We start from the raw sequence: 72,089 nt of genomic DNA, 5'->3' as shown, positions 1-72,089 counted from the left end.
GATATCATATACTGAAACTGTGAGATCAAGAGGAACAACCTTGAGAGCCAATAAATCAGCATTGTGACGAGTGACTATTAATCCAGTCAGATCTGTCGTTATCTCAACCCCTTGTGCCCCACGTTGGGCGCCAAAAGAACTGTTGTGGTTTAAACCCTAGCCAGACAGGTTGTTCACTCACTCCCAGTGAGTGGTGCTGGGCTGAGAGCAATCAAGGCCATCCAGAGGGACCTTGACACACTTGTGAGTTGGGCTGATGATGCCAACCTTATGAAGTTTAACCATGCCAAGTGCAAGGTCCTACATCTGGGTTGGAGCAATCCCAGGCACAGCTACAGGCTGGGCAGAGAAGAGATTCAGAGCAGCCCTACAGAGAAAGACTTGGGGGTGTTGGTTGATAAGAAAATGAACATGAGCAGGCAGTCTGTGCTCGCAGACCAGAAAGCCAACCATACCCTGGGCTGCATCAAAAGGAGTGTGACCAGCAGGTCAAAGGAGGTGATCCTGCCCCTCTACTCTGCTCTTGTGAGACCTCACCTGGAGTATTGTGCGCAGTTCTGGTGTCCTCAACATAAAAAGGACATGGAACTGTTGGAACAAGTCCAGAGAAGGGCCACGAGGATGATCAGGGGACTGGAGCACCTCCCATATGAAGACAGGCTGAGGAAGTTGTGGCTTTTCAGCCTGGAGAAGAGAAGGCTGCGTGGAGACCTCCTAGCAGCCTTCCAGTGTCTGAAGGGGGCCTATAGGGATGCTGGGGAGGGACTCTTCATTAGGAACTGTAGTGATAGGACAAGGGGTAACAGGTTCAAACTTAAACAGGGGAAGTTTAGATTGGATATAAGGAGGAAATTCTTTCCTGTTAGGGTGGTGAGGCACTGGAATGTGTTGCCCAGGGAGGTTGTGAATGCTCCATCCCTGGCAGTGTTCAAGACCAGGTTGGACGAGGCTTTGGGTGATATGGTTTATAGTGAGGTGTCCCTGACCAACCCTAACTATTCTATGATTCTATGAATCTAAAGCAAGCCTGTCCATGGCTCATTGTTTAGCTAGCTAAAACTAGGTTGTTAAAACAAAGATTTAAATATTCAGATCTTCAAAAGCAACTTTTGAATTGAAATATTTCCATTTCCCTGTACGTACCTTGTGACACCTGATTTTTATATGCATGAAAAGCATAGATTTTAGAAAACAGTACTCTGTTAATGTGTCTGAAGAACAGAGGTACTGCTAAATGGCTAGTGGCTTTAAAAGGAAAACCCCAATATGTAATGTCTCATTTGGGACACAGCCCAGTATGTTACATCCTATTTGGGACACTATAAATGTTTTATTTTTTTATTTTTAAATTAACATCTGCAGCTGTCTTTGAAGTCGTTTTCTTTGAGCTGGATCCAAGGGAGTGCACATGCGTACACTGTCAGTTGTGAACAAAGCACAGCACAGCCATAGGATCCACAGGTGTTACCAAGCATTGCAACCATAATTATTTTTCAACATCTAAATGTTTAAAATGAGCGGCCATCCACTTTGCTTTGTATCATCTGTCTTTACAGTTTGGCTGTTTTTGATGGGATGCCTTCCAATTAGTTCATTTACTAGTACTGTTTTCTTTGTTCCACTTAAGATTTGGAGGCATAGGGCAGGGTTTTCTCTTCAGGCTTAATTTGGACAAGTCAGCCAGTACTTCTTTCTTATGCTTTTGGCTTGAAGACACTCAGGGTTGTCTCAGTGAAGGCCAGAATTTAATCATCCAAATGATGACTTCTGGATATTAAGATCCTGGACCACAGACTAATTTCTAATGCCAACCAATCAGCTACCCACATGTTCTTTTACTACCTGCCAGCCTTGTGTAAGTCAGTTGGCAGCACTTGTGTGTGCTTAGGGTTTGAGTAGTGTGGAAGTTCAGTTAAAGGAAAAATACAACCTCAGGGACATGACCAAACTACATTTAAACAAGTTTCACTCACTGTGAATGAGTGCTCACATGGTAGTCTGACATGGAGTACCACTTAATATTTACATCCCTTCAGTTTTTTGCAATTAGCAACCTAGTTCTCTAGTCCAAGTTCAACTTTTTTGGGACCAGACAAAGGACAGAGCTTCATGAAGGCTAGACTTGCATCGGGTTTTCAGTCAAACAGGCATGTGTAAGTGTCTGTGCTTGTGGATATATGCTTACATTTTGAAATAATAACAGGGACTGTTCCCAGGCCAAGATGCCTTCCCATATCTTTAGAGAATCTGTTTGCTGTATCTAAACCTTCCATCTCCAAAAGAGGAATCCAAAAGATTCCTCTGCTTCGAATCTTTTATTATAGAAGACGTGGTGAATAACTATGATAATTCCTCCTGCTGCTGATGGGTTAGCAGCTGTCCTGTCTTTGTCACTGGAATCCTCATTATAGTCTTTCTATCTGGAGCTATGGTCTGATATTTCTCTGTTTGCTCTTTTTTAAGAGGAATCAGTATACCTTCAATGAACTAAAATAAAGTTCAAAAATATGTGAGTTTATTTGGCATTAAGAGCTGCGGTCTTGTCATCTCTTAAGTTGCTAAGTAACACAAAAGACTGTAAATTGGGCTGACCCTGTGCAGGGTTGTTTTGACTCTTTCAGCATCATTATTATTTTATGTCCCATAAAATATTTTATGAATTTTATACATTTCAAAGATAAGTATATTGTAAATTCTCTGGCTTTCTTTTGGCTGATTTTGCCATCCTTCTGCAAAGTACAGAGTGCGAGTGAAGAAGCAATTTTGCTTAAGGACGTTGACTGAGATTCAGCAGCTTCTTTTTTGAGGACAGACAGCTTAATGCATATGATTAAGTTATTAGTTCTAGGCTTAAGAAAGGAATCAAATGATAATATGCTTTCTGCTTCATAAAGATTCTTAAGTGATACGTTTCCTTTCCAACCCTAACTCTCCTATGATTTCTTCATATTTGTAAGAAGCACAGCAGCCATTCAAATGTGTGAAAAAATGTACATTTTTGTGATGGGGTAAGGTAAATATTCCTTCCTGCAAAGACAGACTCCACAATTTGACGTCTATCCAACTCGAGTTCTGTATTGAGGACTAGATTTGACATATTTCTTCATGATTTTATGATTCATTCAAGGTTTGTTTGCTTACGTACAATGCTGATCAGTGGAATGGCCAATTTTATTCTTGGATTACTGATGTAAAAGTAATGCTATACTAATTTCCAAATAAGGCTTGGTTTCATTGATGTCATGCTCTTCCATTAGTTATAAAAGTGCAGCTGTTTAATTGTATCTCTCTAGTTAAATAGTGCTTTAGATTAAAATGAAAATTGGTTTCCAAAATGTGTTTATCACATGGATCGCTATACCTAACTGCAAAAGTTTAGGAACTGGAAATTGAGATTCTCATGGGATCTATAGCTCCTTATTAGAGGTGCCTCTGCTTGAAAAAGGACATGTATAAGTGCCTATGTGCATGCTTTGTCACTACCGAAGTACTCAGTTAAAAACTTTTTTTTTTTTATCTTTAGGCTCATACTGATAATATAACTGTGACACATTTTATTTTCCTTTTCTCTCTAGAGTATCAATGAGATCATGAGATTTGTGATAATGAGATCTTGTTGAAGGCTTCAGCTAAACAGGTGGGAATTTTCATTTTCCTTTGATAAACAACATTTTTAAAAAGTCAAATGGTAAGATGCTTCATACACATATCAGTTTAATTACAAGGAGCAATTCCAGTGGGTGATATTCCACATTTTGTCATATTCTCATTCACCTCACCTCAAAATTTTCTAAAGAGAGAAATTAATTTAAAAATAAGGCAGAATTCTCAACTGATTAATCATTAATTCCTGTTATAAAACCACTTCCTTCTCATGCACGCACAAAATCTTGAGCTTCAATTTTTTGATGTTGGTTGGTTGGTGGGTGGTGGGTTTTTTTGTTTGGTTTTTTATTCTTGTTTGGTTTTTAATACAGGTTATGTATGTATAAATCTGTATTCCAAAAATAATATTAGCGTGTAAACAATTGCATAAACATTTAGAGTCTGCTGGGGGGTGCGTGTAGAAAAAGTATGAAGTCACAGAAATAACTGTGGCAGGCAGTAGACTACATATTTGTAGTTTGCTGTTAGACTGGCAATTGGAAATAAGGTTAACATTTAGTGGAAGATATCAGATATTATGCAGACATATGTATTAACAATAAACAACCTGTATATTACCTGGCATTTTTATTTTGGGACACAAAATTAAAGCATAAACGATGTGAATAACATACAGAGAAAATGCCAGAAGTTGTTCTGTTGATTAGTTCTGTATAAAAGATAGAGGGCAGCATCAGCGCTGAGAAATCTGTTAGTAGTAGTTCAGAGATTTAGTTTAGCCTTATTTAAGAATTGTCTAAAAAATTTACTGCCTGATAGCCATCAGCTATTGCTCTGGTAGAATTATGGAGAAAATGGAATTACCAAAGTAAGTCAAAATAATATCTGAACAGTTCTCCAAACAAATATTCCATAGATCTATATGCCACATATATGTAGATAAGACATTCCATGTGATTTTATACTTACTTTATCTTACTATTATGTCTGTATCTTTAAAGGCTTCTAACCACATATCTTCACTTTTACAGGCTATAGACACTACAAGAAGACTTGACTCATCATGCCCCTTACTTAATCTCCACATCATTCATGTGCAAATGGGAGTAGCAGTTCAGACACAGATGACCTTTATCAGGCATTACTACAAAGTAAAGGTGTCTTTAAAATATTTAAGTCGTGTTCTATATTAAATACAAACTACTCTCCTGAGAAAGACTGTTTATGGCTGAAATGTCAGGTCTACCCTCTGGCACAAACTTCCTCTGGAGTTAAGAAATAAAGTTATACCCAGAGCATTACTTTTTAAAGACTTTTCTTCCTCATTTATTATGTTCCGGTATTCCCTCTTGATTAGCTATCTAGCCTTTCTTACTAGAACAGATGATCAGGTATACAATGACTAGATGTCAGAACACTGCCACTTTTGCAGGGGGTTGATTTCTTTAGTGTAGGTCTTGTTTTCCTTACAAAGAATTCATAATCTGAAACAAATGGAAAATTTCAGCTCCATATATATATGGATTCATTTGACTCCTGTCTCTCTTTATAATGGGCAGACAACTTTGAAGTGTATGTAACTAGTGAATATTACACTATACAGAGCTTACTGAAAAAAAAACCCAAAACAACAAAACCCCAAAAACTCAACAAACCACAAAACCAAAACCAACAAACAATCAACAAACCACAAAACCAACAAAAAATGAAACCCACAGCCAAACCCTGAATCACTGTAAATAATATTAGGGGAAATGGCACTTCTTAACATTAGCATACAAATAACTATTTAATTAATCTGTAATTTTCTTTTAGCCACTGGATAAGTAAAATTAAAGCATTACAAATGCCTTGAAATTGTAGACTAAAAATTGTTGATTTCTTTCTTCTTTTTGGCCTCAGGCTGTTTTTTGATGCTTAGAATTGTATTGTAATTACCTTGAACTATTTGACAATACTTAACACAACCACTTAGTAGTCAGAGTGTTCAATTGCAATGGCTGCTCTCCATACAGGGGCTTATCCAAATCTCTAAGTCCTACTGACTTTCATGGATTTTTGAGCTATGTGCTTCCTGTATATGAACTAATGAATAGGTGATGTTAGTACACAGTCTGTCATAATGTACATAATTCAAAGCCAGAAAAATACAGAGGTAAATTGGATTATATAATTAAATGGAATCTTATTTTTAAAGTAAAAAGAGAAAAGATTTATTCATGCACAAAAATAAAATAAGTGTTTATTACTCATTTCAAAGCTTATTCTAGGTGCTGCCAGGTTATTAATCAGCCCTTGTGTACTAAAATACCCTGTGATGTTAAGAATGATGAAAAAAATAACCTTGTGCCCTGACAAAACAGAAAATTAGCTACATAAAGCTCTATCAGCAACTTGTACTTTTATACATTTACCATGGTGAAAATTGAATAGGAAAAAAGAATTCCCATACACAGGAAAAATATTCCATGCATTACCATTTCCGCATCTGAATATATTACATCAGAAAGGCTGTTTTATTTCTGTGCAGTACTTTGCCATAAAGACTAAAAAAGTGTACTTCAGTTATTTTATACCTGAAGTACTGGGATTTATAGTGATTGCAGATAATTTATTTAGCACCAAAAGATCCATAGAATACAACTTTTCTGAATTCGATAGCACAACTTGTATCAAATATCAAACTACAATTTAAGGTGACTCTGGACTATGAAAATAACTGCCTGGATAAATAGGACATTGAGAGATTAATATGTTCTTTGTTTAAAGTGTCATATTAGAGCTATCATTTTAGAAGAGTAAATAAATAATTAAGATCTCATTTTAAAATTTCTTTTGGGTATGATTTTCGAGTATGAAAATGTTCAGTTTAGAAGAATTCTTTAACAAATGTAAATTAAGTAAATGTGAAAAAATATGCAAGACAAAAAAGTCTTGTGAAATATTCAGCCTCATAATGATGGTTATATTTATACATTTCTAAAGTAGAAACACTTCTAAAGTAGAAACATTATACACTTCTAAAGTAGAAACTTGACTGTGATTGTTTGGGTTGAGGAAGTTATTTCTATTAGCACAGTGAGAAATTGTAACATTTATGCCACTGCACTAGTACAGTTCAACTCAAGCATATTGACTGCAAATTATGTCATCTAAGTAACTAGTTTAACAATATTTTGTATTAGCAACTGAGAAAATGAATGATTTTCCTTAGTGTTCTTATATTTGCTCATATTATGACCCATTATTGTCATGCAATAGCGCAGTGAAAACATTCCAGGGTTGGTCAGGTTGTTTGACAGATTTACATGTCAAGTCAGATGAACAGACACAACCAGACGGATGTGTTTCCACTGTAATCCTGCTTAAAATTTTTATCACAGATATACAAGATAATGATAAATCACCATTAATAATGTTTGTAAGTGACTCAAGAATTGTCAGCTAAGAAGAGGAAAATTAAGTCAATTCAATCTACAAACATGTCAAGTACAGCTAAATGCAAGATCTATATGGCGGGCTGAAGAACACAAGCTATTCTTTTAGAGTGGGAAATTCCAGCTTGGGAAGCAGTAACTCATAAAGATTTGGAAGTAAGTAAATAAAAGCTGACTACAAATCCCCACTGTGACAAGAAAATATTGTTCTAGTTTTGCCTTTAAAAGCAGGAGTCTTTGTAGGCATCAGTTGATTCTCTTATCAATCTATTTTGAAATGGTGGGACTGGTTTTGAATGCATTAGTTGCAGGTGTGATAGCCATAATTAGTGAAGAAAATTCATAAAGACTAGGAAGAAAATTTAAAGGGTTAGAATGCAGATATGAATCACTGAATGTGTAAGAAGCACATAAAATGACAATATAGAGGTGGGTAAATACTATGTCTACTTATGTGAACAGAACTATGATATTAAAGAATTAGTCAATATATTATATTGAGTTTAAGCTAAATTTATACAAATCTATCCCATCAGTAAAATACATTTTAATTAGGATTTCTATTGAACAGAACAACTTGCATTTTCAATAAATTCTCCAAGAGTATTTTTTAAACCAGGATGATATACTTGTCTAAAAGCAAAACTGCGGTTCAAAGAACAATGGATGTGAAGAGCACCTAAAGCATGTGTTACATGAAAGGTCAAACTAGCTAAACCCAGTGTCTTGACCTTACGATTTCTTACAGTCAATTAAATACTTGACAGAATTTCTTGTATCTGATAATATGTTTTCTGTCTGTGCAGCAAAGGAAGAAAAGTATGCTATAATACATGAGCCACAAGACTTTGACAGATTTTAGAGGCATCTTGACTATATTGAGTAGTTATCTTCATGAATATCAGCAAGGCCAAGTGCAAGGTCCTGCATCTAGGTCACGGAAATCATAGAATCGTAAAATGGTTTGTGTTGGAAGGGACCTCTCTAGATCATCTAGTCCAACCATCTCTGCCTTGGGCATTGACATTTTTCACTACATTAGATTGGGCAAAGCTCCATCTAAGCTGACTTTCAACCCCACAAGGGCTGGGGAATCCATAACCTCATTGAGCAATCTATTGGACATTCACCAGCATCAATAGAGAGTTAGAAACTAATTGCTTGAGTGCAGCCCTGCAGAGAAGGACTTGAGGATACTAGTGGATGAAAAATTGGATTTGGGCTGGCAATGTGTGTTCATAGCCCATAAAGTCAGTCATATCTTGGGCTGCATCAATAGAAGAATGGCCAGCAGGACAAGGGAGGTAATTCTTCCCCTCTACTCTGCTCATGCGAGGTGCCATCTGGGGTACTGCATCCAGTTCTGCAGTCTCCAATACAAGAAAGACATAGACCTCTCAGAATAGGTCCAGAGAAGGGCAACAAAAGTTATAAGAGAGCTGTCCTAGGAAGAAAAGCTGAATGAGTTGAAGTCACTCAGTCTGGAGAAGAGAAGACTCGGGGGAGACTACTGTGGTCTTTCAATATACCAAGAGGACTTATAAGAAAGATAGAGGGAGCTTTTTTACCTAGCTCTGTGCTGATGGAACAAAGGGCAGTGTTTTTTAGCTGGAAGAGGGTAGATTTGGATTGGATATAAGGAAGACATTATTTTATTATGGAAGTGGTGAGACAGTGGAACAAGTTATCCAGAGCTGTGCATGCTCCACCACTGGAGCTGTTTAAAATCAGAATGGATGGGGCTTTGGGCAAACTGGTCAAGAGAAAGATGCCTCTGCCCATGGCAGGGTGCTGGAACTAGATTATCTTTGAAGGTCCTTTCCAGACCAAACCCTTCTATGATTCTGTGATTCTAATAGTGCAGTGGGACATGTTTGCTGTTCAGAGTAATAGAATAGATCATTTGTAAAAACAAGCAAATTTTGTTTTGATTACTAAATATTACTGAAAGCATAAACTTAATAAAAATAATGCAATTTAAACAAGGTATTTGACTAGATGACTGTTTAAGAAGTCTAAAACAAGTATGACTTTTCTGCTGAAAATTCCACTACTTCATGGAGAGGTCCTCTTCAAAGTTCTGAAGGGGACATTATACTAAAAAGAAAAAAAGAATGACTACATGCTTATGTCTTGCTGGGTTATTGGTAGATCTTTACTAAATGAAATAACAAGGATAAATAAAGCCTTAACATGAAATCAATGCTATTGATTTGAAGGCTTATAGACACATTAATCTTTGCAGTTATTTCAAACTGTGCCTTGTTCACTTATTTTTTAGCAGTGCTATGCTTAAAGGCTTTATAAACACCAAATTTGCTAACATGAATCATATACAGGTCTAAGCTGATTACTGAATACTTTAAACAAACAAATTAAGATTGTGACAAGAGACTTCTACTGTATAATAAATTACTTTCTAAAGAAAACAACCAAGAACTATAGAATAATTTAGTACTGCTACACATCAGGAGAAAAAATGTGGAGCTGTTTGCCCAGTAGATAGTCAAAACTATAATAAAATTGCTGGTATTGTCTGGATAGTAACAAACAGCTAATGCAACAGTCACTAGAATTCCAAATCCATGTATCAGTCTTCATTTTTTATGTATGTTTTACTCAGCCATTATCTAGAAGATTGTGTGAGATTGTTCTTAGAATTGCTTGCATTTTATGTTAAATTAATTGAAAGATAAAAATTACCTAGGCTTATGTTGTAATCAGTTGAAAGTTAAGACAGAGCTGAAATATGATGGTGGTGTTTAATTTTCTAGTGGTTGTTCTCACTAGCTTTTCTTTTTCTTTCTGAAATTTTTTAAAACTATTTACCAGAAGCTTGTGTCTCTAAAACCAAGGAGCATCTTTCTAAATGAATGCATTTTCTTTCACTGAGTTTTGAGAGAACAGTTAGACATGAGAAGGGGGAGGAAGGCATTTGTCAGACTGTCTGAGGCACGGTATCCAAGATGAGGTATGATCCACAACATTATTTATTTCTTAGTAGTTTGCATGGTGCTGTCAAACCATTGTACAAAAAGAAACAGATAACAAGTCAAACTTCATCTGGGCAAATATTTATGCTTACAAAGGAAATCACCAGGGTAACTTAAGAACTATGAATAGTCCTGGAATAGGAATAGAAATAAAAATGCATCTCCTTTAAAAGAAGGAGTTATAGGACAGTAAGCTATAACCAACATAGTTTCAGCAATAGAAACTTTTAGACTGGTCTAGAGTTCAGATTCTCTGAACTAGTACATTCTTCCCAAGGAACTTACCCATTTGCAAAGTTGTTTTTAATCTGATACACTTTCATTGCATTAGTCTTCCTGGGTATTACTGCTGTCCTCTTCTTCAAAGGCTCACTGAAGTCTTCTGCTCCCAGCAATCTCTAGGACACTAGAGGTGACTACACTGGCTTGGGAAAAAAAAATAAAAAAAAATAAAATCACCACATGGTTCAGGATGTACCAGATGGGTCTTATGAAATATATGGATAATCATAGAATCATAGAATCATAGAATAGTTAGGGTTGGGAAGGACCATAAGATCATCTAGTTCCAATCCCTCTACTGTGGGCAGGGACACCTTACGCTAAATCATATCACCCAAGGCCTCGTCCAACCTGGTCTTGAACACTGCCAGGGATGGAGTATTCAGAACCTCCCTGCGCAACCCATTCCAGTGCCTCACCACCCTAACAGGAAAGAATTTCCTCCTTATATCCAATCTAAACTTCCCCTGTTTAAGTTTTAACCCGTTACCCCTTGTCCTATCACTACAGTCCCTAATGAAGAGTCCCTCACCAGCATCCCTATAGGCCCCCCTTCAGATACTGGAAGGCTGCTATGAGGTCTCCACGCAGCCTTCTCTTCTCCAGGCTGAACAGCCCCAACTTTCTCAGCCTGGAGAAGAGAAGCCTTTCTCTTCATACAGGAGGTGCTCCAGTCCCCTGATCATCCTCGTGGCCCTTCTCTGGACTTGTTCCAACAGTTCCATGTCCTTTTTATGTTGAGGACACCAGAACTGCACACAATACTCCAGGTGAGGTCTCACAAGAGCAGAGTAGAGGGGCAGGATCACCTCCTTCGACCTTTATAGCTCATGAAGTTTCTGTTAGATATGAAGACATGGATGTGGCTTGATGAGTCCTCTAGAAGGGTCTAACTTAACTGAAACAGGCTTGTGTCTGAGATAATCCAAGCCCAATGTTTCTCACCCACTTTCAACTCTGAGGCTCTTATTCCTGTTTTCACTTACAGTCTTTGTTTCAGCCTAATCATATAACTTTGGTGTCACTTAATAATTTGCTTCCTTAAAATAATTTTATATATTCCTTCAGCTCCTTGAGGTGAATCTGCTATAGCTCTGCAACTAGTATATCTATAATAGTAACTCTTTTCCCTTTTTTTTTCACCTAGTCATGCAGTGTACTTAACTGTGCATTGTTAGCAAAGTACTTTTCTTAAGGTGCAGAAAGTTTTAAATTAATTTCCAGTCTTGGAGGTTTTTCTCTATATGTAGTAGTCTTAATGACTGCTTCACTCTCTCTTTTCAGGAACATGGGATGCTTTAATGACAAGATCAAACGAAGGAATCAATAAAAAAGGACAAAAAAATTCAGTTTTGTAGCTTCTGAAGATTTAAATTAGAATTATGCAATTTTGTGTTAATTGCCACTTAATCTGTTATGACTGCTATAAAATAGAAAAAAATCTATTAATATTATTTGTCATGATAGTTTCATATTTATGCCTCATTTTTCCAGTATTTGGGCTCCATGGGTACACTGCTATGAACACAGAAAGTTTGACTCAGTGTTCTGATTTACACTCACATAATTTTTTATGAGAATGCAACAGTAGACTTTATCTATTGTTTGCAGACTCTAAATATCTTAAAAGGTAAGATATCTATAATCTTTGTCATGTGATATTTGCAGTAGATTCCTTAAAAATACAGTCACAAATTCAGATCTTCTGGCTTTACAGATTTCTCTGCCTTTTGCATGTGTCTCCAGGAAAAAGCCAGCGGTCCTGAAAACTAACTTCTTTGCCTTCAGATTGGTTGACCTTTCCTTTTATTCTTCCTCATGATAACTGAGGGTTGCCAATAATTACTACTACAAGTAACACTGCACCTGTTCTCCTGTATGTAAGGACATCATGTTTCTTCTTCAACTTCACCTCTCAGCAAAAGGTTAAGAACCCTGGTGAAGTGAGGGCAAAGGGTTTTACATGGCTTATAAGCAACTAATGCTTAATGCCTTTGCATCTCCCTGATCTTGTTCCCCTTTCCTCCCCTCATCTTCAACTTAAGTGCATATAAAGTTCTCTCTTCACAGTCTTGAGGGAAATAAAAAGAAAGTTCATCTCCAGCATGTGCTGTGCATCAGAAGTTACTCTAAAGAGGATTAAAAGATAAGTATAGTAGTTGATCTCTGTACCGCTAATGAACAAGTCTTATGGGCTGTGAGGAAGAGCTGAGAACCAGTATTCCTAGCCTGTGACGACAGCAAACTATACCATGATTATGGAAGTAAAAGAGGAAAATTTGAAATTAAAAGTGTGGATTTTGTGAAGACATCACATATGTGAAGCAGGGGGATTCAGAATCATAGCTTAAATTCATGCAGGGCTAGAACAGATGTTCAATGACTTGTGAGATCATAGAATTAGATGGTGCTTCTTTTTTTGAAACAAACTTATATCCCTACCACCAAACACCAATTAACATGTCCTATACATCACATATTTTTACATTTTTTTTTCTTTTTGTGAAATTTTAATTCATAACTATTTTCCTAGATTGCTGCTGATAATCATCTAGTGAAGTACATAATAAGCACTTGTGGCAATTTTTTCTGAGCTCTACTTTTAAGAAATCTTCATATACAAAGAGCCAATTAGTTCCCAAGACATCTGAATGGGGCTTTGATTCCTCTAGGAGTAGATATGACTAACAAATATGTATTTTTTTAGCACTTTGCAGCTGCTGTTTATTGCCAGTGAACTTGGGCATCTTTTCACCAAAAGTTGGTTTTAACTGGTACTGAATGAGACTGGAGTTACTTATAGTAGATAAATGGCACCATCAATGTTCAAGCTACCAAATTATGTTCAAGCTATGAAAGATCCAGTGATGTTGTGTCCTGGGTTTAGCAGTAGCAGTCAATTTTTCTCCTTCTTGGTAGCTGGTGCAGTGCTGTGTTTTGACTTCCAGCCTGGGAACAGTGCTGGTGATACCGATGTTTTCGGGTTGTTGCTAAGTGATGTTTACCCTGACCAAGGACTTTGTGAGGCTCATGCTCTGCCAGGGAGGAGGGGAAGCCGGGAGGAAGCAGAGATGGGGCGCCTGACCCAGGCTAACCAAAGAGGTATTCCATACCACAGCATGTCATGGCCGGGGTGGGGGGTAACTGGGAGTTACCCGGAAGGATACAGGCTTCTGGGTGGAACTCGTTTTCTTGGCCGGTGGTATCGTATTCTCTTCCCTTGTTATTTTCTCTTGTGGTTGTTGTCGTCGTCGGTGGTAGTGGTGGTGATTTGTGTTGTACATTGGTTGCTGGACTGTTCTTGTCTCAACCCACAGGAGTTGCACTCTTTCGATCGTCCTCCCTGTTCCTCCAGGAGCGGGGAAGGGGAGAGCCCCGGGGGGGGAGGGGCGGGGGGGCCTCGATTTCTTTCATCCCAGCACCACTCACTGTGAGTGAGTGAACAAGCTGTCTGGCTAGGGTTTAAACCATAACATAAGCAAAACTTTATTCACAGTTTTTTTCTTTTTTCTATAATTGTAACTGGATGGCTCTTCAGGTATGTGACTACATTACTTCTTTAAGTTTGAACATACTAGGGGCTTAGATATGACCATAGTATAAGAAGTAAAAATATCTCTTTAAATGACAAAATCAATAAAACTACCATTGTATGTTGGTAATATCTTTCCTTTTTGGATTCTTCTTGAAAACTCCTCCAATATGGCAGCTCTTACCAAAGTTGTTCACGGTCAAAATAATACATTTTGATTTGTTGCCAAGCAGGCTTACCATAGGCAGTTTATTTTTGTGTCATGTATAGGGTTGTCCATTTTGATATCTAGAAGCCAAGCAAAAAGGAGCATAGCGCAGTTGTGACAGAAGATATTTAAAATTCTCTTGTGAGGACTCACACAATTAAATAACAGTTCCTGGTTTATTCCTAATAGAGAGTGGACCATATTTGCTGCTTACATCAAACTTAGGTATAAACGGTTTTATTAATAGTCAAGCTTCAACTGGCATATCACTCTTCTGAACTGTCAGAAAGCAAAAAGACCCTAAAGTGACTACTGACAGTTTTCATTTGAAAATGTAATCCAGATAACCTAAGGTCACTCAATCACCTTTCCTCCCCATTTTTTTTCCCAGAAGCTGCTGTTCTTTACATTATTATTTACTGTTTGAGTCAGAAGTAGATTTTAATGATTTATTTATTAGCACATCAAGCTTTAAATAAAACATGCATCTGAATTTAAAGGTCTGTCTCTAATGTGCCAGTTATGTGACTAATTCATTAGGTTTGTCACTGACTTATGAATTATACAAATGATTTTTAAAGAAAGAAACTGGTTTAGGTCAGATTTCATACTTTGGAATGTAAATATTTGTTTTATTAATAGCAGTTTGTTTATAAAGAATGAGCTTAAAAGTCAATGTACAGATTTACCATTGAAAATACTTTGCCCCTGGCAAACTATTGAAAAAATGTTGCCTGTAAAGATTTATACCTGTATTCTCATTTTAAGCACCAGATGTTCTTTCTTACTAAGATGGATTCTGTCCTTTTGCTTTTGGGGATATGTGGGAGAATAGCAATGGGGTGATACCTAAGGTTTACCCTGTCATCAAGGAAGTCTATGTTGTATTCTGTTACTTATCCGGAGTCTGTCTGCACAATAAGGAAAGCATATCAGTCAGAATTTTGGGTCTCTAGAGCTGGGAAGTCATATCTGTATTTTCTTCCCACTTCAACCATGTGGGAACTACATGGAGTCAGGAATAAACCAGTCATGTAAGAATGATAGAAGACAAGTGCTTAATGCACAAAGGAGATGAAATGATCTTTAAATTAATATTTTTCTATGAACTTTAGAACTAATCAAGACTGTTTTTCAATGGGTTTGCATCTTTAGCCCACTAATTTCCACAGATTTAATAAAACAGATGCCTTTTCACCTTCTGCTATTAGGCAGTAACGACACTTGGTGTGGCTAGTAGATCAGGAAGTGGCTGCTGGCAGGCCACTTTGGTGCTGCCACAAGAAATCTGTAATGTGAAGTCTCCTGTCTCCTGGTAAGGACAACCCCACTCTCCTGAAGCGATGTCAACCTAACTTTTCCCAATTTGGCATTAATGTAAAACATTTCCAAGAGAAAATAAATTTATTTCGGATTTGAAGTTGCTAAACAGAATTCAAGCCTCATTAGGCAAGAGAGAGATACAAACTGAAGTCAAGCCTCATTAGGCAAGAGAGAGATACAAACTGAGGTCCATAGGCCCATAACAAAACAGCCTGAAAATGAAACAGCCATTAAAGAGAATTAATATTTGTTTTCAGGTTATTAGGGTTTATCTTTTACATAAGGGAACATTCATAATACAACACCATTTGTTCTAAGAAGCTTTGTCTGAGCAAATGGTGATCAAAAACCTTCTCTAGAAAGGTTACATAAGATTATTGTACATTTGACTGCATCACCTGCTATATGCAGCATATTGTGCCTGATGATCTTTAATAGATGGATTTCTGCGCCCATAAAATCCCTGAAGCACTCTTTCAGGAACTCCAGCAATAGGATCCCATAAATCTGAAAGCACCTCATAGTGTAGTGAGTAATGAGAGCTTATGGATTTTCTTAGCCAAGGAATGGTCAAATTAACTGTAAATCCATGAAAAACTGTGATGAAGGTACAGTGTAGAAGTACATAGTAACATCTTGTTTATCTGATTGATGTAGTTGGATTATTAAAAGTACTTCAGGTTAATGCATCTGACCTGGACATACGCACTGTAACCATTATATTAGGGACAATATCTAACTTTTTGTTCACAAGGCATGAGCTAGGCTGCCTTGAGGACAATTAATGAATGTTTAAAGGAGATAAAGGTCAAAAAAAAAATAAAATGTAGACCACTGATGTTTCAAGTCCTCAAACTATATATGTATATTTTTAAGAGATTAAAAATTCCTATAATTAGATACTGGTATTTTGATATTTGTTCAGGAGATTTGTGGCTGCATTTCTGAAAAAGCCATCCTTCTGTCAAATGTGAAGTCTGTTGGTTTTATGTTATATAGCAGATATAACCTACTACTACATGAGAATAAAGGCAACAAAATCAAGCTCCAAGACATCTGATATTGATATGTGTATATGCATCACCCAGATGAATTGTAGTATTGTGTATAATACTGATCCAGCCAGGACAAGGTTAGTCTCTTGCTTTATGGGATGCACATTTTAAATGCTATAAGCAACAAGGGGAAAAAGAAACCCCAGACAATCATCTCAGTTTCTTAAGCAGTCTAACAGAGGGACAGGCTGTCTGACAGAGGGCTTTACACAGCACACACACACAAATTTACTGTTAACTGACTGCCAAGGACACAGATGAGTCTGGAGGAAACATGACACTTTGTTCAGCTGCCCCAATGTTTTAACAGTTGCACCTTGGCTCTTCTAGATGATGTCAGTGGTATGTGCCAGTCTTTCCCTGATACCTGTTACTGGAGGGGTTTATAGCCAGATGTCTCAAGTCACCAGCCAGATCAGCGCACAATGATACCACATTATGCATTTCCATCAGTTTCAGTTGTTCTCCTGGCGCTTGATCTGTTTGTACTACCCATGTCCAGTTCTTGTTTGCAATGTCCTGTTGGCTGTGGCTCATTATACTCAGTTACTCACTGTTGATTAAGGCAAACTCTCAGTGCTCCAATGACATATTAGATGTCAGAGTCTTTTAGATCAAAGGAATAGGCCATCATTTCACTGTTCTTTACTAGTTTTAAAATGTCGCATTCTCAGGAGGTCAGATTATGCTCCTGATTATGAATCTCTGTGTGCCGTTTGGCCTCTTATTCAGGAGCAGTTATTCCTGATTTACACTAGTGTGGAAAACTCTGTGAATTCAGCTGGATTTACATCTTTCAACCAAGAACAACCTTTGTCCTAGTGACTGAGATGCACTTTCAATGCCTAGGCAGGAGAGTAGGTCATGCAGTATAAATTAAAGGACTTCTGACTCATATTCTATCAATGATTTAGGGAGATATAAAATCAGTGTAGCAATTTCCTGCTAGTGCTTCTCCCAAAGAACTACCATTTCCTTTATTAAACATACAAGAGACACAAGAAAATCTATTTGCTTGAATTTTAGATTCCAGCCTTTTAAAGCTTTTAAATCATTCCACCAGAAGTGATTTCTTTCTGCATGCATGAAGCTTGTCTCCCTAGAATTATTTTTCTGGAGATACTAAATTCTGTGACTACTTGACCTTGAATTACTTATCTCTACAACAAAATTCCTTCTGCAAGAAAATTTTAGGCCAAAAAGGCACAGAAGTTGCTGCCCTTTTACCCTGTTCCTGATTCTTTTCCTGCCGTTGTTACCAACCTCAAATCCCAAACCGTAAGTTGATCTTGAACAATTGCATGATTTCATTGGCACATAGTACAGCTTGCAGCCTCATGGTCTTGAGGACTGATCTCATTAGTTCCTCTACTAAAACTTCTAGGTGTTGTGGTTTTGTAAGGGGAGAACAGAAGGGAAAACAACCAATTTGGGAAATGATAGAGATAAGTTATTAGGAATTTCTTAATTTGAATCAAACTACTGAGTCAATGTCATAGTATGATGCCATAAGCTTTATAAGCAGCACAGACACAGCTTTGCTTTCTTTTTTTTCTTTTTATGATCAGACCTTTTATAACTTAAGCATCCTGCAAGTATCTGAATATATGGGAGCTACTGTGTGTACACATTCACAACTATTACTGTAAAACAATTGCTGTCATATAACCGCCTGTGAGAGTAGATGAACTGGTTGACAGCATGAAGAAACAGAAAAGAATTTAGAAGAGATGACAAAGCACAATTTAAATTATCTAGACTGCAAAAGGAATGTAATTTTGGGAATTTGACCAGATTATAGGGGTGTGGGGTGTGGTTGTGGTGTCTCAACTATCATAAAATACTGTCAGGAGTTGAAATTTCTTCAGTGAGGACAAAGGAGTGGATATTTCTTCAACTATCATTTCAGATATTATTAGTCAGGCCAAAGTTAGGCATCTGTTGTGGTTTAAGTCCAGCCCCGCTCCCAGAGGGATGGGGGTAAGAATCGAAAGTATGTAACTCCCATGGGTTGAGATAAGAACGGTCCAGTAACTAAGGTATAATACAAAACCACTGCTGCTACCACCAATAATAATAATGATAAGGGAAATAACAAGGGAAGAGAATACAACCGCTCACCACCCGCTGACTGATATCCAGCCTGACCAAGCCATGATCTAGCCCTTCCGGGTAACTGCCCCCAGTTCTACATCCTGGGCATGGTTTCATAATAAAGTTTACAAGAGAAATTAAATAAATCCAGGGTGCACATCTTAAAAGTTTGTATACGATCTTCCTAATAAAATTTCCTGACATCTAAGGTCCTCCTTTTTTTTAAATGCTAGAGAATTCTTAGACTTCTTTAATGCAGCATATGTCAGTAGCTGTCAGCACTAGCAGTACTTATCACCATCTTTCCCTTAACCCACGTTAAGCCATTTTTGGATATCTTCTGACATCAGCCCTGGAAGAAAATGACCAGGCAAATTTTAGTCAAGTTTTCCAACTAAACAGACAGGAATATTGTGCTTGTTTGGTTTTGTGTGTGGTTTTGTTAGTTTGTTTTGTTTAGCTTTGCTTTTTTGTTTTGTTTTGTTTTTTCTTTCTGTGATGAGGACACTACTGCTTTAGAAACCCAGACCTGTTCATATTAGGCTAGATGCATAGCTTAAACAGAACAAGTGTCCTGTATAGAGTGGTCAGTGGTTGCAGCTTATATGATAATGATCAGTAAAAGAATTGGACTAGCCTCGAAAGGACCAGATTCAGTGTAGATGTGAAAAGTCAACAGTACAACACTTGATAAGTCAATTCCATGATTCTGAGTGAAAAAGACGCTGGACAGATGTAAGGTAGCCCATTTATTAAACAAGTTATGGGCTTTGACTCAGAAGAATCTCTTACAGGCACTTAAAAGTTACCTGTTACTATACGACTGATCTTAGCAAGTAAAATGTTTACTTTCTTAGGTCTGTAAGTACACAGACAACATTGAATTCTACTATTGACCCGAATTTCTATGTGACTGGGATACTGTTGCGAATATACTCAAAGATGTTTTTTTTTTTAGCATTCTATGTGACTGGGATACTGTTGCGAATATACTCAAAGATTGTTGTTTTTCTAGGAATCTCTTGGAAATATATTAATTATTAGAACATTTGATTTCTTTTTCTCTGCAGGTAAAGAATAATTTCTTTGTTTTGTTTGTTTGTTTGTTTTTTAACACTAGTAAGGCTACAGTAACAGAAGTCGTATCAACCTGAATGGGAACAGAATCTAAGTTCTCATTTAATGGCTCCTATTAGCCTTCTTACTGCTTAAGAAAAGCACTGCCTTTTAACTCACAATTTGTCCGAATTTCCTACATCCTTTAGTTTACATATACTTTAGAGCAGGCCACATTAAAATATTTGACAAATGGCTGAAGAAATTCTATGGTGTAAATTTATTAGTTCCCTTGTTAGTGCTGTGCTATTTCTTAATCTTAAATTGACCAAAAAAGGGAAAGTTTTGTTTTCACTATATACCAATTATAGGGTAGTTTGGGAGAATACAATGCTTTATAGTCTTCATATTGAACATCTCCTCTTGCCTGTCTTCTCAGACAAGGTGATACTAGCACTGAGAATGAGAAAGAAGTGCAGTGGAAGTATGTAGATTAATGTAATCATTTTAATCATCCTCAGCACCATTGTCTAAGGTATCCAACATTTATGACAAACTATTCCAAGAAATCTCTGATGAGTCATTTCAGTAACAAGACTTATTTATATGTAGGCTGTTTCATCAATCAGAGGAGGATCTGCACAGCTATTGAAATAACATTTCACAGAAAGTTAATGTGCCACGCTGCAGTATCCTTCCTGTGGTGGTGACAATGCGGGGGGTACACAGCATCTGCAGGACTAATGATTTAGCATGGTAAATTACTATACCTGAATGTGAAACACTGCAGGAAGAATGCCATTGCTCAGCAGCAGCTTTTTCACTGTGGATAAGGAGTTTGCATCATAAAAAAGAATATATTTGAAATATAAAATATTGCTCCTTTTTGTGTGTGTGTGTGTGTGGTTTGTTTGTTGGCTTGTTTGTTTTGAATTCTAATTCTTTCTTTCTTTGACTTCATTAGAGGTTTTCAGTCTCACAGTAATGACTCTGCAATCGTTTGGTTTAACTTGGAGAAAGCAGAAGAAACATTCCAAAGTTTTTCTAAACACTGAATATTAGCTAGAGAAAGGAATAAGAAATCAATTAGCAAGATGTCTGATGGACTTTTTTTTTTCTTTTTCCATATCAAATGATTTTTTTTTTTTCCTGTGCTAATATTTTCCTGTAAGAACCTATTTTTAGGTGGGAAGAAACAAAATAGTCTTTCTAGAACTGATAAAACAGCTTTAGATGTTGGATTGTATTGCCTTAGTCTTCCTCTAACCTGATAGGCGTCAAGATTGCCCAGTATTGCAAATTTTCTCAAAGAAAAGCAAAACAAATACAATATAGAAATTTAAATTAAGTGCTTGCTTAGGCAGTTACACAAAACATGGATGCACTTTTTCCTCAGCTTTATGGTTCTGTGGATTGTTTTCTTCCTGTGGCCTCAGAAATTCTTTGAAAAATAATATTATTTGGGAAGAAAATTGTTAAAAAAACCAACTTGTACATCCTTATTCATGACAATCCAATTCTTTAAGTCTTCACATCTTAAGAGTTTTAAACTTATTTCCTGAATTGTGAGTGAAATAGGTTTATTGGTTTAAATTTGGCTTAAAGTACATAGTTTGTATGGAACTGAAGATATATGATGAAAAAAAAGTGCTAAAAGGAGAAATGCAAAGTGTTGAAATATCTATAAAACTACAAAAGAAATTTAAATTAACCTTAGAGACAAAATTAGGAATAAAGGAAACTTATAAGGTATTGTGGATTTATTCCATGTTTGTTGCTTAGCATTATGAAAATGTAGCGAATGCCACACTTCATTTCGGAGGAAAGTTGAAGGAAACCTTTTTTGATTTAGAGACAAACTGAACTTGTTCTAAAATCTTCTGAAAATTCCCAGTTGGCCATGAAACTATGACAGTTAATAAACATGGGAAAATAGTTATATAGGTTTAAGTTTGGCCAGAAACAAATTATACCCAGGTGCCTTTTTCACAAGTGGTAACAGATGTTCAGGGTGTCTGCAGGACACCTGGCTGCATGAAAAGAACATGTGGCATGAACTCTCAGGTGGATATTTCATGTCAGGTTCAGTCTTTTTCTCTAAGAAGTGTGCTGAAGAAGCACAACCCATCCAAAGTATATTGACTTGCTTGTGCACCTCGAGAAGACTGAAGACACAGTGCATTACTATAGCTAAACCTACTGTCAATATTGCTTCAGATGTACTGTTGGGCTTTTAAGTTTCTGGAGTCATATAACCTTGCAGATGCTCCTTTTTTTAGGACTTTGATACACAGCTACCACTGGTAGTACAGGGCAGCTAAGACTGGTGACCCAGAGCACAAGGCAATATAAGTATATTGAAACTTTTTCTAATATATAAATATATACATAAATATATAAACACTTATGTATAGCATAGATATGAATAAATATACCATATTTGTCTCTCTACACAAATATATACTTATACATATATAATTAAGCATATTTTTAATTTATTAAGAACAGTGTAGTTTGCAATTCAAGGTACATCATTATACCATTACTAAAAGCCCTACTGAAGCTTTTACTGTTTTCTGCTAGTCTCTGTTATTATCATTACTATTATTATTAACAGAAACATAGGTATTTAAAGCTTATTCCTGCATAGAAAAATGTGCTACAGGGTTTTCCTTATCGTAACTGAGTGCTGTGTAACATGTTCTTGATTGCTTAACACTGCATCTGTACTATCCAAAATTAGTCATAGTTGAACTGGTTGGAAAGTAATGCCAGAATGCAGTTGATGTTCAGTTTGAGTCACTGGACTACACCTAGAGAGGAAGTTATCTGAGTGCTGTCAACTGTTTGAATATTTGGCATTTTCCAGAAAAAAAAAATCAAAACAAAAAACCCCTCCTATTTGAGCACTGAGATTATTTAAAAGTCTTGATTTCATTTAAAATGAAAAAGAAAAATAAAAGAAGACAAGCTGTTACTTATACAGAAAAAAAGTTTTATCCTCCCCTCAATGCTTTCTTTTTAGAATCATAATGGTTTATAGACTTTGCCTTGCCATTTGTGAACACTTGAGCTAAACCACGGTATATCCAGTATTTTTTCTCCCCACCCCATTTTATACAATAATCTGAAGCTTGTATTAAACTAAAATAAATACATTAATTTCCTATAAGTCTTGCAAATTGATCTAATTCCTAGGATTCTTCTAAAAGGAAAATTTTCTTCCTCCTCCCTTTCCTAACCATAACTGACTTGCAGGAACATCTGAACTGTTTGCAAAAACTGTAAAAAGATTTCTCACAGTGTAAATTCTGAGGCAGAGGAGAAGGGGGTGAATACATCATAGTAATTTATCATCAGATTATTTGCGTTAATAGTGTCTCGTGCAGAGTCTCTGATATGCTAAGGATAACATGTTTTATTTTCTAGTGCTTACAATGAATTGCGTAATTATTCAGTATACATCCTAAATAGAATGTAGAAAAAAATAATTTCTCTTCTGATGAGGGGAAAGCATGGCAATACCAAACACTGTGATGAAAGGTAGACGAAATGTACAAAGGGAGAGCTAAACGTCTGTCAAGTGTCATCAGAATCACATTATCCTGTGAGTGCTTCAAGGATACTGACAGGACTACAGAGTAATGTTCTGAGGTAATCTGCAATATACAGGTTTTGTTTCAGGTAACTGTTAGAAGTCAGTCCAAGTTAAATTAAAATTATAACATTCTGCTAAGATGCAGGAATAACTTCTCAAGTAGGAAAATGTGCACTAATTCTCCACTGTCTTTTGAGAAGCTATGCAAGAGAGAAGGGCAATTTAGGCATTGTTAAGACAATGCGGTGCTGTGGTTTGAAGATACAAAACTCAGCAGGAACAAGAAAGGATAAATGGAACAGAAATATAAGGGAGTGAGCAAGAGGAAACACTGCAGTGCACTGAGAACATCTGAGAGGCATATGTTCTCTTAAGTTATTTCTCTGCTTGACTTGTTTTTTCAAATATTGCTTGCTCTGGAGTATCACACACACACACACACACACACACACACACACACTCCCTGTCGAGGTTTATCTATATTATGTTTTGGTGACAACCCTCAAGAGCAAATTCACTGTTCATGCCTGCAGTCAGAGCCAGTTTTTACTTCTGGAAACCACCCAGTGCTGTGTGCTGAATACGCCTACTGGCTTTCTTCACCTGCTCTGTCTGCAAGTTAGTGCAATGGCTGAAGGGCAAGTGCCCTGCAAAGTATCTTGTTCTATAGACTGCTCTTGAACATGTCAGCTGCATGTAAACATGGACTGTGTTCTAATGAGCTAAAGGAATATTCCCTTTAGAGCAACAATGGTGTTACTTTTAACAAAACACATGCCGAGTTAGCAGTTAGTATAGAACACAAACCGATTTTTATGGGCTTGAGATACTAATTTTCAATGAGTTGGGACAGAATGAATATCTTGGGTGGATATAGATGTCTCAAACTGTAGCTAAAATCTGTATATATTTTTATCAAAGATATTCTTTATTCTTTTGATTATTCTTTATGCGAAAGGAACAATAATAAGTAAAAATTCTCAGGAATCTCTTGACATGTTAACAAGACAGTATGATCTTCTAGAGTTTTCAAACGACAGCATTCCAGAACCTGAATTGTAATATTTTATGTTTCTAGGTAGATTTTTATCAGCCAGAGAAACACCTGAATTTCCATGAAATTATCCCAGGCAAGCTTTTCAAATAGTTAAAAACATCCTTCCTTTCTGGATGTGATAACTGAAGTAATGAGTGCCTTCTGTGTAAAACAAAGGAGTTTGAAATATAGTGGCATCAAAGTATAAATAATTAGAAAATAAGGCCATTTCTCTCTTTCCTTGCGATTAGGTAGCAGTATTGGTACTGAATCATCTTCAGGAGTGATATGGCAGGAAGCAAGTCTCAAAAGGAAAATGCAAAGGAAAGGCAATCAATGAGAAATTTCTGCTTTTTTAATTAAACTCTTGTCAGCATAAACTCTCCCAAAATTTACTTAAAAGAGTTGTAAGCAGCAATAGCTGGAGTCTGCAGACTGAAGTTCTGATGTCAGGCAAACCTTGCAGAGCAGAACTGTGGGATTCAAATTTATCTGTCCAGCAAATAATGAGGCTTTGTGGGGATTTCTCTGATAACCTCTTTTTGGCAAGCTCAGAAGGTTACTATGTTGAAAATAACAAAATTTTCTGCAAGGAGAAGCATGGTCAATTAGAATCCAGGCTTGACCCTAACAGAATGATAATGGCTCTAAGGAGACCAGAGACCTGATGCAAAATTAGAAGACAGCAAGCAATAAAGATAGGTGAATGCATACAGATGCTTTAGAAAATTGTTGAATGTAGAAGTTGTTGATCACATAGCTCTAATTAATCTTTAGATGTTCTATTTTGTACTATAACTGTGTTACTTTTCCACAGCAATTTCTCTGATAGCAGCATTTCTTCAGGTTTGGGTGTTTTTTTTTTGTGTGTGTGTTTGTTTTTAAGTTGACATGATCAGAGAACTGGCAGTTGAAAGAACAGAACATCAGTTCCACAGTTTTGCTGATTGTCATCATGATTCTACAAAAAAAAACCCTCTGAGCTTGTGACAATGATATTTTTAAGTAGTCTTGCTGATTATATTTCAGGCAGTCAAGAGCATAGATTTCTTGTTTAATTGCAGCAGCTTTAACAGTTATTATTTTGCTTGGTGTGTATTAAGCCGCTTGGAAATGGAACTGAAATAACTTTTCCCCTAAAAAAATTCCATAAATTTGTACTACAAATAGGGCATAGAACAGAAGTCAGCACAAATTGTTATCTTAATTCTGTTTTGTTTGAAAATAAGAGATGCTTTATAAAAATTAAAACTTATATCTTTTATAAATAATTCATGAAAGTGCAGGCCTATATAAAGAAGGAAATAATATCAATTTTGAATGGGTTTATGGCTTACATTAGTTTTATTTACTTTATTTTAACAGTGAATGAACTTATGTCAGGCCAAAAATAACATATTTACTGGCTAATTATTCTGCTTGACTATTAAAAATTTTAGATTTAAGATTCACTCAGATCCACATTCTGACTGAAAATGTTCTTAAATTTTCTTTCTACCACAGTATCATTCTTTAAAAGTGGGATATAAATAGATAAATAACTCCAGGAATTATTTTGTCATTATTTATCATTCAATCTCTAGAAAGCTAAATAATTTTTAACTGGGAAGGGAGGTTGAGGGGAAGGAGAAATGAACGTTATTTTTAAACTTTTTTGTCTGAATTTTAGTTGGGAAACTAACAAAATTTCTTTACCTTCACCTCTCCAATGGATTTCATCATGTATAAAGGACTAGCAGTAGCAGATATTTTTCATTATGTGATATATGAAAGCATATTGAAAGTGGGGCAAGAAAAATAACTAGATATTTTGGGACTGGCTGGGCAAGGAGGTGAGAACCTATGATGAAGTTACACTACAGGGGATGGTTATGCCTTGTGGCTGTGCCTAAGGCTATAGTGCTTGGAACAGAGTTTAAAGGGTCAGTGTGCAATTTAAACAGAAAAAAAAAAAAAAATCCAGATTTACCTTGTCCCAGTTTTATTTTTAAACTCTGTCAAAACCCACAGTGCAGGAATTTTTTACTGAGCTGAGGGTTTATTTCTCCCTTTCTCTTCTTTTGTACTGCTTTTTTAGATAGCAGTATGGAGCTAAATTGCTGGAACAGTAAATGATATTAGCTTAGACTAGAAAATTGTTAACCGTAAATAACATTTCTCTCTCTCCTTCTCTTTTCCTGTTTTTTGTAAACAGAGCAATTTAGCATTCTACTCATGGAAGTGCATTTTATTTATTTTACAATAGTCTTGACTTTTTTTCTTTTTTAACCACACAAACAAAAAGGAAACAACATGAAGATGATAGGATGAGCAGTAAAATCTTTGGGTTAATATTTTAACTACCCTCAATTCTTACAGCAGGATTTTGTAAATGTTCTGCTTGGGATAAATATGGAGCTACAAAGCACCAGAAAAAGGCAAAAGAGAGTTTCCAAGTTTAGAATGTTCACTGCATGCCACCCTATAAAAGTACAGATAAGTTCTTGTTTTCAGACCCTTATGCAGTGTGGCATGGACAGGGCTCAAAGATACATCAGTGTTCTTTCTACCTGAACACATCTTGAAGAAAATTTGGGTGCCTGAAAGGCATATGTTAAAAGGAAAGCTGCATTTCAATCACTGGCTTTGCTCAATTATTTACCCAGCACACAGAGTAGTGTGGTTTCAGCTGGATACAGCACTTTTTCACCTTCAAGAATGAGTACTGTTCAGTAAAGACCCCTATGATCATCAGAATCACAAAGTTAGGAATTACGACCCACATATGCTCCTAAAAAAATAAAAGCAGCTGAACAAAAAAAACCCAAACCAACCAAACTATCAGCAGAAAACCCCACCAAACAAATACCTGGACAAAAGGAAACAAAACAAACAAAAAAAACCCAACAACAAAAAACAAAACCCCAAAAATTAAAATATTGGTAATGACAGGTATAGAATGATAGACTCATGGAACAGATCAGGTTGGAAGGGACCTTCAAAGGTCATCTAGTCCAACGCCCTTGCAATGAGCAGGGACGTCTTCAGTTAGATCATGTTGCCCAGAACTACATCCAGCCTGGCCTTGAATGTCTCCAGGGATGAGGCATCCACCACCTCTCTGGGCAACCTGTGCCAGTGTTTTAGCACCCTCATTGTAAAAAGTTCCTTCCTCACAAACAGCCTGAACCTTCCCTCTTTTAGTTTAAAACCATCATACCTCAACCTATCACAATAGGCCCTGTTAAAAAGTCCTTTCCCATCTTTATTTAGGCGCCTTTTCCGAACAGAAAAGCCACAGTCAGGTCTCCCCTGAGCCTCCTCCAGGCTGAAAAACTCTCTCAGTCTTTCCTCATAGGAGAGGTCCTCCAGCCCTCTGATCATCTTTGTGCCATGCTGGACCCTTTCTAACAGGTCCATGTTTTTCCTGTGCTGAGGACTCCAGAGCTGGACACAGCACTCCAGGTGGGGTCTCACCAGAGCAAAGGGGCAGAATCACCTCCCTTGAGCTGCTGTCACACTCCTTTGGATGCAGTCCAGGATACAATTGGCTTTCTGGGCTGCAAGCGCACACTGTCAGCTCATGTCCAGTCTTTCATCCACCAGTATCCCCAAGTCTTTCTCCTCAGGGGTACCTTCAATCCATTCATCAGTCAGCCTGTATTGATACTGGAGAGTGCTCTGACCCAGGTGCAGGACCCTGCACTTGGCCTTGTTGGACTTTATGATGTTCTCATGGGCTTACCTCAAAAGCCTGCCCAAGTCTCTCTGGATGGCATCCAATTCCTCCTGTATGTCAACTGCATCACTCAGCTGATGTCATCTGCAAACTTGCTGACAGTGCAACTCATCTATGTTATTGATGAAGATATTAAACACTACTGGCCCCAGTATGGACCCTTGAGGGACGCCGCTTGTCTCAGGTGTCCATCTAGATATTGAGCCATTGACCACTACCTTCTGGATGTGACCTTCAAGCCAATTCCTCATCAATCAGACACTCCACCCCTCAAATCCATATCTGTCCAGTTTAGAGAGAAGGATGTTGTGAGGGTTGTGTCAAAGACTTTGCAGAAGTCCAGATGTAAGTCCACAGCCCTTCCTTTGTCCACTGGCATAGTAATTCCATCGTAGGAGGCAACTAGGTTGTTCAGGCAGGACTTGCCCTTGGTGAAACCATGCTGGCTGTCCCAGTTGACCTCTCTTTCTTCATGTGCCTTATCTTGGCTCCTAGGAAGATCTGTTCCATGATCTTCTCAGGCACAGAGGTGAGGCTGAGAGGTTGGTAGTTCCCAGGGTCCTCCTTTCTGCCTTTTTTAAAAATGGGTGAGATATTTCCCTGTTTCCAGTGACAAGGGACCTCACCTGACTGCCATGACTTCTCAAATATCATGAAGAGTGGCTTGGCAAATAATCAGAACTCTGGGACAGATCTCATCAGGTCCCATAGATATACGTATGCTCAGGTTCCTCAAATGGTCACTAACCTGATCTTCACGTACAGTGGGAGGAACTTAGATCCCCCAGTTCCTGCCTTGCAGTTCATCCTCTCAAAAGGTGTGGGCTGGCCAGTAAAGACTGAGGAAAAACAGTTGCTGAGTACCTCAGCCTTCTTGTCTGCTACCAGTTCACCAGTCTTGCTCAGCAGGGGCACGCTTTCTTTGACTTACCTGTTCTGGCTGACATACCTGCAGGATCCCTTCTTGTTAATCTTTGCATCCCTTCCCAAGTTCAGCTCCAGCTGCATCTTAGCCTCCCTGACCCCATCTCTGCACAACTGGGCGGTGTCCTTATACTCTTCCCAGGATACCTGTCCCTACTTCCCTTGCCTGCCTGTTTCCCTCTTCCATTTAGTTTGACCAGCAGGTCTTGACTCAGCCATTATGTGACCAATAAAATGCAAGAACTAGAATGTCTTCTGCAGCACATAAAACCAAATGTAGAATAAATATTGCAAAAACGATGGAACTTTTGTTATGATGGGCATTAGGACATCATGCAGATAAAAGCAGTGACATAAATGAAAATAATTCCACTGTGGAAAGACGCAATAAATGGTATCATGGAAGTAATGCTACAACAGTTACAGCTCAAAATTTCAGCAGCTGCTGTTTTTATTTTATTTAAATGACAAAGAAATATATAGCATTGTGTACTGTGTGATTATGGAACACTCCACTTCCTCAAAGACTGGCAGAAAAATGAATGCTGATAGAATCTGGGTCCTGCTTTTCTATTTTGTCTTCTCTCCATTTCTCTACTAACAACTACTCAGAAGAAGGTAGTCCTGGAGACATTTATCCATTAGGGTTAAAAGCAAATTTTTCAATCAGGTTGCTGCAGTCTCAGTAGGGAGGTGTATATATGGACCCTTGTGTACATCTGTTCCCTAGTTACCAGAGACTGTCAAAATCTCAGGTCAGTGACCTAGTTAGCTATTTCCAATCTTAGGTAGAAACTATATAAAAATTTCCCACTTGTTCAGATCCATGAGGAATTTTATACTGGGAAAGATAGACATACACTGGGAAGACAAGAAGAGGTAGACTGTCTTGAAGAAAGGCCTACAAATTTGTCAGTAGCTCACAGAGATACAGAACAGAGTTGCTTGAGAAGGCACAGGGTGCACAAAAGTTTGCTGAAAAAACTATATTTGCAAAATTTACTTTTCCTTCAAGTACGCTGGTACCTTCTGAGGTGGTCCTGTGATTCTTGAAGGCTGAAGACTGACATTAAGGTCTGAGAATTGTGAAAGTTCTGGAAAATGTCTATTTTCTCAGTAATTTCAATTCTGAAAAGCAGCAAAGTAATTTAAAAAACTGAGTTCCCACTGGGCTAAATATAATAAGAGGATGTTAGGAATTTTGTAATGATATCCATCTTCTCTTTTTCTCTCCTTCCCACTGAGCTCCATAGTAGTACTATTTGTACATTCACTGCCAATCAAGCAATATGAAGAGAAAACAACCCATTTGCTTCCAAAATAACAAAAGATATTATTAGCTAACCCATACGGGAGAAGACTGCAGTACTACTTTTACAATGATATATTTTGCAGGCTGTATTTTCTAACAAATAAATAAATAAAAATCGTTGTGCTTCTGTGTGTTTTGCCTAGGCTTGTTTTGCTGGTTCACACTAGATTCTGTTTATCTAAGGAAACTGCAGAGGAGGGAACCGAGAAAAAAAAATGTTTAATAGTTAATTTCTCATTATATAGAGCTGTCCTTTAGCCTATGAAATAGAGACACCAACATCAGAAAAAAGGGTCTCTACACTACTGCAAGTGTTACTGTGAAAATAAACCACACTTCCACAGAAGTACTCATATGGCATTGTCAATCTCTGAATTAACAATTAAATTAAGTAATATTAGCTGTACACGAAGAAGACGAAAAAGGATCTGTTTTGTGTTTGAGAGACTTTCACTGAACTGGGATTGAATCATTATCTTCTTTTGATTTTTCCTTATGAAACTTTCCTGACTACTGACTAGTAAGAGGCAAGAGTATGTTAGATAGTGAGCAAACTAAATGCACTTTGGCCATGCTTCAGCAATAACCAGTGTAATGTTCAGAGCTCACTAATTGTGAAAAAACAACATGATTGTTTCTTTAGAAATAGTTACAAGGACTGATTTTGTTACTCAATGAAAAAGGTAGCCCTTGTTTTGATTATTTATTACTATTTCACATTTTCAGATCATTTACTTCTTGTTCCCTGCTTTAAAAAATGTATTTATATGCATGCAACATGCTTCTACAGTGCATTCATTGCAACACATTTTGAAACAGCTTATCTATTAATCAATATCTGAGCTCAGATAATCTGAGTATCCGATTATACTATGAATATATGAAGGCTGCTGCTGTGGAGCAGTGTGGTAAAGAGAATAAAAGATGGATAAGCAAGACCTGAAAATCGGGTGGAGAATATCACTTTTTGAACAAAGGCCATTTAATTGTTAACAAGCCTCACCGGAATTTTTTAGCAGATATGCAGTTTCAACCTTTCTTCCCTGCTATAACTTGCTATTGGTACCTCATGAGAAAAATAGTCCAGATGGAAACTCAGCTCAAACTGGAAAAATAGAAGGAATGTAGTGCTAAAATTAAAATTTACAGGATGTGCCCTAAACAGAGCTTATTTGGAACAAAAATCTTGTTTCCCAGTTTGTTTCAGCCCAAAAGCCTAAATGCCACTTTATCAGTTACCCTGATAAAGCCCTGAAACATGCTGGCAATTTTTCAAATATAAATCAATCTGAATTCACATGAAGCATTGCACTGAGTTCACATGAAAGATTTCAATTTTCCTCTCTAAATTTCCCAGAAACTTGCATCTATGAAAAATACTATTATCCCCATATATATATTTATATATTTATTTTGGTCTTCCTGCAGGATAAGATCAACACACACTGATAAAATCAAGCTATTAGGGATTAGTGAACTGCATGTGTAGGAACCATGTCTTGGAGAGCTATCTCTTGTGAGCAAGGTTACAGTCTATTTTTAGAAGCTTAGTGTACTGCAGTAAAATCAGTACTTCTGCCTTAGTCTCACTCACTGATTTATTTCCCAGGTTGTAAGTTACTGACTAGAAGTCATAGTTGTATGGGGAAATAGAGATATTACTGTTAAAACTTAACAGCCACTAAATATCTGCTATATAATCAAATTTGTGAAGTACCAACTTTGTTGCAGTATAGCAAATACTGTAGACATAAATGAAATGACATTTTCATTCTCAGAAAGTGTTAGAATGTGACTTAAACCTCAAAAGAAATTAGCCATGAAGAGTTAAGAAAATGCACATATAAAAACGCCAGCTGTAATGCCATTTGTTCTAACGAAAGGGAATGAGGTTTATTTGTCCCTTTAGTTCTTGTGTCTCAGTAGTTGTTTGCGCTGAATCCTTAAAGGAATGGGAGTACTTAGTGCTTTATTTATACACCCAGAAATAAGCGTAGCTCCTCAGGTCCTCTCGTAAAAGCTCCGCAGGGCTGTGCTCCCTCCACCTATTTCCCCTCTTGCGCAGCGCACACTGGGCGTCATGGCTCCTGCCTTGTTCTACTGCAGGCATGATGACAGTGGAAACCTCGTTTTAAGACACTCAGCCACTGAACCAAACTCGATTCAGCCAGCAGTACTGAATATTAGAGAACTAAAAGAAGATGGTGCTGGAGCACAGTTCTTAAGGTGAATTGACATTTGTGATAACAGGCCTCTTTCTTTTTTTCTCTCTCTTTTCCCTCCTATCAAAAGCTTTTCTTTAGGATTCAAAAGAACAAAGGAACCTCTCAAACCGTGCTGTTCCAACAGCATGCATTTTGTTTGCTGGATATCGCAAAAGAAACCGGCTGTATTTCTCAGGCATAAGTTTCTGTCCCATTTGACACGTTTCAGTGCCCAAGAGCACTGGTTATATAAAAGCCAAAGACAGGGCACAGAAGTGAGGAATTTTAAACAGCAGGGTGAGGCTTTAAATACTATTTCCCCTTGGACAAAAAGGATGACGTAATGCTACAAAAAGAAACAAAAAGAAATGAAAAAGAAGGGAAAAGCCAGACGCTGAGAGCGCCCCGGGGACCGCTGCGCACCCCGAGGGAAGCGAGGCGGACCCTCCTCCATACCGGCTATACCAGCCGCGGGGGCGACCCTCCCACGGCGGCACCGTCTGCCTTGCGCGGGCGGGCCTGCAGGTGGCGCTCCCGCTCCTACAATGTCCCTGCTGGACCCCTCTTCCGCCCCTCGGGCTGCTCGGAGGGCAGACTCGTGAAGCTGCCGCAGTAGCCCCGGGACGCCCGCCCCTTCTGAGGTCCTGTTGCCGAGTAAATTTAAATGGCGGCTTACACTGTCCGGCAGCATAGGGCTAAAAGAGGCGATAGCATCAAAATAGCCAAAGCAGCTGCAAAGTTGTCTAAGAATTTTTGACTTATACAGCTTGTAACCAAGAGAGTGCTCTGACAGTGTGTCCAGCTCTGGGGCCCACACAAGAGAGATGTGGACCTGCTTGAGTGATTCCAGAGAAGGCCATGAAGATGCTCAGAGGCCTGGAGTACTTCTCCTATAAAGACAGGCTGAGAGAGTTGAGCTTGTTTAGCCTAAAGAACAGAAGGCTGCAGGGAGACCTTAGAGCATCCTTCAACTACCTAAACGGGGCCTGCAGTAAATCTGAAGAGGGACTTCTTACAAAAGAATGTAGTGACAGGACAAAGGGGAGTAGCTTTAAACTGAAAAGGGTAGATTTAGGTCAGACATCAGGAAGAAGCTCTTCAGTATGAGGGTGTTGAGGCACTGGAACACATTGCCCAGAGAGGTGGTGGGTGCCCTATTGCTAGAAGCAGTCATGGTCAGGGTGGACAGGGCTCTGAGCAACCTGGTCGAGTTGAAGGTGTCCTGGTTGTTGCAGGGTTGTTGAATTAGATAACCTTTAAAGGTACCTTCCAGCCCAAATTATTCAGTGATTCTGTGATTGTTCTGCCACTTGACATGAACGTGACAAGTAACTCTGTCTTTCACAGGACACATAGTATGTATTACTTTTCAGAAAACAGCTGCTAGCTACAGGAAGCTGCTAAAAGTAGTTATTTTAGCTACTAATAGAGAACTAATTCTGGATAAAGTTTCCAGCTGTGCCAGATTCCAAGTAATGTTAGGTTGTAGTTTACTATTATCAAGACATTATTCAAAGACCTTTACTTCTGCAAGATCCTTCCAATAGTCTGTCTGCACCAAGAAGACATTACGTACTACATCCATGACTCTTGTATGTAGACCAATTTTATTTTTTTTTCATGGACCGGTTAACCAATCCCTACCAACAGAGACACAGAAAAACCTGCTACACAGTTTCCTGAGCATGTTATGCCATCATAATAGGGTAAGGAAAAGAGAAGAGAAACAAAGCATAAATGCAGAATAAGCAGTGGAAAGAAAGAGGTCTGAGCTGATCTGCTTATTGTAAACATGCCATTCTGGCATGTTTCACTTTCCTAAAATAGTTCAGTTGTTGACAGTATTCTTGGTTTAGAGAGAGGAGGAGGGACCTGTTTTCATTCTCCTTTTGAAAAATGAAAACATCACATTTGTGCAAATATCAAGAGTATTTTATCTGCAACCCCAAGAATTTTCTACTGTTAATGCTTATTGCACATCATCTGCTTTGTTGTGTTAAATATAAGTGCATAAAAATTATGCATAGATGTACACAGAATGAACCCTCCACACCAGGAAAAATGAATAATATTAACCCTCAAGTAAAAGAAACTACAAAAGCAACACAAAAGCAAGATTTTCAAACCTAAATTATTTATAATATGTGACAATAGGAAATATTGAGGTATAATAGGATCATCTAGTGAATCTGCAGAATTTCTGTAATGTTATTTCAACTTGAGTTAGTGGTACAGAGGTATGCATATGTAGTTCAGGATTATTCTATGATTCTATGATTCTATGATTATTAGCCCAGTGGATATTGTCAAGGGACAGCTTCAGTGAAGTGTGTGTCTGATCATAGGGTACAAAATTCTTCAGTCTTTCTGTTGCCTTCCTTCCCTCCTTCCATCTTTAGTGTTATTTAGGCTCTAGTTAGTATGAAGAGTGCTGAGTGGTGTAACAATTGATTAAAGGACACTTGTGACATAAATAATTTAATAACCTGCATGATTAATTTCTGTTCATGCTTATCCTGCCTGCTACAGTAACCTGATTGAACTATATTCCTGCTGCAGAACTTCTTGTCTGCTGGTTTAAGAATATTCTTTGCAACATTGATTCATATCTTTAATCATCTGCTCTTAGTTGTATTTGTTTCTTGCTCATTTTTCCTTTTGGCTTCATCCTTTTTCTCTGCAATCTTTTCTGCTTTTCCACGTCATCTTAAACTCTCTGACATTTCAGTCTGTGGATGCACACAAACATTCTGCTGAAACAGGTTAGCTAGAAATAGTGCTGTCTTTAGTGACTGCTCCATTTTCAGCACTACATTGTACCAGCTGTGATTGACAGGGGTCATGCTGTCAAGCTTAGTAGTTCCTAAATAGTGATTAGCTGGAGTAGTGGTAGCTGGATGGGGCTTGATGGACACCTGTGTTTCCACTGCACTAATCCCTCCTAGATATGGATCCTTTACCTTTTCAGAAATGCCATACTGGCTGATTTACTGTGATTTACTAATTTCTGTGGTTGCTTGGCTGTTGTTTATTTTGCATCTATCATCTCACTTGTGGGCTCTGCAGAGTCTCACCCTGAGGAAATATAAAATCCAAGAGTCATATAAATGTAAGAGGAGTGGAAGCAAACCATCTTCTGAATAACCTTCCCAAAAGTCTGATACTTTGTCTTACAAAATTGCAACTTCAGTTATGGAGCTCAGAAAATAAGTGTTGGTCCTATGTTTCAAGAACAGATGAGGATTTCTCAAAAATACGATTGTCCTGGACAATCTCTTTACATCATGTTTTTTTTTTCCTCTTCTATCCTTTTCGTGCTTTCCCCTACCACACTCTTAATTATCCAGGTCATAATAATCCAGACTCTAATAATGCCTCTCCTTTCTTTGATTACTTCTGTCTGCATAGTCAAAAAGCAAAAGAATACTTTTTAACATCTAATTAGCCCTTAATTTGTGTTCAGATAATTGTAAAACTTCCTTTCTATTTTAGTTTATTGTATTTATTTTTTCTGTGTGCATTTTGTGCCAAAAAATATTGATGGTTTAAATGGAATTGTGTGTTTCAGGATGAGAGCCCATAAAACTGTTGCGCAGCACTAGAATACCTGAACATGCTACATGCACCGATTATGAAATAAGGGAGGATCTGGAGCTGATATATGTTCTCGCTCAAAAAGAATCTGAGTATCAACCTAGATAAAAATGCTATTGCTCTGAAATCCCTAGAATGAAAATAAGAAGATGTAATGAGGATTGAATTTCATGCTCTACAACAGCCTTATGGCACACATCCACTTTAGGCGTGTTTATAGTGCAGTTTTGATTAAGATCAGATGTGTACTCTTGAAACAGCAAATGGTATCCTATGGCTTACATTGTAGAGCATTTTGTACTTAAAAGCACACAAAATGAATACTTCTTGGATTAATTTGATTGAAGTGAAATGGAACTGGGCAGACCCTTGAAGAGTGCACATAATGCAATTCAACTTGTAGTCTGTTGACGCGGGAGTCACGGACAATGCAGAAACGATCAATGTGATCAAGCGATTGCCTAATTTTATTACAAAGCCTTAACTTCTTATATACTATTTCTTACATGCACTTACAGTGATTTGGCATATTATGATTGGATACATGTCTTGAAGATCCTTAGCGACTAACATATAATTGGTTAAGCACAGGTGTGAGAACTTGACCTCGAAAGCTTGCCAACAATCCACAGTTCTCATTAACTCAGTGAATTCCAGCTTCTTCTTATCTTGCTTGCTTAAGCTTCTTCTGGCCTCTCATGGCCTTGCTGTATCTTTCAGGATTATTCAGAGTTTATGTACTACTTACGCATTCTCCCGTGAGAACACTGTTTCCACAGTAGTCAGATTCAGTCCCTGGTTCTCTGAGACATCTAGACTATCTTAGATGTTTTTCTTGCTGGCTGTGATTCCCCAGCCATAGGCATCTTTCCCATGAGGAGATGACTGTCCATTACCTGACCACTGCATAAGAATATTTCAACATGGAGCAAAAGCAGGAAAGTAAAGACTATGAGATAAAGGTCGCACTTAGTAGATCACCTAAAAGGAGCAAGAAGTGTATTAAATGAAAAGCTAGAAGCATCTCAGGAATGCAGTTCAGCAGGCTTGCTTCAAAGCCCATGCAAATTTATTGTTTTTAATTTTAAATATTGCACTAGCGTCCTGTCAGGTCATTTTCTAAATTTTCTTCACTTAGAAATGTTTCCAGGAATTCACTTATAGTGTCAATGTCAGCTCTCCCTCACCAGCTGATTTGGAGTACAAGCGCACTCCTCTCATGCTGTACTACTTATAAATGTAGACAGAAACTTTAACAGTAGTCATGATTCAGTTCCTCATATGTAAGCTAGTAATAATACTTCTCAGATAGGAAGAGTTCTATAAGACTGTGGTCACTGGTATTTGTGATGTGCACAAGAGCTATGCAGGCACTGCTTTTTTAAAGCTTATAATAGAGAAACCCATAACGCTTTTGGGAATGTTGCAGGTTTGTTTATTTAAAAAACAACAACAAACAAACAACAGAAAAACCCCAACACCTTTGTATTTAGTAAAATTCAGTAATGCTGCCATTTATGTGCCATAGCCTTTCAGGGGCAAAACACCATATTCTTTTACTCTACTTTAACTGTGGATTACTGAAGTAAAATGGTATAATTTATTATTTATGTGAAATCTTGAACTTAATCCTGAATGCTTATAAGAAATTTGTGCCATTCATTGTCAAGTTGTACTACCAAGAATATAAACTTGCGTACTCCAAGGAGTGATTTCATCACCAGAAATACACAAAGAAAATTAAACCAACTGGAAGACTATTGTATTCTTCATTCTCATGCATGATTCCTGAAAAATGCATAACGAGAAAATACTGCTAGAAAAGGAAAAGATGGCAGAGAAATAGCTCTAAGATGATGTCCCTATCTACCAGTAAAGAAGTTACAACATGCAAGGGAAAAGCCTTTGTGAAATATATCTCTAAATGTAACTTAGGTTTTGATTTCACCACATCTTGACTGAATATGTAAATAGTTTTTGTTCTTATTAGTTCATAGTGGACTTTTTTTTATAACGGACACACTAGTTTAAAACTGTCTTCTTCACATTCTAAGTGACTTGTCGGTCTCCCAAGCTTATTAAGAAGTTGTTTATGTTGTTTTGATATGAGGTTGTCTATGCTTTTCATAGGAAGATATTTATATCTAGTTTTCAATGGTTGATGTATGTCAAATGTGTGGCACAGAAGGCTGAGACTTAAAAGTATTTAAAATAAAAAATCTCACGCTAAATTAATGTTTGCAAAACTTAAACACATGATTTTTATAAACACTTAATACAGTGGTGTAACTATTCCCTGATGATAGTGTGATGTGTGCAGTTCTATGTTGCTTGAGCTAATGATGTTCCTTGTTAAGATGCTTTGTCATTTTTCCTTTATTCTCTTGTACCACAAAGTATAAAATGCTTTTAGGGACTACCCCAATCCAAACAAGAAGCTTGCAGAATAATACTGAAATTGTATTGGCTATTACTCCAAAGTACTATAGTACACTTAAAAGAGGAACTCAATTGCTTCTCTTTTGCTCAACTGCTAATGCCATACCACTGCTGCTCAGCTAAATCATGTTAATTTACCTCATTCACAGGAATTTGTTGATTTGTTTCATAGGCAGTCAGTCTGCTGTTTAGTTTGATGGCAAGGTGAATTAGAAACTTTTTGATTCTGTTGCTCTCACAGTTGCTGTTTTGTTTTGTCTGTACCTTAAAGTCCAATAAATATAATTAGAATAAAATTGTATTGTACAGCCTACAAAAACAAAATTAACTGTTGTCAAGTAGAATTGCAAGCAGAGTGATTAACATTGCCCAGCTAAACAAAACAGAAAACTTAAAGCTTAAAATTTGTGCATGGAAATTTTTTTACTCTCACATTGCTTTGAACGAGAAGACAGGGCTCTGGATACTTTTTAGGATCAGTAGGCTTCCTACCAGGTACACTGTGCCTAGTGTTCATTTCTGAACTATTGCTAGTGATTCAGCAGACTGTGAGATTCACCTGTGAGTTGCTGGTGTTTCTTTGTTTTCCATCACATGTGATTCCTCTTAAGCACAGATTTCTAGTTTATATTGTTTTCAAAGCATATCCTTCTAGACTATGTCACTGAAAAATGAACTTTAGGTCATCCTAATGCTCTTGTTTTTCTTTCTAGATTTTTAAAACTTTAGGGGAAAGATTAAGGGCATTGATTGCCATAACAGCTTGACTGCAGTTCACGTCTCATGGTTTGGCTGGTAACGCAGTTCTTTTACCTCCTTAGCCACTCTTTCAGCCTACATCAAAGCAAGTAAGTAAGTAAGCAAACAAATATGTAAATGTTTGCCTCAATAAGAGAAGTTGTCTTATGACTGTAATTTGTCCTTATATAAGTTGTATGTACATCATTTGTCTCTGATATTTCACTTGTTTAAAAAAAATCAGGAATGGTGATCCTGCAGAAATGGTTCTTCATAAAGTGCAGAAATAGGATTATTTTTAAAGAACTCTATGACCCAGTCTGTTTGGACAATACGGCCAAGTGGAGGTGAGGTACAATCTCACCCTGTTTAAGTACTACTAAAATACTGCAATTATTTCCTAGTTTTTTAAAACTAACGTTTATTTGCTTTGTTTCCCTGAGCATCATAACAACACGGAGTTCTTAGTTGTACAGCAGCATAAAACATAGGTTGTGGTTGTTTGTGTTTTTAGGATACCCAGTGTATGGGTATAGTGAGAGGTGTGTCTTATGGTGTATACCAGCAGACTGAGCATAGATCCTTCTTTCAAGGAGGAATCCTTAAAGGAGGTATTGGGGAAGGGAAAGGAAGAATCTGAGCAATTTCCACCAGGGTCATGTTTACCAGGACTGAAAATACTTCAAGCATACTTCTTCTAAGTTGAAGGTGCTCTAAGTTTATTTTTGAAAGACCATATTTTCAAATTAGGAACATTATATATTAGTGAGAAAATTCTTGGTAAAAACTGTCATTTGACAACTCAAAATCTAGGATAAGGCATTTTTGTTTTGCACTGCTAAAAATGCAAAGGTTTCTTCCACCTCTAGCCAAGACTGAATTTTTTTAGTTACATTTTCAGTCTGCCATTATTTCTTGTAATTTTTGTTGTTTGTTTGTCATGTTTTTCAAAGCTGGGAAATATTTTTATTTCATAAGTCACTCTTTCCAATAAAGGATGTATCAGGTAAGCTATCATTAAAGTCTCAACTAAAATGAATTTGAAAATTGAATTGAGTCTTGATAGAGTCTTGATACTTTCTTTTAAAATTGTTATGCAGAAATCCACGAATTCTTTGTCAACATCTCTCTTCACTGTATTGAAACCTTTTCTTCCTTATAAATCTATTGCTTAGTTACGCCTAAGAAAATCAAATGTAGCACATTCCATGCTGCAACTGTTGCTAGCTGCTTGAAACATTATTGCTCTGGACTGTAACTGTCAGCAGAGGCTATCAATAAAAAAATGGCAAAACCTAAGACATCTTAGTGATAGGGAAAATGCCCAGAGTTGGAAAAACCTCATGCAATAGCTTCCTGCAGGGTGTCTGTTAACAGTGTCAAAACATAGAATAATTTAAACTGAACACTGGTTAATTCAGCTTTGTCTGAGGTCTGAAACTGTTCTGTTATCCTGTTCCCCTGTAAAAGAATGCTAATTACATTTGTCCTGGCTTCAGCTGTAACAGTTATTTTTCTCCTTCCTAGTAGCTGTTGCAGTGCTCTGTTTTGTCTTTAGTCTGAGAACAATGCTAACACACCAATGTTTTAGCTGTTGCTCAGTAGCACTTACCCTGATCAAGGACTTTTCAGTCTTTCATGCTCTGCCAGTGAGGAGTGAGACAAGGAGGCAAAGGAGCCAGGAGGAAGAAGAAGTCACCTGATCGAAACTAGCCAAAGGGGTATTCCACGCCACAGCACATTATGCCCAGTATATAAACTGGGGGGAGTTACCCAGAAGAGCAGATTGCTCCTTGGGTCAGGCTGGGTGTTGAGCAATTGTACGGTGCATCACTTGGGTTTATTGTTGGTTTGTGTTTTGCTTTTTTTTCCCTTCCCTTTTTAGTTTTATATTTTCTCCCCATGTTATTTCACTTATTATTATCATTGGTGGCAGCAGTAGTGGTTTGTGTTATACCTTAGTTACTGGACTGTTCTTATCTCAGCCCATGGGATTTACATTCTTTTGATTCTTCTCCCCATCCCTCCGAGTAGGAGGAGGGGGGAAGAAGAAGAGGGAGCTGTGTGGTTCTGAGTTGCCGGCTGGACTTAAACCATTGCAACAATCTGTGTCTGCAGAGCAGATTACTGTGAGAACGGTTTTAAGACAGCTGGCTTGAAACACAGGGAAATGTAATGCTTAATATGCTATGTCCTTTGATAGGGGTAGGTGAGTGATTGATTTGAAATATTTTTCAGATTTCCATTACTGAGCAAGACTTTTGACCTCATAATTAATGTTTGTGTTTTATATCTCCTGGATATGAGAGTTGTTTCTTTTTGTTTCTGTTTTTTTTTTTGTTTTTTTTTTTTTACTTATATTCTTGAGATCTGTAAGGTATATGTCTTACAGGCATATAGCAAATCAGCAAAATGTTACCTGGCACTTTAGATATGTGCCCCACCATTTGGGATCGTAGCAAACTTTATGTTCCAAGGAGACCATAAATTTTAAAGTTCTGTTGTATACACTCATTTAAGAATGAAATAATAATAAAAAAGAAGTCCCGAAAAATAACATTTCTTCTTACATCACATGTCACCATTCAAGTGCCTTTCATAAGGTGTATTAAAGTTTTTTCATGAGTGGTAAGGATGGCTGTGAGTGTTACAGTGGGGGGCGATGTCAACAACATAAATTGAGAGCATCAGTTTTAAGCTGTAGATTTTTCTCGGGAAAATGGTGAAAAATGCAGAGAACTTGTGACTAACATTCATTTTTTTAGCACTAGCCCAGTGTTTTAGAAGGACAGTAAAAATTACAAATGAAACCCTCTCTGGTCTGAAGTATTCTGTGATATAAACTCTGACTGACCACTGAGTCATGCAATCAAAAAAGCAGCATATTCATTCAAAAGGAAAATATCTCGCATAGAAAATTCAGATGATATATCTACATGATGCACACTTGTGTCATTGCATAAAGTAAGTAGTATTCCTTGGTTTGTGTTAGAGAAAGAAAACCTGCAGAATGATGTAGTTTGATTTCACCTTTAGGGTAAGGAAAATTATGTAATTCTTAGAATTCTGCCGGGACTCTCTGCCTTTAGCCTGTGCATCATTCTGTACACCTTGGCCTGGTGTACTAGAAATTCATGCCCGCCTGTGCACTAGAAAAAATTGTCCATGTCTATGTATCTTTCAATTCTTGCCAATTGCCTCATGTCCTGTTGCGGGCCACCACTGAGAAGAGTATGGCTCCATCTTGTCTCCTCACTGCTGCCTACAGTCAGGTGTTTATAGACATGAATAATGTCCCCCTGAGAATTCTCTTCTCCAGGTTATCCACAGGCTGGGACAGGCACTTCAGCCCCTTAGTCATGTTTGTGGCCCTTTGCTGGATTCACTCCATTATATCCACATCACTCTTGTACTCATAAGGCATACCCCACAAGAGGACATGGCTGACTCATGGTCAGCTTCTTATCCACCAGGACCCACAGGTCTTTTTCTGTGAAGGTGCTCTCTAGCAAGTCAGCTGTCAGTGTGATCTAGTGCATTTGGTTACTCGCCCAGCATGGGGAGAACTTTGCACTTCTCTTTATTGAACTACTTATTTACTGAGACTTTTTCTAACCATTTCACCAGTCTATTCAGAACTCTCTGAATGGCAGGACAGCCATGGAGTATCAGTCACTCCTCCCAGTTTTGTATTGTATGCAGACATGCTAAGGGTATACTCTCAGTAGTCCAGGTAATTTTGTACTCAGTGGGCCTCTGGGGTACACCACTAGTGATTAGCTTACAGCTGACCTTTCTGCCTCTTATCAAAACCCTTTTTACCTGTCATTTCAGTTTTTATTCCACCTCACAATCCACTTATCTAGCACATACTTTATCAGCTCCTCTGTGAGGATGTTGTGGAAAAGAGTGTTGAAAGCCTTGCTAAAGCCAAGATAAGAAACATCTGCTGCTCTCCACCTAGCCAGTCATCACCTTAGCAGATGTTCATCACTTTTTTGCTTATCAAGGGTTAATAAAATAAAACTTGGGCATAGGGTCAGGTTTTATGTAGAGGCCTGTATGTTACCTCTGCGTTTGACTGCAAATACTTTTGTGGAACAGGTTCTGGGAGTGAATATGCTGAAAATCTTATGATACTTAGGACTGTGCAAGACAAAGCCATAATGTATTAGGTGCTGTCAGAGAAAGAATTCCTGTTGTTAAGGAGTAAAATAATTTTAGTTGTTGCTAAGTAGCACTCACCATGATCAAGGACTTTCCATTCTCTCATGCTCTGCCAGTGAGGGGGGCACAAGAAGCCGGGAAGAAGCAGAGACAGGACACCTGACCCAAACTAGCCAAATGGGTATTCCATACCACAGCACGTTATGCCCAGTATATAAACTGGGGGATGCTGGCCAGGAACCACCAATTGCTGCGTGGGGATGGGGTGAATATCAGTCAGTGGGTGATGCGCAATGTATTGTGCACCACCTATGTTTCTCGTGTTTTATTACTCTCTTACCCCTATTATTAACTTTATTTCAATGGTTAAACTGTTCTCATCCCAACCTGTAAGTTTTACCTTTTTCTGATTCTCTTACCCATATCACTGGGGGTGGTAGGGGGAGTGAATAAACAGCTGTGTGGTATTTCATTGCAAGCTGGCGTGAAACCACAATAAAAGAGTTAGGTGTTTATCACTACAGATACTATTCTATATTCAATAAATCTAATAGTATCTATAGATGCTATTATATGTTCTATAGCATTTATAGAATAGATTCTGTTTTATGACCGCTGAGTCATGAGAGTTGAAACCTATTCCCACTGAAGTCAGCAGGAATTTTACCAGTGGTTTGAATGGAATAAGGAATTGGCCTTCATGCATATAGAAAACCACAGAACCAGCAGTGCTAGCAGTGGTGTAAGAACTGAAAAGAGGGATAATTTCTAAAGGAGATTTGTTACAAAATAGGACCTAATCCTGCAGTCCTGGTGTTAGCAAAATTCTTTCAATGGTTAATAAATTAGAATAAGGAAGCCTATGGCTTCAAAGTAAATAACGTATAAACTAACAAAGAAACTATGGAAGAAATTATGGAAAGTTTACCCAGAAAATAGGTGAACTTTCATTTTAGAATATGAGCTGAATGCATAGGCATTAATGCCCAGGTTTTAGGCATAATAAACAAGATTACAGAGTAGATAGCAAAATTTGCAGGTGACTCCAGTTACTGCAAAACAAGAAGAAAACAGGAAGGCTGATTTGTGTTTGCAATGGTAGTTTCTGGAGACAGAGCTGAACATCAGAGTTTGGGAAATAGATAAAACAGTTAATTTCTTCATTGCACTAGTAAGTGATGGCTTTTAAAAATAATTGTATGCGTACAATCATTACCTGATATCCATTAATTTAGAAGTCTTAGATGTCTTCTTTCTGTGACCTACTACTGACATGTTGTTTTTCAAATTAGCACAGGCATTATGCTGTAAACTACACATTTTCTTATAGACTTTATGTAACTTTTAAGAGCTCTTCATGTTACTAAGCATCACAGAGCCTGAGAAGTGTTTAGTTATGAACCAGTGCCCAAGGAATGAATTCATTCACTCTTTGCTGTCTTGAAAACAATAGTGATGCTTGAGATGAAATGAAAACACCCACAAACCTGAACAGGCAGGTCATCTGTGACATTGCAGATGTCATTTGAAATAATAACAAAAAGAAACAATGCTGTAGAAAGCATGCCACCCACTAATGCCACATTTCTAATGTCATCTGCATACAGCAGTCACTTGGAATTTTGCAGTGACAATGAGGTTGGGGTCCATCACTTTAACATACTAAATTTACCTGTTTTAGCTAAGGTGAAAAGACACATGTAAGCAACTAAGATCTGATTTATACAGCTGAGCGATTTTTTATAGTCCAGCCATTACAGGACAACAGTACAGTATATTTTAGCCAAATTACTGTGAAAATTTGTTAAATAAGAGTTTTTTACAGTCAATAATTTTTTTTTGCAACAGTTCATTATTCACTGTCAGAAGGTATAAAGAAATCAAGTGCCTTCAGTGTGGTTCAGAAAAGTATGGGCTAACAAGAACAGATAATAATGAAGTTGGGTTTTGATTTTTTTTTTTTTTTTTTAGTTTATTGCTATTATTAGACAAATCAAATACTAAAAATAGGTATTTTTACATGTTTTAGAATCTGGCCATAAGGCCTCAGATGGATACAAGATGACTTGATTTGGGCCAAATTCCTACCTCTCACTCTTTTCACTGAAAAAGATAAAAAAAAAAAAAGTCTTTCTGCATCTCTTTAGATCTTTTTGTTTGGCTTTGGTTGGTTTTGTGGGTGTTTTTCTGTTTGTTTTTGTTTTGTTTTGTTTTTTTTTTCCTCAGAAGTAGTTAATGCTGAACTCTAGGATGTCTCACTCAACCTGGCAATTTGTGATTGAGCACTTTTTCTAGTTGGGACTTATTTTATGTGCAATTCTTGCTTTTTTTTTTCAGTATCAAATAAATTATCATTTACATTTTTATGTAATATATCCCTCTAAATAAAATTTATCTATTTACTTTTAACATATCACAAGTAATAAATGTTATGTTAATTCTGTTACAAAGAACTTCCAATTATTTTTTTGGTTATGCAATTAGATACAGGATCACAATTAGTGTATTGTGTGTGACTGTGTATAGACTCATAAACATATTTTGTATACATTATGATCCTAACAGCTTGCTTGACTTACAGACAATACTGCGCAGATCACATAAGGTGTATGAATTTTTGTTTCTTTCAGCTTCCTATGGTTTTATTTTTGGCTTTGTTTGACATGGATTATTCTGTCCAAAGGTAATGGTTTTGGTTCCAGTATTACACTTGTTACACTTGTCACACTTGTCTGTGTCTAAAAATACATGTATTTGATAAAATTAATGAGAAGACAGATATGTTTGAATTATCAGATTATGGAATGAAAAAATTAAACAAAACTATAAGTGTTTCAATATAAAGACACAAGACAGATCTGAAACTTCAAGTTGTGTTTGAACTAATGAAATGGTTGAATTAGAACTTAAAATCTGGTGTGCGCAAGCACACAGTTGTGAATAGTAAATGCAATTTTATGTTTAAGGAGATTGGCAGTTCAATAATATACAGAACATTGTAAAATAGCATTTAAGAATAGGTTGCTCATTTATTGACTTAAAGACATGTCAGAATTTGATTATTAACATGTTCAGATGTAAAGAAATTTGGAAAACAAATCTTCCTTCGTTTTGTGGCATGAATCACAACATTAGATGCATTTTTTTCAGCAAATACAGTACAATGGAAATAAAATACATATTTCAGTAAGCACGATATATTTATGTAGTATTTGAATGTGGCATGAGTTATAGGATTTATTTATAAATGAAGTCCAACTATGAAAATCAAGCTTTTTATTATAAGTGAAGGAAAGCTGGACATCAGGTCTATGCCTGAATAAAAAAATCAATGCCCTTAAGTCTTTAATTTTTTTTGATGGTCAAGGAACTCCCCAGTCATCTGCACAGATGGGCAATAATAGCATTATTTAGTAATCAAAAGATGTAAATGTATTAGTAATAAAAAGTTGAGCAGAAGAAAGTTCAATCTGTTGCTGACTGGGACAAGTGATTTGATGACAGTAGATGCAAATAGGACAGAGATACCCAATGACTTCATAGCCTCAGTCTTACCAACAGAAAGTAGTGAAGGGATTAAAGGAGAAGGTGAATGCAGATCAAATCAGACGTTATTTGAGAGAACTTGATCCAAAGTAGGAAGATCCATAGAATGAAGGTTGCTGAGAGAGCAACTTTCCTCACAGGAATTCTTGTGAGGAATCCTCACAGGACTGCTCTTTAACATCTTTCAAAAACTGTGAAAACTGGAGGAGAAATGTGATGATTGGAGGAAAACAAATATTGCACTCTTTGTCAAAAATCACCAAAACAGCAACCTGGGGAAATACAGACTGATCAACTGACTTCAATACCAGAGAATAACATAGAATGGGTCTTATTGAAATGTAGAATCATAAAATCATAGAATCACAGAATAGTTAGGGTTGGAAAGGACCTTAAGATCATTTAGTTCCAACCCCTCTGCCATGGGCAGAGACATCTCACACTAAAATATTTCTAAATTTTTATTTTTTTTTAATTTTCTAATAATTCTAAATATTTTCTAAAATATTTCACACTAATATATTTCTGTGCATGTGAAGGAGAAGGTGAACAGAAGCAGCACAGATTTATCAAGAGCACATCATACCTGACCCAGTGGATTCCGTTCTAGATTTTTTGATCAGCAGGAGAGAAATGGATATAATTTACTACAGCTTCAGCAAGGCTTTTGGCACTGTTTTCCTCAATAGTCTTGTATCCAAGTTAGGATAATACAGTCTGTATGGGAGAATAATTAGATGGGTACAAAGCTTGTTAACAATCAGATGGGTATAAAACTCATTGGAGGGTTAGACTCAGCAGGTAATGGCTAATGAATTGTACCTCAGCTGGATGCTGGTAACAAGTAGGACAATGTGGGGACAGGTTCTGATTAACATCTTTACCAGTAACCTGGAGGAGTTTATGGAATATTGGTGGATAAGGTGTTCAGTAGACACTAGGTGGAGGACCAGTTGATATATCTGAGGGAAGGATTGCAGGGCAATTGTCCTGGGCAATCTGGACAAGCTGGAGGAATAGATTGTCAGGAAATTATATTTAACAAAGACAAATGCACTCATATACCTGGGAAAGAACAAACTCCTTTACAACAATACAGGCTGTGAACTGACAAACTGACAGAAGTTTTTTTTTTCTTGGAAGTAAAAAAGGTGGTTTCTAGCCTTTCTGAATACAAACTTGTATGTGTCTGAAACAAAGACAGAAGTCTAGACTTTGCTTTAAATTTTAAAAGACCAGACTCTCACAGCTGACACCTTTATTAAAGTTTGGAACACCATGACAGAGCCCTAGCTTCAAAAATATGAAGATAATCTTCAGTGAGGAAGCATTATTAACGGGAAATGAAAATGACACTTTTGTGGTTTCTATTCCCCATTTATTGTGGATTTTCAAAACTAAAGTAAGAAGGCAGCAAATATAGGCAGTTCTTACAGCAGCGCTATGAGTGATGACTTTGCAGTGGAGAAATGGGCTGTTCCAGCTTTTAAACATTGCAGTGGGGTCAGCCTTTTTGTTGCCTTCTCCTACCTAGAGTGTGTCCTTCCAGTAACTCTTATTAACACTTCTGTAAACAGACAAATTTAAGACAAATTGTTCAGAAAACAGATACTCTAAAACCTCTTAGAATCAAACTGCTTACAATATGCAACTAAAAAACCCCAAAGGATGAATTTGATAATATTTGCTTAATCTAATTTGCTTAATCTAATTTGCTTAATTCTACCCTGACAATTTTCTTACTTCTATTTTTAGCAGAGTACCTTATACATCCTCAACCTATTAAAACCAATCTGATTCATTTTCCATTATGAAAGGTAAAAGCAAATGTGCAGTCCAAGTCTATTTCAACTGTATGTAATGAGGTTGCCTGAAATGTAGTCTGTGAAGTGATTTTGCAGCTTGAAAATCAGGCTGAACTGAAATCTAGCACTCTCATGATTCTCCAGACCCTTTACAGTTGTGAGTTTCCATCAAGGGGAAGTCACAAGTACCCAGAGTTTAAAACTGACAAATAAATGGTTTCGTAGCCTGTTTGCTTTTGATATCTCCAGGAATGCAGTAGATAAAGCTACTGACAAGATGAGCAGTAAAAAAGGGAGATGTATACATGGGGTTATCATCTTAATAGGTAGGTGAAATATGGTGGAAGTTTCCATTCCATACACAATTTTATTTGGCCGTTTGCCCTAGGAAAAAATAGGCATGGTGGATGACTTAACAGAGAAATTATTATGGTTCTGTTATTACACAATATCTTAATGTGGGTCTTGGATATCTGTGTCTGAGCTGTCTTTTCTTCTGTTTGCCTCAGAGGTTTTTGAAGAACTCTCCAGTGATGGGATATAAAAATTGAGTTCCTCCAGCTTCTATTCTACGCCTCTGAGATCTTTCATTTAGTGACTGCAACCTCTCCTATCCTTCTCTTACAGTTAGGATATAGGATATAACCTCTCTATATTTCTACAGAGGATTGACCTTCCAGACTTCAGCTACTGAGGAATATATGACAATGTGCTGTGACCTTTTATACTAGCACTTCAGTCTCATATGAATTGAAATTACATTTTCTCTCTCTGGCATGTGTGTTCCCTCAAGGTTTTACACAGTTGAAGGTCTATGGTGGCTCTCTCCTGAGAATCAGAAGAAACAAGGTCACCCAGATGAACAGCAGCTGCACATTCAAGTACAGAATTATTTCTGAAGTAAAAAGGTATAAGAATCCTTCCTGTAAAAAGCAAAAGAACTATTCAGAGTTGAGTGAGACCTTTAGTAACACAAATGTCAATTTTTGCATTGAAAACTTATTCTGTTCCTACTTCCACAATATACATTGATAACCCGTACTTATTAACGATCTTTGGGAAGTTGTAATTTGTCATTCAGTGATCTAAGAAAACACATGGATACAACCTATGTAATGAAAGTTGCTGGGATTTTTGTGTCCCTCATGCTAACAAAAGAAGTGAATGGACTTCTAGAATTAAAATCAATATATTGAGAAGAGATACTCAAATCCAGAGGTGGGGGATATGTTGAGCCACCTTGGGAATATTTGGAAGCTCTTTTCATATTTGTACTCACAAACATGTTTGTTAATAATTTTTCCAGTCAGTTTCATAATAAAACCAGAATAATATCTTGGTTTTATGATTTTCCTTTTGATTGCTGTTTTGTGGACAGTATTCTGCAATATTGCGGAAAACAATGTGTTTGTGCAGGCAAGCAGAGTTTGTTCTAAATTCTTTGAAAGGTCAAAAAGTTACAGAAGTTCCACACATCAGAAGAGGAGCCCAAAGAAAGACTACCATTAACAGAGAAAGAAATTAAAACACTGCTTCTCTTAGAATCATATAATAGTTAAGAGTATTACAGTAGTTAGAACATACAATAGTTAGAATATTTACATAAAGGCAAAGGATCCTCCCCACCAGTTCCAGTTATACAGATTTACTGGGAGCAAAAATTCTTGCCTCTCCGTTATTCATCTGACAATTTCATTGTCTTCTAAGGCCTGTGATCTTTTGTTTTCAGACCAAACAAGTTCTCAGAATATTTTATAAAGGACATTCCTTAAAAAAGTTCTGAAAGTTTTAAACTGAATTCCTACTGTAAGTAAGAAAATGCCTAAAAATCAGGGTAATATCTTTCTAAATATAAAATATAAGTATTTTTATAAAGAATAACAATTTTTGTTTGATTTGCTGTATATCTTCGCAATTGGTGTGAATGGTTAAACAAAAAAGCCTTCTGACATAACAAGACTAGAGGTCACCAAAACATTTTAAGAAAAGGGGCAAAATTCATGTATACATTTTAAAGCTATTTTGAAACTTGTATTACATGGTAGATCTTTCAGTGTGAGAAAGCAGTAGTCTAGAATAGGTGCAAAAGTTTAGTGAAACATATTTTCTGAAAAAGCTGGTTTGCTTTTAGAAATATGGTTTGACATTATTTTTTGTCCATAACTTTTCTAAACATGGTTCCATTTGACTATCTTCAACACTTAAGTAGTCTGGAGTGTTATCTTTGTGCAGGCAGAAGTACGTATACGAGGAGTGCTTATTTGTTTCTAAGAAGCAGGAAGAAATTAAGCCTTTGAAGCCCTTGATAGAACAGTCTTATAAACCAAAATAACGAAAAAAAAAAGATAAGAAATCTGTATCCTGAAAATACCCATATAACAGACACCTGATATGTTTTCCTTACCATACTCCATACTAACCATAAATTGAAAATTTCTTTAACTTTTTTGTATTTTTAGTTTACTTTCCTTGGTTCATTTGATTATTAAAATCAATGTGCAGAATCTGAAGTTTTGTTGGTAATAGAAAAAATTTCATGCTAATATTTTAGGCTGCATGCAAATACTCATCAGGCAAAACCCTGTAATATGATGACTAAAATGATGGATCTGCATTGAATATGGTAGATTCAAGTTTACCTGGAACATTGATGTTACTGGCCCCACTTTCCAGCTTAAAAGAAACTTTGGGGTAAATAAAGCAAAGCATGGCACAAGCACAGAGATAAAGCAATTCAGTGAAAACTGGTGTGAAAGTAGAACAGAAATCAGTCTTTGTAATATAGTCTTTGCACTTAATACAAACTTTCAGCTGACAAGGGAAACCTGTTTATGAAAAAAAATGAGCAATCCCAGAAGAAAAACTAATTAAATTACAGGAAGCCACTTCTTACAGTTTTAACTAGTTCTGTATTTTCTGCTCAAGTAATCAATTTTCTTCTATTCAAGTTATCAAATTACCTCCTCAGAGATTTTTCCATTTCTTTGCAGCTGGTGGGTGTTTGGATAAAACTGAAGACAAAATTCAGCTCACAATTTTTGAAGGGCTTTAGGATCTTTCAGGATAAAGAATTCAATGTAAATGTGATTTTATTATGTAGAAGAAGAGCTGTGAACTTGGAAAGCAATTAAAAAAGACAATGTAGAAATTATCATCAGGCTCATGAACAGAATAATGAAGGCTAATGCATCTTTTACCATAGTTGAAAAATGCAAATGAATAACAGTGTTTATTTATAAACTATTATCAGTGTAGGCTGTGATGTGTTCAGAAATATAGCATATTTTAAAATAAAAGACAAAAATGCTGGAGCAATGAAATAAGACAATAAATAAATCTCCTAAATCCTGCATTCCAGGGTATCAGTGGGGATCTGTAGGGTTAAGGATAGTCAAGGAAATAAATATTTGTTTATGCAGAAGCTTTGGGTTAGTTTAAATATTAACATGACATTTTTCTTCCATGAGATTGTATTAATTTTCATGGAATCTGTGTCCTACACATGAAATAAAATTACGAGTATTATATTCTCAGAGCTAATGGTACAGAATCATAGAATTCTTGGGGTTGGAAAGGACCTGAAGATCATCTAGTTCCAGCCCCCCTGCCATGGGCAGGGACACCTCACACTAAACCATGTCACCCAAGGCTCTGTCCAGCCTGGCGCTGAACACTGCCAGGAGTGGAGCATTCACAACCTCCCTGGGCAACCTATTCCAGTGCCTCACCAACCTTACAGTAAAGAACTTCTTCCTTATATCCAATCTAAACTTCCCCTGTTTAAGTTTGAACCTGTTACCCCTTGTCCCATCACTAGAGTCCCTAATGAAGAGTCCCTCCAGAGCACCCCAATAGCCCCCCTTCAGATACTGCAAGGCTGCTATGAGGCCTCTGCACAGCCTTCTCTTCTCCAGGATGAACAGCCCCAACGTTTTCAGCCTGTCCTCATATGGGAAGTGCTCCAAACCCACAGTCATTTTTGTGGTCCTCCTCTGGACTTTTGCGAACAGTTCCATGTCCTTTTTATGTTGAGGACACCAGAACTGCACACCATACTCCAAGTGAGGTCTCACAAGAGCAGAGTAGAGCGGCAGGATCACCTCCTTCGACCTGCTGGTCACGCTCCTTTTGATGGAGCCCAGGATACAGTTGGCTTTCTGGGCTGCAAGTGCACACTGAAGGCAGCTCATGTTCATTTTCTCATTCACCAGCACCCCCAAGTCCTTCTCCACAGGGCTGCTCTGAATCTCTTATCTGCCCAACCTGCAGCTGTGCCTGGGATTACTCTGACCCAGGTGTAGGACCTTGCACTTGGCATGGTTAAACTTCATGAGGTTGGCATCAGCCCACCTCACAAGCACGTCAGGGTCCCTCTGGATGGCATTCCTTCCCTCCAGTGTATCAAACAAACCACACAGCTTGGTGTCATCGCCAAACTTACTGAGGGCACACTCAATCCCACTGTCCATGTCAGCGACAAAGATGTGGAACAAGACCTGTCCCAACACCAACCCCTGAGGGACACCACTCGTTACTGGTCTCCAGCCAGACATTGAGCCATTGACTACAACACTTTGCGTGTGGTCATCCAGCCAGTTCTTTATCCACCGAGTGGTCCACCTAGCAAACTGATGTCTCTCCAATTTAGAGACAAGGATGTCATGTAGGACAGTGTCAAAAGTTTTGCACACAAGTCCAGGCAGATGACATCAACTGCTCTACCCCTGTCCATCAGTTCTGTAGCCCCATCACAGAAGGCCACCAAATTGGTCAGGCAGGATTTCCTCTTAGTGAAGCCATGTTGGCTGTCACCAAGCACCTTGTTGATTTTCATGTGCCTTAGCATGCCTTCCAGGAGAATCTGCTCCAAGATTTTGCCAGGCACAGAGGTGAGACTGACTGGTCTGTAATTCCCTGGGTCATCCATTTTCCCCTTCTTGAAAATGGGGGTTATATTTCCCTTTTTTCAGTCGTCAGGAACTTCACAAGACTGCCATGATTTTTCACATATAATGGACAGTGGCACTGAGTGAGCTGCCAGTAGAGGTTTATCTGAGAGCAGATATGTGTTTGTACCTGGTTTAAATGGTATGATTAGATAAGAATTTTAAAGAAAACTACATCTCTACTTTTGTAAATCTGTGCATAGAAGCCAAATTCTCTTTGAAATATGTGAGGCTTGATTTTACTGAATGTACGTTTATTGTTAAAAAGCAGAACATTTGTGAACACAGTCTTGCTCCTTTAAACCTCCAGCAAGAGTAGGGAAAGTAAAACAAGTACTCACTAGTGGCATTTTTTCTTCGTTTTTTTTTTTGTTTTGTTTGTTTGCTTGTTTGTTTGTTGTGTTTATCCTAGATTTTTTCTTTTCTAAGACAACAGTTTACATTAATTATGTGCTTAGTCCTTTAGTTCTATGCTAGCATATCCTGTTGATATATGAGGCCAGACTAATCTCAGAATTAACTCGTTCTAAATGAGCAGTTCTATACAGAAAATTGTTCTGGTTTTGACTGTGATAGAGTTACTTTTCTTCATAGTAGCTGGTACGGGGCTATGTTTTGGATTTGAGCTGCAGTGTTGGTAATTCAGGGATGTTTTATTTACTGCTGAGCAGAGCTTACACTGCAACAAGGCCTTTTCTGGTCCTCACACCACCCCACCAGTGAGGAGACTGCAGAAGGAGTTGGGAGAGGACACAGCTGGGACATCTGATCCCGACTGACCAAAGGGATATTCCAGACCATATGGTGTCATGCTCAGCGTGTAAAGCTGGGGGAAGGAGAAGTGAGGAGGAGAATGGTTGGAATGTTGGTGTTTGTCTTCCCAAGTAACCATCATGCATGATGGACCCTGCTTTCCTGGAGATGGCTGAGCACGTGTCATGGTGAATGAATTCCTTGTTTTGACTTGTCTGCACATATTTTATTTTACTTATTAAACTGCCTTTATTTCAACCCAGGGTTTTTCTCACTTTTACCCTACCCGTTTTCTCTGCCATCCCACTGGGGAGTGAGAGAGTGGCTGTGTGGGTCTTAGCTTTCAGCTGGAGTGAAACCACAACAAAACCAAAACTTCATATTCTTGCTGAGAGAGCTGTCTGAGGTCACTAATAGGCTGCTTTTGGTCATTTTTGAAAGGTTGTGGAGATGTGTGGTGAAGGGCAAATGAGGAACCCATCTTCAGAAATGTGAAAAGTTGCTTCAGCAGATTAGAACCTCACTTTAATCCTTGGGGAAACTACAAAGTAGGTTTTCTTAGAAGTGAGTTCTTAGCACATTGAGGAGAGAAAAACAGTATTTTGGAATAGTCAGAATGATTTCTAAGGGATAAATCATGCCTGACTATCAAGGTTGCCTTCTGTGGTAGAATGATTAAATCCATGTATAAGGGGAGAGCAGTGAAGGTCATCTACCCTACTTAAAGCAAAGCTTTTTACAGGGTCTGTTGCGGCACCCTTATATCTAGGCTGGAATGTTATAGTTTGGAAAGCTAGAATACTACATAGGTGAAAAGACTGTTTTTTGAGCAGAGATGGTAGTGGTTGCTCAAGTCACAGTCTACCTAGAGGACAGGGTCTGTCTTGAACCTGTCCCATTCAGTGTGTTCATCAGTGGTTGTGTTCTCACAAAGTTTATGGATGACATCAAACCAGGGTGTGGTTGATGCACATGAGGACAAACCTGCATTTCAGAGAGCCATGGACAAGATGGAAGAATGAACCAAAAGGAATCTTACCAAACTTAACAAAGATAAATGTAAAGGTCTGTGGCATGTACAGACTAGCCCCTGCAATGATGCAAGGACTAGTGCTTTGATTTGCCTGAGCACTGGCTGATGAAGAGCTCTGCTGAAAAGACCCTGGGGATACTGGTGGACAACAAACTGATCAGAAATGTAGATGAAGGGAGATGCTTATTTTCCTTGGCACCCATTAGATGTAAAGTAGTATATTCAGTTCTGCATCCCCAATCCATACTATGAATATTTTGGAAGATTCAATTTGCTTGAATTGCTAAATAGGCGATTACAAAATCCTCAAAGAAACAAATCTCTTTTGTTTTAATTAAAAAGCAGGTTTTGTATGTAATCTATCTCCTGCTCCCTAACTCCAAGTTACCTGCAGATTGTCCATGCCTTTTTGATTTATAACTGCAACTGCTAATGGGAAATAATGATCACAGGAAAGAGAAGAATGAAATCTTTAACTGAATGCTAACAGAGAAAAGCAAAAAATAAGACACAGGAAACCATGCATAAACAAGTATCTTAATATAAGTGTCCTGGTTTTGGCTGTGATAGAGTTGATTTTCTTAAACCATGACAATAAATTTCAGTTTATTTCAGTGAGATTCTTATATCACATTTTTCATGACCTTATTTTCTAGTCATTTTGTAGTGCAGAGTAAGGAATAATGCGGAAGTCAATAGGAATTTGAGTTCATATTTGTGCAATCAGCCAATTCCAGCAGGGAAGAGGAACCGAAGCCCAGAGAGCTGAACTGAAATCAAAGGCTGGTTAAAACTGATCAGAGAAGAGAAAACTATGAACTGACAGAATACATCCGGAAGTGCTCAAGCACGTATAGCAGTTGCTGATAACAGATTTCAATCCTGCTGGCATTCATTGCAATAAAAATTAAGAAATTACTTAAAAAGGTTGCATATCTGCAAAATCTGCTATAAATATTTATTTTTTGGCTGTTTTATTATGAAACCAAGATCAAACAAAACATTTAAACTTGAACTTGAGAGAAAACAAGCGTGGCAAATTAAAATACACAAATGAGGGAATATAAGCATAATACCTTATCTATGAAAGCATATTTAAAAAGCATAACAGTATGTAAACTTAGTGAAAAAAAATATTTGAATACAAATGTGTCTGAGAAATAGATTTGAAACAATAAATAACTAGGAAATATAAAACAGAAAGTCTGGAAATATCAGTGCATTTGATTAAAGATAAACCAATTTTATATCATTCTTATATGATCCAGATGTTGTAAAATGGTGACAAGTCCTTTGTTCAGCCTTGAAATAAGCAACAATATACAGAGCAATATTTAAAAATGGAATAATGGATTTTTAACATTGGCTGAATGAGCTGGGTTTAAATCTTTAGAAAGCAGATAAAGCAAATAAAATATTCTTCTAAATTAGCCTTACTAGGAAACATCAATAATCAAAGCTTTCAAAAGCTGTTCAAAACCCATCTAGACATTGTCCTGGGCAATCTTCTCGATGTAACTCTGCTTGAGCAGAGCAGTGTTGACAAGATGACCTTTAGAGGTCCCTTCCAACATCAGCCATCCTGCAATTCTGTGGTAAAAGCAGTGATTTAGTAACAAGAAACAACAAAAGGAAAAGCTATTCATATCCTGTTAATATTGCTTGAAGATGTTTTCTAATAAAATATAAAAAATCATAATTTTAGCACGATTATATCAAATTTTACTTGCAGTTTTGTCTGCAAATACTTAACATTTTTTGTTGTTGTTGTTTGCTAAGTTGTTTATCTATTTGTTTCTTTTACAAAGCTACAAGAAAAAGCGACCTTGAGAAAATATGTGATTTTTCAGTATTCACACACCTTTACTTCAGAGAGAACTATATATCTTCTGTGGAGACTGATTACAAGGACCCCTAAACATCTTAGTGGGAATGTAAGCAGCAGCATTCATCTTAAGAATGAACTATGATAAAGGGGGCATATACAAATAGCCTGAAAGCTGCAGACAAGGTCAAAGAACAGGGTTATCCTTCGCCTGAAACTCCCAATTCAAAAGAATCACGGAAACTACAGCAACATATTAACTAAAAAGGTTATTGTGATCCTTGATTAGAATGAGCAGATTTTCTTCTCATAGTCATAGTTTTCCTATTTGAAGTACTTTTGTTTTATGCAAATAAAATGAGTTCAGTCTTGGACAAGACTGTGAGTGCATAGTTAATGTTTATAAATAGTGTTAAACTACATGTTCTGTTTTTGCACATAAAATAGTAGAAGTAGGTGCTATGCTAGAATAAATGCCAAATATTGTACAGTACTTATGGCTACTTATTGCTTCAAATATTGAGTCTACAAGTCTAAATTCTGTCCTAAAAAATGCTCATAATTTCTTAACACTAAGGTCCTGACAGTTGTTTGGTTTTCACAGATAAAATATTTACTAATGAATTCCATTCTGCAATTCCAATTTAAAGAGCCTAGCTCCTTTTATTTGCTACTAACACACTGATTTAGTGCTGCTGTACAAACAGCAGTTCACAGGGAGTGATCCCTGCATAAAAAAATTATGAGTCTTCGAATGTGACTATATGTCATATGTGAGATTAGCATAACATTAATATAATTCAATTAAAAAAATCACAATGGCATTATCATTGTGCTTAGATCAAAAAACAAATAACTGTAGAGAATTCAATTAAAAGTTATTGATGTAATATACTGGTAGTATCTGTTGTTTAATCTAGAGTGTTAATTTATATTTCAACCTGAAATCCTCTATTTGGCTTTACTGTAGCATTTCCAAGTGATTAATAACTACTGAGAGTAATCAGGCTTGTCTAACCTAACTGTAAATAATCCAACTGCAGAAGCAGATGTGTCTATAATTGTTGCTTCTCTCTTGGTCATGCAAATGCCACATCTGAAGGTGTCGTTTGAAGCCCTAGAAACGCAGAGTTTCTAGGGCTGAAGAACTGTCCTGTGATTCATTTCTATTCTTCATGAAGTGGCAATGTGTTTGCCTCAGGCTAGCCAGTGGAAGACTGCCAGCCTTGGAATCACAGAATCATAGAACAGTTTGGGTTGGAAGGGACCTTTAAAGATCATCTATTCCAACACCCCTGCCACAAGCCGGGGCATATTTCACTATATCAGCTTGTGCAAAGCCCCTCAAATCTGACTTTGAATAATTCCGTTGATGTGGCATACACAGCTTCTCTGGGCAACCCGGTTTAGTGTCTCACCACCTTCATAGGAAAAATTTTTTTCCTTATAATCCACCCTTTTTCATCTTAAAACCATTGACCCTTGTCCTGTTACTGCAGGCTCTGGTAAAAACCTTCTCTCCATCTTTCTTATAAGCCTTCTTTAACTATTGAATGACTGCAATATGTCTCCCTGGAGCCTTCTCTTCTCTAGGCTGAGCAACCCCAACTCTCTCAGCCTGTCTTCATAGGCAAGGTGCTCCAGCCCTCTGATCTTTTTCTGTGACCCTTCGCTGGACCAATTCTAACAGACTGTCATGTTTTAACCCTGGCCAACAGATAAGCCCCACACAGCCACTCGCTCCTCCCTGAAGGGATGGGGGAGAAAATGGGAAGTGTAAAATTTAGTTTTAGCTGTGCCTTACCTTGCCTAATCCCATCCCTATACATCTAGCCAGCATCCCTGTATTCTTCTAAGGACACATGGACCTGGTTCCACTTCCTGTATGTTTGCTTCTTGCACTTTAGCTTGATAAGAGGGTCCTTCTTCAGCCATAATGGTCTGTTTCCTTTCTTTTCAGTTATCTTACATATGGGAAGCAAAAACTCTGTCCTCTAAGGAAAAAATGACCTTGAAGAACTGTCAGCTCTGTTCTGCTCCTTTATTCTTCTAAGCAGTTTTCCAGAGGGTCCCATCCACTAATTCCTTAAAAAAAAATCCTTCCTAGAATTCAGTGTCCTGATTTTCCTTTTCAACTGTCCCATATCCCTTAAGACTAAAATCCACTATCGCATGATAACTGCAGCCTAGACTGACACCAGTTTTGACATCCTTAATTAGTTCTTCTGTGTTAGTAAACAACTGGTCCAGTAACACTTCTTATCAGGCTTTCTATCACCGGGATTAAGAAATTATCCTTAATGCACTTTAAGAGTCCCCTGGACTGCTTACAGCTTGCTGGGCTGCATTTCCAGCAGATGTCAGGGTGATTGAAGTCCCCCACCAGGATCAGAGCCTGAGTGTGATTCTTCCTGAAATAAGAACACTTCTATTAACATCCCTTCGTCTTTATCAAGCAGCCTGTAATAAACACCAACCACAAGATTTCTTTTATTAGCTTGGTCTCTAATTTTTACTCATATGCTCTCAAACTATTCATTGCTGTTTTGTAAAGGCAACTCTACGCAGTCAACACTTGCTTTTTACACAGTATTCAGCCCCTCCACCCTTCCTTTGTTGCCTCTCCCTTCTGAACAGTTTACAGCCATTGACTGCAGTGCTTCAGTCATATGATTTGTCCTACCAAGTTTCAGTGACAGCAATTAGATAATAGCTTTCTAGTTGCACAGTGGCTTCCAACTCCTCCTGTTTATTACCCATGCTACATGCATTAAAATAGAGACATTTCAGCTGGGCTATCAACTGTGTCACCTTTTTAGATGAATACACCCCAGTTTTTTTCAGGTTCTGGTGGGTTGACCTTGGCTGGCCACCAGGTGCCCACCAAAATCATTCTCTCATTCTTCCTCCTCAGCAGGGCAGGGGGAGAAATTAAGATGCAAAAGCTCGTGGCTCAAAGACAAGACAGGGGAATCACTTACCAGTTGCTGTAACAGACAAACAGACTTGACATGGGGAAAATTAATTTAATTTGCCAGTTAACAGTATAATAAGATAGTGAGAAATGAAACCAAAACTAAAACCACCTTTCAATCAACCCTCCTTTCATCCTAGACTCAGCTTTACCCATGACTCTTCTACATCCTCCCTTTCACAAGCAGAGCAAGGGGATGTGGAATGAAGGTTGTGGTCAGTTCATAACACTTTGTCTCTGCTGCTCCTTCCTCACAATTTTGCCCTGCTCCAGTGTTGGGTCTGTCCTACAGAATACAGTCCTACACAAACTTCTCCGATGCAGGTCTTTCCAGAAGACTGCAGTTCTTCAAGAGGCTACAGTCCTTTAGGAAAAGACTGCTCAAGTGTGGGTCCTCCCATGGACCTAGCTCCTGCTAGAAAACCTGCTTCTGCTTGGGCTCCTCTCCACAAGCAGCAGTTCCAGCCAGGATACTGCTCCAGCTTGAGCGCTCCACAGGCTGTAGCTTCCTTCAGGGTGCATTGACCCACTCTGGTGTAGTTTTCCAAAGGGTGAAGAGCTGATATCTGCTCCACCATGGTCCTCCATAGGCTTCAGGGGAAGCTGTGCTCTGGCACATGGAACAACTCCTCCCAGTCCTTCTTTGTGGACCTGGATGTCCGCAGAGCTCTTTCTCTCACATTTTATCACTCCTCTTCAGGTGCTGTTGTGCAGTGGTTTTCACCTTTTAAAAAACATGTTATCACAGAGGTGGTACCACCAGCACTGCCAGTTGGCTGAGATTTGGCCACCAGCAGGTCGACCTTGGAACCAACTGGAGCTGGCTGTTTCTGACAGAGGGGCAGCTCCTGATGTGTTTTCATAGAAGCCACCACTGCAGCCTCTCTCCTGCTGCTCAACCAAAACCTTGCAGAGGCATTTTATAGGTGTTCCTCTCTTGCTGTCTAATGAATCAGCAATCTCTGGCTTTTCTCTGTTACTCAAAATGCCGCCCTCTCCCACAAATGTCTAGTTTAAATTTCTCCTCATAGGTACCTTTAGGTACTTTTGCATCCATGCTCTCATGGGCTGTAGACTGCATTTTCAGGAACACCCTCATGGACTCCTTGTCTGCATCAGTAAATGACCTTATGAACAGAACTTCAACAGGGAAAGTATTTTCTCAAAGTCTACAGGAATTATACAGCTGAGTAAAAATTGTGTCTTACTGGCTATTGAGCCATGATAGGATCTGTGCAAGTGCTGGTGCCTTGAGTGGTTCTCAATGTATTGGTGAAGGATGAGTGCCAGGGTGGAGGCTTGTGACCTATATTCTCCATTTCCACTCTTTTTCTAGGTCTTTCAGACCACTTGCAGGCAATTACTTTTTTCAGTTGGTCTATGTGTTTGCCAGAGGTCTGAGATCATTGACTTTTGGAAACTTCTGTGCTTTATATGGAGGTTTGTGATCAAAGCCTATATGGCAAGCTTATCCCTGTGGTTCATCTGCTTTGTGTCAGCAGCCTTATGTTTGTTCCCTCTTTCTATTTGTGGCTAAATTTTAAAAAGAAGTTTCAGACCTCTATGGAAGTCATTCTTCAGCTGCCAATTTAGCTACAGCTCACTTGGCTTTTTGAACTGCTTCAGCAACTGACTGCTATTCTTTTCAAATGAACTAGAAAAGTATAAGCAGCAGGTAAAATATATAAAAAGCTGCATTCACATGGACCTTCTTACTGTTAAAATGATCATAATTTTCCAAACTTGTGCTTGATGTACACAGTATGTATCCTTCCTACCATCTCTTTGATATTTTTATAAAGTTCTCTTAATTACAGTTTTCTTCAAAATAATAATTTTACCATTATGTAGATAAAACACCTGTTCAAAATGCAGTTTCCCTCACTGTGTGATATTCTCATTATCAGACTCCCTAACAGTAGAATGGAATAATCTAAAGCTGAGACTGAAAGACTCTGAGGTCCTTCATGTGGCCTGATATTCTGTATCTGCCTGAGCAGGCTCACAGTTGGGTGAGTTACCCTGTTCCTCTCTTCTCCTCTCTTTTCATCAGTCACCCTCATTTAATAGTTTCAGTAGACATATTTTAACCTATAATTCCACAAAACAAAGCAAAACAAAACAAAACCACAACAAACTAATAAAGCAAATCTTCAGTGTTTACTCACATATGCAGTGTTTGTGAGTTCATGAGAATACGATGTCTGTGTATATATAAGTATGGCATGAATATGTTTATATGGGTGTGTGTAAAACATGGAAATTGATATATGTCTACTTATAAATATATGTATAGTAATACCTCTACTGAGAAAATAAACAACAGTTTCTGCTTACAGATTTAAAAAAAAAAAAACAGCAAAAAATAAAGGATATCAGACTTTAAATAGCAGCCAAAAAATAGTTCCTTTTGTCATATTCAGGTAAAAATTGAGAATGGAACCTGAAACTACTATAAAGTAGGAGGAAGCTTATTACATCAAGATCTACCCAGAATCTGGTCAAACAGCATAGTATCAGTACAGCATATGCAGATGTGGCCTAAACACCTGTTGCTTCTGAAAAATATGCTCTGCATTTTAAGCCCAGTAACCAAGTTTACCTCAAAACTGATTATCATTCCTTGATGTCCCTACTATGGGGTAAGTGATAACAGTATCACAACCTCGTGCAATTAGATGTTTGGGGATATTTTATAATTCTGTTAAGACATTAATTTACAGAATTGTCTTAAGGATAATTATTCTTCGTATCCCTGTAGATTCTTATAGTTAACATTGTCATCAAAAGCAGAGAAGGTGTGATTTCTTTCAGTCTTTGTGTCTTTCTTTTTCAACTGAGGCATCTTAAAAGAAGTTGTTTCAAAGCTATTTCAGGTGTCCAGGGTCAACAGCTGAGGAGGCCAACATCTGGCAGGCTGTCTCTTACATAAGATATGTATAATATTTCTTAACTGAAACTTGAGTTTATGAACTCTGGTCTAGCAATTATGAGCTTATATGCAGATTAATTCCTTAGCAATCTCAGACATCATACATTCCCATGACATCCTCAACTGGGTTTGTCTAGTTTGGAGGAAAGGATGCTGAGGGGCAACATTATTGCTCTTTAAGCTTCCTGAAGAAGGGAATTGGAGAGGGAGGTGCTGATCTCCCTGATACCCAGTGACAGGATGCATGGGAAAAATTCAAAGCTGCCTCAGGGGAGGTTCAGACTTCACTATAGGAAACATTTCTTTACTAAGAAGGTGGTCCAAGCTTGGAACAGGGTTGACGCCCCAAGCTTGTCAGTATTTAAAAGGCATTTAGACAATGCCCTTAATACTACATTTTTGGTCATCATAACGTGATCAGGAAGTTAAATTAGGTGATTGTTGTAGGTGTTCTAATACCTCTTTTTTTTTTTTTTGGTGTACGACGAAAAAAACATAAGTAGCTACAGTTAATCGCACATACAAGGATGTAGTTTTTTTCTTATTTCCAGTTTACTGTGAACTGCCTTGTATACACAGAAATTCTGTTTCAACCATCATCTATAAGGAACTACAGTTTTGTAAAATAATCACATAATCACAGCTCTCAGCATTTTCTCTAAATGTCTTTTTCTGAAAGGAAAAACACAGTTAAGTATAATGAAAGAAAACCATTATTAAACTTCGTCAGGTGCTTTCTATTTTATATGGCAAAATGTTAAGTTGTTTCCAAAGAAAAAAAGGGAAAAAACTTCAGTGCTTTGATCATTATCCAGGCTTCATCTGTATTATAATTATACAAGATTGTAGGCTGTTTCATGGCACAGTTTCTCTAATGCAACTGTAGACTACATGCTTGCAAAGTTGCTTGGAATTTTCTGTGTTGAATTTTTGTGGAATGATTAAGGTGCTCTATTTTATTCTCAAATATGTGAGGAAAGAATGAATTTTATTGTTTGCTCTGGTGTGGATGTGTAGGGCAATGCACACAAGAAAGGATTTTTTATCTGAATCATGTCCTCTTGTTTGAAATCTTTTTATTTAGAGAATTCCTAGAAACTACTTATATTGATCAAATTATTGTTGTGAAAAGATGAATGCTTTGAAATATCTTAAACTTTCCAGTTAGAGAAATAATAAACTGTGGTTATAGAATTTGATTATAATGTACATCAGCTATTGCATTTAGGTGATACTGTATTGATTTCTTAAAGAAACCGATTTGTATCAGTGAGGTTTAGGCTCACAATCTGCTAAGTTTTTTTACTAGTCCTAGAAAATACAGCTCTACAGGACAATTTGAAATCCTGAACACTTACTTTCCCTGTCAATGTGTATATTGATATCTCATCTGGTATGACTGTTAGCATGTGTTTTTTTTAAAGCCACTTTTAACTAAAGCTTAGTATTATCATTTGATTCAATAAAGTCTCACTATTTGATACTAGACAAATGTTCAATAGGAGTCATCAATCATAACAAACACATTTCCCCAGAAAAGTTCATGTACACTTTCTTTTCAAATAATAGTGCAGTTATAAGACTGCCTCACTGAAATGCCTACAAGCAAATTTAATTAGCTAGTTAAATGAAACTGTCAGAGATTTAGGTAACATTTTTTTAGTAATTTATAGCCTTTGGTATTTCTTAATTTGTTTTGCATAACTTCAACTGGAAAGCCTGTTTATAATATTCTATTTGTTCAGCATGGATGAGGGTCGCTTCACATTTGCTTACATCTTCTTGCTGTCTGGCCATTTCACAGCTGTTTGTGTGAATTTTAATAAGAAAGAAAGAGTTTAGAGGGCTTCACTGAAAAAAGAAAAAAAAGTGACATTTAGGGGTTTCATAATAATTGGGGTTTTTGCCCAACAGAATGAAGATGTTTTTGTTTTAAATTATAGATTATGGAAATGAATGCTACAGACAAAATTAATAGGTGTAAATTATGGTAATTATAGCCATGGTAACCAAATTTCTCTGTACATTCAAAAGCAAAGGCCGTGGTACAGTACTGTAGGTCAGGCAATGGTGTCATTGACTCACAGAATGTCTGCACACAATACCCTTTTATGAAGAATATTTAAGTGGTCTATTAAAATAGGAAAATGTTTCAGAATTAACAAATGACACCTGAAAAGAAAGAAAGAACTGAAACAGTGTTAGCCAGGGCTGATGAAGTGCTGCAAGTACTTCTTAAAACGTATGTAGCCTTTCACAAACACTGCATAGTTAGAAACCTGCAGCACTTTCTTCACTTCTTTTGAAGCCATGCAGTGAAAGACTGAGTCATGGAAAGCATCCGAACACTATTTGGCTAATCACTTTGCACGGTCAACATATTTTTGTGTGTGGAGTGGAGAGCTCTATAGGAGAAGGTACTGTGTCATCACAACATAGAAACCATGTTAGCTTGATTAGCACACTGAAAGGTACAACTGATACAGAAATAGACTGGTTCAGCCATTACTTCCAGTAGTACTAATGTGTTTATCTATACTGCTTAAGAAAAATGACTGAAAATTCACATGCTTCCTGGCATCTATGTGTTAAAACAGATAAATGGAGAGAGAACAAAAATATTTAGTAATGGATTTCTTAAGAGAGTTTTAAAATATATCACATTCTTAGTTGCTACTACCATTTATGGTGGAGCCAGAATAGTTCATGTTGTCTATTCTATAGAAAGAAAAGAAGGAACTTCTCAAAAAGTTACCCAAGGAAGTTGTGAGTGCTCCATCGCTGGCAGTGTTCAAGGCCAGGTTGGACAGTCTTGGGCAACACGGCTTAGTGAGAGGTGTCCCTACGCATGACAAAGGGTTGGAACTAGATGATCTTAAGGTCCTTTCCAACCCTAACTATTCTATGATTCTATGATTCTAGGTTAGTTTGGTTCTTCACCAGAGCTAGTAGGGATAAAGCAATGTCAGGCTGTCACACAAACACTAGAATAAACACTAGAATCCCTAGGGAGGCAGTCTTTTCAATCTTTCTTTGTCTCACACAGTCAAGCCAGCTAAAATTTGGAATTTACCCCAGCCATGGGATTAGAATCCGAGTACAGAGACAAGGAAGAGTTGGGGAATGGAAAATAGCTTTCACTGTATTTAGTCCTTGAAATTCTCCACATAAGAATTATTTGATCAATCCTTATGAGCCTAATCTCTTTATGACATGTTAAAGATTCCTCATAGTAATCTGTTTCACCAAATTCAGAAATACCAAGTGTTCCTCTCATTTCCAGAATCATGTCTCTATTCATAAACCCAGGCACTCATAAAGATTAATGCAAATTCATATAATTTTTGTTCCCATGCAGTCACATTACCCTTAGACTAGTACACATCTTCCCATCCAAGAATTCTTCCAACCCAAAATCTGTGATTTGTCTGCCTGGAAAGTAACAGTGCCAACAATCCTGCTTTAGAGAGTGATATCTTTGAAGGCTGCCTCTATGTCAAATAAGTTTAGTCTTGGAAGATAAAGAAATAAAGCATGATTTCCAATTCAACATAAGGCAAAGTAGCTTTTTAAACCACTTCTAGGTTATGGCTTTTCTAAAGGAGGCAGTCTCTGGCTACGTTTACATTAGAATCATAGAATCATTGAATGGTTTGGGTGGAAGGGACCTTAAAGATCATCTACCCCCCCTGCCTCAGGCAGAGACATCCTCCACTAGACCAGGTTGCTCAAAGTCCCATCAAACCTAGCCTTGAACACTTCCAGAGACAGGGCATCCACAACTTTTCTGAGCAACCTGGTCCAGTGTCTCACTACTCTCACAGTGAAGAACTTCTTCCTAATGTCTAGTCTAAATCAACCCACTTTCAATTTAAAACCATTCCCCCTTGTCCTATCACCTATCTCATTGACCAACACCCTCAAGTTCTTCTCCTCAGGACAGTTATTTTTTTTGTGTGCACAGCATTCAGTCTTCTTAGGTCTTTCTGATATGCTGCATGGTACTGTTTTGTTCCACAGATGTATAGGTGTAATTCTAAGATTATGTTTTCTGGAGCAGTGCTCAGCTTTCTTAGATCAAAACCTATTTACCTTTGAAAATTTGCAGGATTTATTTAAAACATGTTGCCCCTATGAAAACTGTCTTCGGTGGGGTGACAATGCTGTCCTCCCTATCTTTTGTGTGGTGTTGAGGCACTTTGCAACAGACATGTACTATCTTTACAATTTTTATCGCAAATGCTATTTCCAAAGGAAGATTGTTAACATTTTTTTCCTGGTTTTCAAATGGAAAATTTAGTTATTAAAAGTTTTGTCAATAACCAGAGTAACCAGTGTTTCATTCAAGACCATATGGATCCATCTGGGAACAGCAAGCTTGGATTTTATTTTTTTAAGTTTAGGTTCAGTTATTCGCCTAGCTTTACAGAAAGGCAGTTTAAATTGTATTATGTGCCAAAGATCCACGGAAGAGAAATCTAAGAAGCATATGATATCACCATCACAGTATGGAACTGTACCAAAATCTTCTAGTGACTCTGTTATCAATTTATGCTAAGTAATAGTCCTTTTAAAGTTTATTTTTATTACTTTGTGAATGTGTAATACCCTGTACTTGAAGAAGTACAGTTTAGACAGTTTAAGAAAACAAAGTTTATGAGTTGCTTTAAACAGTGGTGATGAACAGTGAAGAGAATATTTGGTACAGGTAATTAATACTTGGCTTACAGAAAGCACAATGTAATAGGTCCAGCTTCCTAAGTGGGATGCTGGTGATTATATGCTTTCTACTTTAGACATCCTGTGATATCTTTGTTTGCTTCAGTAGGCAGATATTCTCTATAGTGCCAGTTCTGAACCTCAGACATCTGTCTCATGAGAGACTATCTGTCAGTAAATGAAATTTTACTGCTAATATGTCACAGCTTCATGTGAGAATTGCTGTGCAGTCTTTCATCAGCATTTCTTTGAGACACATTTTACTAAACAGAACCTAAGATCATCCGTTCCCTTAAAATCCCCTTAGAGTCATCCTGTTTCCCTTCAATCAAAGGCTGAGAGGAAGGTTGAATGATTAGCTGTGATCCCACTCAGAGTCCAAGTGATTAATGTCATTATCTGTAAGAACCACCTACCTATATGATTTTCCTTTCGGAGATTATATATATTGATGACATGCAGTGACACATATTTTCTTTTACTGAAAAATAAATAAAATTCAAAGACACAAATACTCAAAGGAAAAGACCATGTGTATATTTCCTTCCTTCTTCTTGGCATTTCTCTCAGCCCCAGTGCAGATATTCGTTAGTACCTCCTGTTCTCTCAGAGAGCCAGTTAGACCCTGCTGGCTGCACACTCCACCAGGCTCTGTTTCACATCTTTCTGTGGGGCTGGCCCCTCTGTGGTTCAGTGTTTATGGAGTACAGATTCTTTGTTCAATGTTGATGTGAATGAGTTTCTGTGATTTTTTAAAACTAGTCTTCAAGTTTACTATACGTGACAGATTTTTTTGGTAACATCTTTAATAAGCATAGTAAAAGTTCCATTTTAAGCACACAAAAGATTTTCAAACAATTGTAATATTCACCTTCTATTCTAATTATACACATTAAAATTATCTTTGTTAATGACTCCCAAAAGGGCATAGCTGGAAAAATTTGAACAATACCTAGAGGACATTAATACTGTCTTTTTCCTCTCCCTTTTTTTATTACTGTTCATCATTTGCTTTCCTCTTGCCTGCAGCTTCTAAGTAGAACCTCTCACAGCAAGCTAAAATTCTCTGAAAACTGACTATTTTGGCATATCCCTTGTTTCCAGTTTGATGTTTTACATTTAGAATGGAAACTCTTTTGGAAAGAAATAATCTTTTTGGTAATGCTTGTGTAATACTCAGTTTTATGAGGTCCTTGGCTATGACTACAAATTTTGGCTCTGCAATAATGGAAGTACTGAATAATAATAAGAGTTGACTGTACATGAAAGGCAATGAACACTGAGGAGAATATTGTCAGATAAGTGCTTGGAGCAAAGAAGTTCCCAAGGGCCAGCCAGTGACTTAATTTCTTACAGAAAACTTAATGTAGACTTACTATTTTTCAGTCCATTAAAACACATCTTATTTTGGCAGAGTCTGTACTAACGAGTGGGATGTGATAGCACTCAGGAGAATAGTCATATTTGTGTTGTTCACACCATTTCTGATTAAAATAGCTTCTCTCAGTGATTTGTAAAATCAACCTGTTCCCTAAGAAAAGTTGCACTTTCATTAATTTTGAACCTGAAGCTTTATTTGCCAATACTTAACGATCATTTAACAGACAAGATAACTTTAAAAAGTCTGTGTACTCAGTGTACATTTTCCTTTTTGTCTTTCTAGAGCCCACCCATTCTTTTCAGCTTCAACTACTTCTTTCTTCCCCTGCCCATTTTATGGTATAAATGTGTTCACCACTGCTGCAATATCCACAAACTCTTACAAAGGCAAACTTCTGTAAGGGAGAAACTGCTACTTGTTCTTTTAGAAGTGTAAACCCAAAGCACAAAGAAGCTCTGTCATTTGTCCTCAGATACAAAAGGTATCTGTAGTGGTATAGAGATGTGAAGATATCTCTTCCATGCTTTGACCAATTGTTAGGTTGACAGATTTATTTCCTTATGAAATCCTTGCTGATCTATACTCTGATGAGACGCTGTGATGCTCAAGGTGGAGCTGATCTTTCTTGCCTCCTCCCGCCCCCTTTTTTGAAGTGAATACATCAGAGAAAAGGCTCTGTTTCTAAATCTCTGCTTTATTCGTATGATTTAATACTAAATCAAAATAGAATAACTTTGAAAGAGAGCAAACCATTATGTGCTGCCTTGAAACAACCTGCACAGGAGACTTCAAAAGAAAGCGCATGTTCCCTGTCTAATCTGGCCTTGCAGGGCTTGTCCTTCCCTCTCATTCTGCCATGCTGTTTGGCATCTTTTGGTGGTTTTTCTGGTTGACACCTACCCAGTCCCTTCTGGGTCCCTAGAAAGCTTTCTTCTCTTCTCTTATACCTTAGGCTTGACAAGTAGCTCAGATTCCTGCTGCAAAAATCCCATATGCTTCCACAAGACCTCTGAGTGCTGTCCTTCTCCAGAGCTGTGGTTTCTGTTTCTGTTCAGTTGCTAAGAGGGAAGGGATTGCTTTCCATCCTACTACCAGCTCTTTCTTTGAATTCAACCAGGGAAAGTCAAAGAGATGTTTGTATTCCCTGGCCATCCCTTTTTAACAGAATAACTGCATCACAGTAACCACACAGTAAATCTTGAGCAAACAAATCAAGCATCTCCACAATTTGTCTTATATGACAAGAGATATGTAGTCCCGAGTGTTAATGATTTGCCATCAAATCTAGCTGAAGCATAAAAATTGAATAGAACCCTTTTTCCTGATGTCATTAGGTCTGGCACGTGTCTATAGACTGACAAAATTCTTCATATGCCACTGTCGTTTAGGTTACTGAGCTACTAACAGGCGTTTGTTTACATCAGTACTGCTGAGACAATTAATCAAATCCAATTGCTTCAAGGCAAGGCAGTATAATGCACTGCTTCTCAAACTCTTTTCTTCCCTGATCCGACCAGTAAAATAATATTGGCATAAACTATATCTTAGTTAAAACATGGAAACATTCCAATTGCTTAATATCCCTAATGGAACTGTGACAACACATATTAAAATTAGCTGCAGCTAATTTTGTTCCATGAAATTAGGATCACCAAAAAAAAAAAAAAAAAAAAAAGAAAAAAAGGTTTGATTTTTTGCAAAGTTTAAAGTTTTTAAAGCATTTCTGACTTTGGAAACTTCTCTAGGTGCCTATTGACAAGATGTTTAGAGACTTCTATAAGGGCAAAGCTCTCCTGAGAGGTTGCAAAGTATTTTTTCTTTTACTCTTGGTAGACTAGATTGAGCCTATTATTGATAAGCCTATTAACATACCATTGGATGTTCCAGGTGAGAACATGGGTCTGTCATACCACACACTGTGCACACGTATAATGACTAAGGCAACATTTTCACCTTGAACAGATATATTTAAGACATTCCTTTGAAAAGTCATACCATTGGAGCCACTGACAAGCTCTACTTCTAAAACAAAATTAGTCCTGTGTGTAAAAATTACATTGATGCTAATAGACAAATGTCAGACTGATTCTCCTCATTTAGACTGCTTCTTTTTAAAGAAATATAATTTTGCTGGTTTCAACAAATATATTCCTGATTTGCATCATGGTAAGCAAGAAGGGAATCTGACTCATGGTTTATTTTACCTACTTGCTGGTTGAGAACAGAATGTTCGTGTTGACAGGCCCTGAAATAGTTACTAAAGGGGAACAGGGTGAATTATATAATAGTCTCTCTTAATGTAAGCCAAATATCTCTGTGGATAGAAGCAGCAAATGTCATTAAACAAACATAAAGACCATTCAGGACTGAAGACAAAGAATTTAATTTGATATAGTAAATAAAAGTATAACAATGAATATTTTCTGTGCCAAAAGGCAAGAAAGAATTGCAATTACAAATTCGCCCTATTATTAACCTCTAGTTATTTTTGGCATAGTTAAACAAATGACTATAATTCTTAATTGGGAAGTAGAGAGCTTGTGCCTGTTTCATAATTTCTTTGTTACTCTGTGTGTCAGTAGAGCGATCAGCTATTTTATCAGACAATAAAACACCATTGTTACTGACAGGATCTGAAAACTTAGATCTAAAAATTTAGAAAACATCACACGTAGTGATGAATTTATGCATTTTTTTTCCATTTAGTACAAACATTTTGCATACAAGGAGCTAAGACAAGAGATCTGATAAAACTTTAAAGAAAAATAGGTTTTGCTTGTTTTAAATGAAAAAAATAACTATAAAAAATGAAAATAATTTTTTTTTACAAACAATTACTAAATTTGTGGATTAATAATA

This window comes from Pezoporus wallicus, unplaced genomic scaffold (assembly GCF_028554395.1).
Source record: "Pezoporus wallicus isolate ANWC-B61680 ecotype Strahan unplaced genomic scaffold, APGP_CSIRO_Pwel_v1 contig_2132, whole genome shotgun sequence".
Taxonomy (NCBI): domain Eukaryota; kingdom Metazoa; phylum Chordata; class Aves; order Psittaciformes; family Psittacidae; genus Pezoporus; species Pezoporus wallicus.
Note: the sequence above shows the minus strand (reverse complement) of the source record.